Raw genomic sequence first — 64,567 nt, 5'->3', positions numbered from 1 at the left:
AAATTAAGTTACAAGACTTGGTTCTGTTTTCCTTAACTAATCTGTCCTCAGGGAGAAACAAATCCCAGGACTGCCAGCAGTGACAGAAACCTTCTTTTGGTTTCTCAAAAGCAGTAGTGTAATATTTGTTTGGCAACCATTCCTTAAAAGCTCATCTAGAAATTAAATTCCCAAACTGCTTCCCTGCCTTCTGCTAGCTTCCTTGTGGCTATGATAAATAACCAGCTCAAAGTTTTCAGCACTAAAAAGGTTCTGGAGAGCACCAGCAGTACTAGAAGAATTTACCAAGCAACACAGAGATGTAACAAAGAAAATGTCATGGCATTACAGCTAGAAACAACACAGCCAAAGCCCACAAATCAGCAAGAAAATGGAAGATTTTTCTTCTCTGCAAAGGCAAGTAAAGAGTCTAAAAAGAGAAGCCCTGTTTTTCTTATTGTTGTAGAATAAGAGCCCCTATAGCTTTCTATGCCTGAGACTGAGCATAGTAATTGAGCTGGTAAACACTCACATAACCTATGAATATTTTAATTACTTTTTCAGGAAATGCAGGCTATACTGAAGGTTTAATACTCACTGGGCAGTTGTTTCTCATTGAGAGAGGATTCCAGAAAGAGTAAAACAATTGCACAAGGAAAAGCAAAACTTAAATGGAAATGTAGAAATGCTACTAAAGGAAAAAAGATTCCACAGAAGTATGCAAATATCACAGAGAAAAAAAAGTAAAAATCAGAGCATTAGATGGTTTCAAAAATCATGAGAAAAGGTAAAACAAAACCAGCAGTTCAATAGCTGAAATAGCAATGCCTTAGAAGCTGTAGACCCATAGACAAATTTTATTGTGAATTTGCTGCTCATTCCTGTGAGGCAATTACTGGACAATATCTTCAGGATCAGTAAAAGAGAAAAAAAGCAGTTTTTCCTTTTTCTAAAAGCCAGAAGAGGAAGGGCACAATATGAGAGCCAATGGCCTGTGCAGAGCTCAGGGGAGCCTGAGCAGAGTGGTGCAATATTACAACTGAGAAATTTTATGGTATTGAACAACACCAGAGAGCTTGATTGCTGATCTGTCTACTGTGCTCTTGGCATTACATGTTTTATCCTTTGCTGGGAGAAGGTCTGGAAAAGTACAAAGATATCACACAACACTAGTTTGGGCAGGATGCTAAAGAGTCCATGTTTGACTCCCTCCCCCATGTTTATTTTGGGCACATTCCCATTTCCTTGCTGGTAGACTTAGAAGCCATCTTTCTATAAGCTCTGGCTTAAATTTGGTTATGTTCTCAATATCAGAGAGTGGTACACTATCAAATGTTTCTGTTGCAAAATTAGTAATTTGCTCCTTGATTGAGATACTACTGTCCATCCTCCAGAAAAAGCTGCAGCCTTATTCAGGGATGATTGTGCAGAATAAAAGAAAAAAACAACCAAGAAAATTCAGATCTGCCAAAGCATCACAGAACTAATACTTGTGAAAAGCATCTGCCAAAGCATCACAGAACTGATTTTCACTCAGTCAACTGAGTGAAAAGAATCTGATACAAACCCAACCAAGTATAACAAAAGAACGTAACTACAATTCTAGAAATTCAGTGAAATATTTCTGCATGTTTGGTATGGTACAATCTTCCCTGCCACAAAGGAACATGACAATGACAGAAGATGGTGATGACTGCAGGAGCCACCACTGTAATTCAGGAGCCTCTGCCCTCTGAGGAACAAGCTGTGTGACTCTACACAAAAATCAGAGAAAGTCTGAGCATTTCCTGCTGCCATTTGCTGGGGTTTAACCCAACCCCTAAACACCAGACAGACACTTGCCTAGTCCTCAGCCCCCTCAGTGGGGCAGGGAGGAGAACTGGGGGGGTAAAAAATTTAAAAAATACAAGATTAATTGGATGACAGAAAAGAAAAAGAAAATAATGATAATAACAAAAGAATTTTAATATACAAAACAATGGCATAGGATGCAGTTGCTCACCCCCAGTGACCTATAGCCAGCCTGTTCCTGAGCAGTGGCCCCTGGCCAGCTCCCACCACAGATCTGTGTGTGAGGATGCCTCCATGTGGCCTGGAATATCCCTCAGATCAGCTGAGATCAGCTGTCCTGGCTGTCCCCTCCCAGCTCCCTGTGCTGGCAGTGCAATGTAAGAAGCTGACAGGGTCTCCATGTAAGCACTGCTCAGCAGCAGCAGCAGCCTGTTAGCAGCAAGATTGTCATCCAAACCCCAAGGCAGTACTGGGAAGAAAATGAACTTTGTTGCAGCTGACACATATCAAGTCAGCCATTTCCTGCTAGGAATTTGATCCTTGCTTTACAGATGCACCCAAACTGAGGAGTGAGCAGACTTTTCCAGGTACCTTGGAGATGTTATAACAAATACAGTGAAGCTGAAATGCAAGCTACAATAGGGATACTCACAAAAACCCACAGGAAGCACAACTCCAATGCCTCAAGGAATGACCTTTCAATGACTGCCTTCTCAGTGGATGTGGACTCAACAATAAAACTTGAATTTCAATCTAGAGATGTCTATGGCTAAGGGGTGTACTGAAAGAAGAGAAAGTTCGGATAAGCATAGATTTGCCAGATAAAACTGCAGGATTAAAAATTAAAAATAAAAAAATAAAAAAAGAATCAGTGGCTTTCTCAGAAGGAGCCAGCTCAAGCCAGAGGGCTGCTGTGATGGGGAAACAGTGTGGGTTACAGTCAGTCTTTCTAGACAACACTCTAGGGTGAAGCTATTGTAGGATGAAGAGCAGTTGGGAAGACAAGACCCACCAGGATTTTGCTCTGGTGGATTTCATCCATCCCAGAACAGCAATCCCACAGTGTAGTGTGAGCCAGTTTTTGCTTCCTCCCAATAAACAGGTAGGCAAAAACATAGAAAGCATCTCTTCATCTCCCAAATCCTAAAACCTACAAAATATCTTTCTCTTCTAGCATGTTAAACAGAAGTATGTACAGATTTTTTTTTAAGATCATACAAGATATAGTTGAGGACATCTGATTACAAGCACATGTTGAATTACAATATTAGATCACGATGAAAAAAATTCATACATTACTGTAGCTTAAGATATTTGCAACATTATGTATTTCATGAAATTTCCAGAAGAGAGGCACTTGGTTTAAATATGGAGTTTGCTGAATCCAGCTTTTTTTCTGGTGCAAAGAACTGGATATTTTATTGAACCATCAGGCTTTTGGTCTTGGTTGAAATGAGTATGAAATCTGTATAAGAAACACATTCAAATTTAATGACTACAGTAATGCTGTCTTATTGCCATAAATAATAACCAGTCCTCCAAAAGAACACCTTTTTCCAGTCTGTATGAATAATGACAAGGAATAATGGACCTTACATTTTCCTAGTGAAGCTATCAGGACAGCCATAGCATGGCAAAGTGTTGGGGAGAATTTTCTCCTTTACTAATTCAAAATTCATGTAGACAGCTCTTCCTGCAGGTTGCTGCCTGCAAACAGAGGCTTAACACTATTTACCTGAAACCACAACAAAAGAAGGGTTGCAAATTGCACCCAATGCTTATTTAAAAGTTTATTTCTTTTGTTTTAGGAGGGAAAGGTATTGACACTTTGCCAGCTTCCAGAAGAAATTCCTGGCAGCTGCTCAAATCCAGAAACCATCATGAGTCCACTCTAAGTGCTGCTTTACCCTGGCCTGGTTTTAGGTGCCAAATTACTGCTGGGAGAGGGGACTGGGGGGAGTTTACAGCAGCTGCCAGCCATGGTGGCCAGGGAGAAGCCTTGCCTCTCTCCCAGGGGAAGCTGAGGGTGTAACACACTGAGTTACAGGTGTTTACAATTTGGTTGCAATTAGGGCCTGATCAGCTAGCAAAGTTTTTCACTTAGACAAGGGCTAGCTGGATTCTTTTCCTGTTCTAGAGTTTTTACACATAATTTTTTTTAAAAAAGCCAACAAAATGGGATTTTGCAGTAGTCTCTGTACCACAGACCATGGGATATTCACGTTCACTGGAAGAAAGGCTCTGGTGTCCTATAAAAGAGCTCCAACCTCAGATGACAACTTGCAGTTACCTGGAAAGGCAAATTCCAAGGTAATACCAAAGGCTAAATTAGTGATATTTTAAAGTCATTGATATGTCCTGAAAAACTCCTTGAGGAAGGGCTTTTTCCTCTTGTTTCTTTTCTTCTCTCAGAGAGCCATGGGAATATGGTGCTGTGAAGTAAATGAGATCAGCTGGTGTAACAGAATGAGGAGCTGAAGATCAGAATTAGAGATTTCTTGTATCAGTCTCACTACTTTGTGGGCAGCTTCTTTCATTGTTTTTTTCTGCCGCTCACTCAGCTTCATCCCTCTCTTTCAACTATGTGGACTACAATATTTTCTTCTTTTCTCCATGTCAGCTTGAAATTTAAATGCTTGAAAACAGGTGTTGGTGTTTTCTTCAAGATCAGTTTATACTGAGCAGTTCTGGAGGCTTAAAAGGTAAGGAAGGCAAACAGGGAATTCATGGCTTCAGCCCTCTCTGGGTGAGAGGCTTGGTTCAAGCCACAGTTTTGGATTTATGCACCTCAGTTTTAGACCAACTAGGAAGAAAAGTTTTATTTTTATGGGTTTTTTCCCTCTATGGAGGCAAGTAAAAAGTCTAAAGATGGATTAAGAGCAAAAAACTATGATTTTTTCTCCTACTGTAGGGTGAGGGCTCCTAGGGCTCCCCTTTAGCTGCCTGAGACTGAGCATAGTAGCTATTAGACTCATAATCTATGGATATTTTAATTAATTTTTTCAGGAACTTGAGGCTATACTGGGGATTTAATATTCACAAGGCAGTTGGTCTTGCTGAGAGAGGATTCCAGGAAGATAGAGGATAAAGCAGTTGCAAAAGGAAAAGTTAAACTAAATGAAAATTTAGAAATGCTAATCAAGGAAAAAAGGATTCCCTGCAAGTATACAAATATCATAGGAAAAACAAGGTAAAAATGATAGTTAGACAGTGTTGGTATTATAGTTTAAAAATCATGATAAAGGGTAACAATCAGCAATTCAATGGCTGAAAATTACAGTAAAATTTAGAGTAAAATATATTAATATAATAAAATATATAGTAAAAATATATAGTAAAGTATATAGTAAATATAAAGAAAATATAGTAAATATATAGTAAAATATATATATAGTAAAAATAGATAGTAAAATACATAGTAAAATATAAAAATATAATAAAATTATAGTTAGACAATGTTGGTATTATACGTTAAAAATCATGATTTATAGTTTTAAAAAAAGTTGGTAAAAATTACTATGTTGGTATTATAGATTAAAAATGTTTTTCATTGCTGAAAATTATAGTAAAATATATAGTAAAGTATATAAATAAAATATATATAGCAAAGTATATAGTAAATACAAAAATATATAGTAAATGTATAGTAAAAAATATACAGTAAAAATATATAGTAAAATATATAAATATAATAAAATTATAGTTAGACAATGTTGGTATTATAGTTTAAAGATCATGACAAAGGGTAACAGTCAGCAATTCAATGGCTGAAGTAGAAAATGCCAGAGAAACTGGGAATCCATAGATGTTGTTGTCCATCTGGTGTGTTTATGCTAGAAAGAAATACATAATATTGGGTTATTGTGTCCAGGGTGCCACAGTTTGCTTGCTGGGGGTTGAAAGGTTTTGTTGAAGGGTGTGATTTCAGTCAAGTGCTGCAGAGTTCAGAATGTCCACCAGGAGCCTGTTTGGGCAGAATTGCTATCTGAGTACCAGAACATTTAGACTGTTTTTAGCCTGCCTATTTTACCTGCTGTAAATTCAGAAATTCAGCCTGTGTTAAAATCAATGGTAATGCTTCTTAATGTATGAAATAAATATGAAAGAAACATGAAGGGTATGATGAATTACAGCTGAGAATCACCTGTGTTAAACCCTGCCCCAAGGGAGAACTTCTGTGCACAAAGGGAACACCTCAAACAACAGACCAGCTTTCTTGTAAAGCTGTTGTCAGTTCTGTGAGGAATAAGAAAATATCTTTAGGAACGGCAAAAAAAACCAAACTGCTTTTTCCACAAGCCAATGAAGAGGACACCGGGTGAGGAATGAGTCACAGGTGTTTACAATTTGTTAACAAGTAGGGTCTAATTAGATAGCAAAGTGCTTCTGTTGGAGTAGGGTTTGCTGGATTTCTGCTGTTTTTTGGAGTGCTTTAAACACAATCTCAATTTAAAAAGTTCAGAAAGGAGTTGTTGAAATAGTCCCCGTGCCATGGACTCCAATAGAAGAAAAAGCTCTGGTGTCCTGCAAATGAGCTGCACTTTCAGGTGATGAGCTGAGAGTAATTGGAAAAGTGAAGTTTCAAGGCAATATTGAAACATAAATCAGTAATACTTTGCACTCTTGGTATGATTCAGGCAATTTTTTTGTGGCAGGGTTTCGTTTGTCTGCTTGTTTGGTAGGTTGGATTTTTTTATTGGGTTTTATTTGGCCTTTTTTTTTGAATGTTTTTGTTTTGGTTTTTTTTGGGGGGGGGGTTTGGGTTTTTTGGTTGTTTTTTTTTTTTTTTTTTAATATATTTGTAGTTGTTATTGTTGATTTTTTTCTTGTTTTCCCCAAATGGTAATGTGGTGATATAAAAGTACAGATGTGTGACAGCCATGGCAGCCTACTTAGTGGCTCTGAAAAAAATGAAGGCTTTTACATCAAGTAAATATTTTGTGGTGGTCTTGGTTGTTTCTTTGTGCTTTCTACAAATGTTCCAGAAAATCAGCTTTCATTAGTAGACATCATTAATGGAAGACTTGATGAATGTGTGTGCTTTAGAAAGCAGCCCCCAAAGCTTGAGTTTTAGTGTTGAGTCATTGTTCCCAGCCCCAGTAGCACTGGGGATTGCAAAGGCTATTTTCTTCTGCCATGGCAATTAAGAACAGGTGTTTCCAATGCAGCTTTCCACCAGCCAGCATTCTTACCAGCTGTTTTTATAAAACTCCAATCAAAGGCTTCCTACCATGTAATTGATGTCAAGTTAGTATTATTTTGTATATGTAACTTGCATTTTCCATAAACAGTAATTTATTTTTGCCATCAAATGAGGAGGTTTCCTGCAAGAGCCAGTACTTATAATGAGTTGTTGGAACTGCTGTTATATGCTGCATTAAGTACAGTCATGTCTGTGGTGATGCTGCATTTGTGCTGTCAGGGCCTCCCCAGAGCCTCACTGTTTTCCTTCTGTGTGAGCATGTCCAAATTTTCAGTGCCAAAGCAGGGCAGTGTCTTGGCTCAGTCCCAAATCTGGTGAGATTTTGTAAAAACCAGGATTTATTTGCTCATTTTTTCCTGCTTTGGCTAATTAGAAAGTATTCTCTGAGGATGAATGACCCATATTGTCAATGAGAACTTTTAAGAACTTGATTTTTTTTTAAAATCCCTAACTTTTGCTATCTGATCTTGTTTTAGAGTATCTTTAATGGTCCTGGGCTGCGCAATATTGATGTAGGGACAGGCTCTGCCCTTGCTCCATGGGAAAGGCTGAGTGGCATTTTCAGCATTTGACTGTGGGAGAGCTTTCCTGGCCTGGGCTCCGTGGTGCTGTTTAGTTCCTTATTCTGGCCTCAAGCTTAGTCACTGCCAAGCTACTGTTGCTCCCTAAATGTTATTGTGGTCACTGTTGCTCCTTAAATTTTTGCTAGGATCTGGGGATGACTGAGTTGTACAGCCCCATTGGCCATAAAAAGCTTTTTCAAAAGGCTGGTGCTTCTGGCCTGCCTTGTGGGAGCCTTAAGCCCTTTGTCTAAGCTGCCCCCAAAAGGCTGGTAGCCTGTGACTGCCTGGTTATTCAGACTGAGGCAGGTTTCTTGGATTAAGGGAGGTTAAGATCTTCTATTTCCTCAAAACTGACCTGCCTTGGTGCATGGGCCCTGCTTTGGGTGATGGTGTCTGAATCCCTGCTGATGGCGATGCTCCCTGTGCTTGCAAATGTGAGCTGCTGGATGCAGAGGAGTAGAAAAAGCAAGAAAGAGAAAATTTCATACTAGTACACCATAAACTGCATTCCTTAGAATTACCAGGTTTCCTTCAAACAGAGGAACTGAACTTTGAAAAATCATAGCGGTACCAGAGTTGTGTCCTGCCTTGTTAATTGGTTTCAATCAAGGCAGAAATAGTAAAATTAATAAATAAAGTCAGTTTTATGAAACAACAAGAAATTTTATTAAGATATTTTATTATGTGTCTCTGTAAGGAATAGACCAACAACCATATAAAAGCTTACAAAGATGGTTAACCTTCAACACTATAAATGTGTTAATGTGACAGAAGAAATTCACAATTTTGCATCTTTATTGACTTTTACAGAGTGAAGGGAGAAAATTCTCAACTATGACATACCAATGACAATCTTTGACAGGAGACATTTACAATTGCTTTATATCCTTTAACTTTTTGCTTTTTTGAGCAAGTCAATAACCCTGACTTGCAGAGTTAGGAGTGAAAAATACATTAGCACCATCATATTAGTCTTTTACACTTCCCTAATTTTAGTGGTCTTGACCAGCAATGACAGGAAAGTAGAGAAGCACCTTTGACAAGAGAATACAATCCAACAATAAAATTATGGTGACTACTGACATTAAGGTATTAAACTCTTAAGACAAACTGTACCTTTCACAGCTAATCAGTACAGAAATAAACAATTTTGTACCAAATGAATCCCCGGAATTGACCACTGGGTCCAATGCATTTTGATTGAATTGATTGATTTTTGGTTTGACTCATCAGACACATCCCAGTTTCTGTCCATGTTGAGGTAGTTGAAACAGGGAGGTCGTTCTAGCTTTATGGACTGCATCTTGAAAGAAGGGTAAACTTTGGTACTGGGAGCAATCAGTGCTTTGTAAATTGGCTAACATTCAACTAATAGAACACAGTGTTGTTTTATTAAGTGTTGAAGTTTCATTATAGCACCACGGAGACATGTTTTGAAGATGGAATTCGGTAAAAAAAATAGAGCAAAAAAAAGCATTTTTACTGTATTTTGTGTAATAGCAAAAAAAAAAAAAAAACCCAAAAAAAAACCAAACCAACCCTTGATATCAAATTGATTTTTCCCCCAGAAATTTTGTTAATAAATAACTGGGATACAGATGGGCACCTGTACTAGCTGACAAGGCTGAAACAAAGGAGCACAGTTGGAGTGTGAATCTGTTTGCTGGGGTTTCAGAAAAAGCAGGATCTTTGATTTATAAGAAGCAGACTGGGCCAATGTCCACGCCAAATTCCTGATCAGGACCACCAATATCTAATGGTGCAATATCAACCACCGGCAACCTCATGGTCTTGCGCGTCCTGTATTCGAAAACTGTTTTACCCCACTCACCAGTGTGTTTCTGTGAAGTTAAACAGAAAAGAAAAATTGTTAGAGACACGAGTGCTGGCCTACATGGCAGTCATCCCACAGGTTATCAGCCTTCAGATTTCCTATTCCGGTAGTAACAAACCCTCTCAGCCTGTTGAAGACTGGTTGCTGTCTCTGTAGAAATGACCCCAGGAGGCAAAACTCATGGACAGCATTAGAGTTGTCCATTTGTTCCTGAAAAGGCTGCAGGTGCTGTCAGACCTGCACACTCAGGGATGTTCCTGCTCCCCTCCAGAACTTTCTGCTGCAGGGATGCAATGTTAGATCTGCAAAATGACTGTGTTTGCCCCTTCCCATAACTGCAGCCCATGGCTTCAACCAGCTAGCCTTGGTTTGGTATGACTAGTTTTAGAGTTGACAGGGGATGGATGAAAACTTGGTGACTGTGACTTCCCTGACATTGACTCTAAAGCAAGGAGATATCTATAAAGTACAGATTTAAATGGAAGTGCACCTCACTTCCTACAGTTGCTGCAGGAATTGCTCTTCTGGTGCACAGAATCTAGGTTCCCCCTACTAGCCGTAGCTATGTCCTTTCCTTACCCAGGCCATGCAACCCTCTCTTCCTTTATTATGGGTCTAGTCATCTAGAGGGAATTATTCATTAACTACAGCACTAAATTCCTGTTTACTTACAGTGCAGCCATCTTCCAGAACAGCATATGTGAATTTGCTGTTTCCTTCAGCCTTGATCTCACTTTCTGTAGAGCTCATGAGTTTCAGAGCTTTTTTAACATTGCCACTGTCGTGGTCCATGTAGGCAATGCTGTTCTTGCAGTGGTAGGTGATGTTCTGGGAGGCACGGCTGGAGAGGATGCGCAGGAAGGCCAGCTGAACTTCAGAGACATCCTCTGGGAGCTCAGGATCTCCATAGCTGAACTGCAGAGTACCAACATAGGCAAGAGTGTTTGTTCAGTCATGTCTACGTTCAGGCCACATCAGGATTTTTTCACATACTAATTGTCTCAGTTTAATTTCAGAATTATTTTTTAGTGTGTTGCGTTTGATTTAGTACGCCCAAGCCGGGCTGTTAACTGTGTTCATTTCTCACCTGGAAGCCTCCATTCATAGACTCTCCAAACCAAACGTGTTTCTTTCCACTGTTTCCACTGGTCCACCAGGTTTTCCTTGGCACAGTCCTGGGGTTAGCATTGAGGCAGGTCTCACCAGTTTCCATATTGCAGTAGACTTTAATAGCATCCATCTTGCAGCCTTGGTTAGGATCAACCCAGTACTCTCCTAGAGATAATGGAAAATGTTAAGGGGCTTAATATTTTGGAGAAGAATCTGACTACATGATGGTAAACCTTATTTATATGAGAGATTTCTGAGCCAAATCAGAAAATGTATTAATTTTAACAGAAGAGATGCCAAAGAAAAAAAGATGACACAAAAAGATACTGAGTTCATTTTGAACTGAGTGAATTTTGTAAGGGGAATGAAATTTGGAATAAATTTGGAACTTGTGATGTTTTTCTTTTCCCCCTAAAATGGTTTAAATATATGTTCACTTCTAAGGACACAAAGAGTGGAGTTGAAGTCAAATATATATTCTGTGTAAATATAGTTAAATTGTTTTTATAGTTAAATAATGTTAAAATTGTTTTTACGTTTATCATCTTTTTCATGACATTTGTTTGAAAAAAGGTCAAATTTTTATGGAAGATATCCGCATTTAAATTCTCAAGTTAGAAAAACCAGAAAACCAAAACAATGCCCAAGACCTGCTACCACTGGTGAAAATAAAATCTAAACATACCACTCTTGAGCTCGGGATGGCAGAATTTCAGGTCTCGGCAGTTGCGAGCTGGATTCTTCCGTGACCCATCGGGACTAATGATGTTTTCAATCTGGTTGTTAATGGATTTCATGGAGGAGATGATGTCACCCAGATTGATATCGTTCTCCTTGGGCTCATCTCGGTACTCGTACCCATAGGAAACTGGACCTTTCTCACCAGCACCCAGGGCGGCTGCACCACCACCACAACAAGGGCCAGGAGGTCCAGCAGGACCAGGAAGACCAGGCTGCCCTGGTGGACCCTAAAAAAATAGTGAACAGGTTAAAACTAAAAGTCTGTGTGGACTGTAGTCTTAAAAAAATGAAAATTCTTGCACAAATATGTAGTTTATTTATTCATTAATTAATTCATTAATTAATTTTTTAAACAGATGTATAAACATCTGTTTAATAGATTTTCCAGGCCTTTATTTTCTTAAAATTTTATTGACCATCTTAAAATTTATTTGACCATCTTTATGTGTGGGCTTTGAGAAGGAGCCCTTTCCACTAAAATCCAGAGAATGACCATTTCTTGGCTTTAGCAGGTGACTGTGACAGTGACAACCTTGCAGCTCTAGCCTCTCTAGAGCAGTCTAGGAACCCCATTCCATGGCTTCCCAGACCCAAAAGGAAACTGAGAGGAGGATATTCCATTGTTTGCAGAAAAGCCAGTGGTCAGCTGAGACCACCAAACTGCAAACGAGCTGCATGGCTTTGGATTTTGCCTTGGCAGCTAGATAACCTCCTGCCACAAATCTTGTCCATGAAATCGAGAGCTCCTGAGGGAGCTATTTAGAGTTGAGCATCCTCTGTTTCATGAATGTTCCCAAAGATTTCCTGTGTGAGTTTGCACCATTTACTTACGGCAGGGCCGCTTTCGCCTCTGGTACCGCGGGGGCCGGGAGGACCAATTGGACCTGGGTAACCACTGGTTCCATCTTTTCCAGGTGGCCCAGCTGGGCCTGGGGGACCCTAGAACAATGAAGAACACAGAATAGTTTATCAGATAATTCAGAAATACATTGTGAGGTATTTCAAATATTTCTGTATGATTTCTCAGGTTTTTTTTCTTTCTTCAGCTGCTGTCTGTTAAGATGGCAAAATTAAAATTTATGTTTGTATCTATGTCTATATTAACTGAACAGTCTGAATTTTCCTTGCAGATAGGCTGAGTAAGCAGTTTTTCTTACCCTTGCACCTGAAGCTCCTGGACCTCCAATTGCACCTTGTGGACCCAGGGGACCCTAAAAAAAAGGAAAAGTCAGTCATACACCTCCTAGTAATATCTTGCAACTAACAGCATGTGCCTTAAATAAAGACATTGAAAATGTCTTCAAGATTATACAAAACACACCCTTATAAAAAGGCTGTGTCAGGCATGAGAGAATGATGGTCATTCTTTAACCAGAAAAAAAATATTGAATGTTCTCTTACATGTTTTTATATAGAGATGTGCTATCCAAAATGCAAGAAAGCCAACTGACACCAATGAGCTTTGGATGAACCCTAATATTCATAAAAATACATAGCTATAGCCAAAGTGCTGCAGTTTTAATAATATTACCAGTAATGTTATTGAAATAATTTGATAAACATTCATGATTTCAAATACATTGACAGATTTGTTTTGCATGTGCAGTGCAAAGAACTAAGCCATTTGTTTAAAAGTTGTCTATCATCAAATGAGAATTTATCATTTTTTTTCCTCATGTGATATATTAGACTGCAGGTTCTATTGTCTTATTGAATAAGTTGGTACTGGTGCCATCTTTGGTATGTTAATTGAGTGAGCTTTGGTTTCTTGATTCTTACTTGGATCATGGGGGTTATTCATACATTTCTTTAGAATAAATCCCTTCTTAAATATTTCCTGGTCATAAAAATCAATGGCATGCCTTTCTGTTCTTGCCCTTCTGTTCTCTTAGCTGTGTTCAAATGATAATGCATGTTTTAGGGTAAGAAAGGGATAGAAAGAGTATGGAATTCAGTAGTTTACAATTTCCTGCCCATTTTGCCCCAGTATTACTTTCTATAAAAGATACATGGCAGAAGAGATGTATTTGGACTCTGAGGTAGCTTTAGTTGTCTGTCTAGGATAGATTTCTAACAGACATAGGCATTCCAACCCCTATTTGTCTCTTTCCTAATTAAATCAGGAATAGCCTGATTTTATTATAAAAGAATATATAAGAAATTTTTATTGAAAGGGTTGTAGTAAACCCATATTTACTTCCTAACAGCTTCTTCCAGATCTATAATTATGCTTATGTCAGGCTGATTCAGGGAATCTGGATTGTGAAACATCTGACAATCAAATTTTCATGGATTCCCATCAAATTAGCTAAGGTTAATTAGGTGCCTGGGGCCTAAACACAGAAGCTAAGATCAGCTGTAATTCCCAATCCAATGCAAAATACTCACAGGAGGACCAGGGAGACCAGGGGTACCAGGAAACCCTCTGTGACCCTTTATGCCATTGCTGCCTCGTTCACCAGGTTCACCTTTATCACCACGAGGACCTTGAGGACCCTGTCAGGGTAGATTTGCAATAAAAGGAAGATAGAAGGAGATAAGAGCATTGCCCATATAACAGGAAATAATGAATGGATAACATCACAAATACTTTAAATATGACTTACAGCAGGACCACGAGCACCAGCAGGACCAGTAGAGCCAGGAGGGCCAGGTGGACCCTGTGACATGGTAAGAATGAGAAGGCGTGAATCACTTGGAACTGCTTAGCCCACCTCTTTATTTCCAGATAAGCTGTATGTTCACAGCCAGCAGGTGTTGGGAAACAAGGGGAAGATCCACACACACTAGAATCAGCAAGAATCCTGGCCAGGCCATTTTTGTACCAATGTCAGCCTTTCTCAGCTGCCTGTAGGCTCTGATCTGTACACAGGCACTACAGCCTTTCTTCCCTCTCCCAGTGAGGTGCTCACTGTGCTGGTGTCAGCACTCCTGAGAAATAACTTGAGGGCTTCCAAAGTTACTCCCTTAGTTTAAATAAATAACACATTGCTTGTGCTGCATGAGCACCAGATGGGATGGAAATTAGGACAGGGCCTGGTGGGATGATCTGCTTTTTGGCATCCTATGGAGTACATTAATTTTGGGCTTAATTTCTTCAAGTTGTCAGAACCTAAACTCTGAGATTTCTTTCTTCTGGATATTCTTGTAGAACCAGTCCTTGATATCAAGAAACTCTGACAATAACAAACTCTTTAAAACTTCCTCTCTATTCCTGAATGAAATGGACTTTGCCTAGGAAGGGTATGTAAGTAAGCAGTAATCCATTTACTTTGGTCTTACCTGAAATCCTCTTTCACCAGATTTTCCAGGTGCACCAGCATTACCTGCAGGTCCAGGATGGCCAGGGGGTCCTGGAGGGCCAGGAGAGCCATTGTCACCACGGTCACCCTGAAGACAGTAAGGGGTAATGAACATCATGTTTTATAGCACTTAATATAAGGAGTATATTCAGTGGAGCACAGCAGGTTCAAGGAACAAATTACATAGCATATATATTGCATATGTAGTTAATGTAGTTCATGTCTCATTGGTGGGCAGTCTAAGGATACTGGGGGTTTCTTACTTTGCCTCCTGGGGATCCATCACGTCCAGGCAAGCCATCGGAGCCAGGGTTACCCTGCAAAACAGAGTGGCACAGTTTGTTCATAAACTGCATGACCAGTAGACAGCTTGTTTCCCAGTAAGCTTGAACAATACTCATCAAAGAAAGTTTTCAAGAGGGAAGAGTTGGAGTGGTTTCAAGAGGGAGGTTGAGTGGCTCCTAAAAGACCTGTAAGACCTGCATTATTTTGTAGGCAGTGCAGTTCCAAGCGAGACAGATGATGTCTGCAGGCAGGGAATGGGATAGCAGGGACAGGAGGCCACATCTTACAGGAGGGCAGAATCTGCCCAGGCCCCTGCCTTGTCAACCTTAAAGCATATTTGCCCCCAAAAGCTCCCATTTGTAACTCACAAGGTAGCATGGAAATCCCATCCACTCACATCTCTGCCAGGCTCTCCAGGTAAGCCTCTTTGTCCAATAGGACCTTGGGGACCCGGAGCACCGCGTTCTCCTGGGATACCATTGGTGCCTGGTTTGCCATCTTCACCCTGAACAAAAAGAGAAAGGATTCCATTGCAGATAATGTTGTTAGGACACACCAGTGCATTTTGCATCTTATTGACTGTGCCGGGAATTTGGAGACCTAATGAAGTGATGGGCCAATGTGGCTTTCCTGGTTGTGAATACACAAAACAAGAGGTAGAAACTTGGCCAAACCGGTTTCTTTTCAGTGCTGGTAATATTCATGCAAAGCCATTGAATGTTCCTCATTGACTGACAACTAAGAAATAATAAACAGATATGTCTCTTCTTATGCCCAAAAACAGTGGCCAAAGCTGTTAACCAAAAAATGCTGGTCTATCACGACATACGTGATAAAATACAAACCAAGCCTCACCCTACCTTTTCTCAAGGGAGGTGAGGGTACTTTTCTGTCTGGGTCATAATATTTAAGCAAGAAACATATTGAGAATTAAGCAAGGGTAAACAATAAGTGGTAGGTGAGACTATGACTTGGATCTTGTACGCAGGAGAGGTCACAGTTTCCTCCTCTTCATGACCCTCCCAAAGTGTGTGGAGTGGGTAATGTACTCCTAGATATACAATATATATAATAAAATCTGAAATACAACCTCACATCCTACAGCAGCTGGATACCAGCCATTTAAAAGCCTGATCTTATGCATGTAAACACAAATAACTGTAAATTCTCCCATTTCTGGACTAGAAAGCATTCAACTCCCCAACACCTCCAATACATTCCTTACTTTTTGTGTCTCTAAGCTATTTTTAGCACTTTTTGCCTCTCTATGCTAATTTTAGCAGCAGGGTTGGGGTTGTGTTGAGGCTGTAGGTGCAGTGGAGGGCTCTCACCTTGGCCCCTGCCATCCCGGGGGGGCCGCTGGGGCCACGCAGGCCCGGCAGACCCGTGTTCCCCCGGCCACCAACGATGCCTTGAGGACCTGGCTCACCTGGAGCCCCCTGTTTGAGAAAAGATTGCTGCAGTCAGTGGGAGCACCTTCAACATTCCACAGGTGGCTGCTTGTTCTGGACAGACATAATCCCTGTCTCCTGGTTGAAGGGACACTTACCCTTTCTCCTCGGGCTCCTGGGGGCCCTTTTTCTCCTGGTGCGCCGGGCTCACCTCTGATTCCAGCAGGTCCTGGACCTCCAGGAGCACCAGAACTGCCAGGGGGTCCGGGAGGCCCATCCTTGCCTGCAGGGCCTGCGTTACCAGGGGGACCTGGGCTACCCTGTAAGGAGTTTTAAGAAGGAAAGTGTGAGCTGCACACATGCACTGGCATTGGTCTCATGAAAGCCAGCCAGACCTGAGTCATTGCCTGAAGGCAGATTTGGGGTCCAGCCCCGTGCACCCAAATCTAATCTGGTGTTGTAAGAGAATCCTTTCATGTATCCCTTTCACAGCTGGCATTTTTTATCCCTGCTGTCTGGACGTACACCTGCACATTTTGGATGCCCAGTGCCTGGAATGCATCCTACACAGGGTACACATTCCTTACTCATGGCTCTACCACAGAAACTGGAAATAGGCTGCAGGCCCTTCTGCTTTCTTGAATCACTCCTGCCATATGCCTTTAATATGTTGTCTTGGACATGTACAGAATGAAATGGCTTTCATTACAGTTTTAGCTGAGCCAATGAATGGAAAGAATTGCATTGGCTCTAATGGTACCTTAATTAAAATTCTGCTTTCTATTCCATACCATAAGGAGGATAAACTCTTTTGTGCAGATTTTTTTTCTGAAGTACAAATATCATGTTCAGAATGTTTTTGCATAATATATTAATATATGTCTGAATGTATCCACAAAGTAATACTAAAAGAAAAAGGGGATAAGCCAACTTACATTGTTACCAGGGGGACCAGGTAGACCACGGGCACCAGGGAAACCAGCAGCACCCTAGAGGAGATCAATACTTTTAGTTGGTATTTTCTGAGAAGTGGAAAAACAGGAAAAAATTGATTTTTACATACCTGCTGTGTTTAAATTATAGTCATGTTTTGTTTGAAACCTGAATTAAATGTCCTGACACGGAACAAAAAGTCAATTTTTTTTTTTTTTTGTAAGAGGAGGTCACAGACTCTCCTTAAACTTGAGTTAATGGGATTTGAGATAGTTGGCAAAGATGGCAAGTAAATTTAATAACTGTTGAGATAAGCCATTGTAGAGCTTGGGGTCATTGTGTCAAAAGCTATTTTGGCACCTTATATTAAAATTGAGGTAATCCAGATCACTATAGACTTCTACTTTAATTACTCCTTCTAGAACACTTTAAATATTCTTGCACTGTAAATACTATAGTCATTGAAGTTCTTATTTTTCATTTAGGTAACATTTTTTGTAATAGGTAGAGGCATTTAGCAGTGACTAAGTAGGAGAGATACTCACAGGCCCACCAGGAGATCCACGGTCTCCTTTTATTCCTTGGGGACCAGGTGGACCCTACACGGAAGGAAGTAGATAAAGCAAAGGATTTTATAAAGATTCAAATTATAGCAAGTGACAGTAAGTTTCAGGCAGTTCATCTCCTTGCACTTGGGCCCACTGAGGCTGAGGGAGGGCTGAAGAAACCTCTCCACAGCTACACGAACAGCAAACACTTACTGGGGCACCAGGGCCGCCCTGTGGACCAGCTGCTCCAGGGGGTCCGGCCTCTCCTCTCAGACCAGGGGGGCCTCTTTCTCCTTTGCCACCAGGCTCTCCATTTTGGCCCTGTAGAAAAATTATAGTGTTATATTACCACTAAAAAAAGCAGATGATACTGTGACAAGAAATGCTGTCCAGGTACTCATCTGAAGTAACTATTAAATTGTGTGAATGCAGTTGAACTGTACTGCCCCATTGCAGGAGGGGAAGGACAAAGCCATATTGTCCTATGTGTGCCTGAGTAGTGCAGGAAGAGCAGTGCAGACACTTACTGGGGCTCCAGGGAAGCCAGCAGGCCCAGGAAGACCTTGTTCTCCTCGTTCACCCTGTAGAAAACCACATGTCAGCAATGGAAGATGTTAGAAAGATAAACTTCACTTTAAACGTTAGAGAATGCTGCTGTTAAGGCTGCTGAAGTTTCTTTGTCTTACCAGCCTTTGGAGAAAAACCCCACACATCTGATCCAAAACAACTTTTGCTCCAAAGAACTAAACAGAGCTGTTCAGGAATTAACTGATAAATGTCTAAAATGTGGTAAACTTAACTCAGCTACACCTGTATGAGCCCTGACTGTTCAACTGAGATCCCAGAGTGTTAAATATAAAAAAATAAAGACAAAAAAGAGTATTTCTGAAAGTTTACATAACTTTAAATCAAGATGGACATGACTGTTGCTCACACTCCTGCCTTGCTCTGTCACCACAGCCCTCTGATTCCTTTGCAATGTTAAAAGCCCCGATTTTCTGAAGCCTTTGGTACTTATAAATCCCAAGAGTCAACAGGAGCTGAATGTGCTTGGCTTATTTACAACTCAAGCCAAAAATATTGCTGATAGTTTTGGTGCAGCACTGATATCCACAGCAGGCAAGAGGAGCCATGGTGAGGTTATACAGGAAGAAAAGTTCTGTCACTTACAGGACCTCCACGGGAACCCATCGGGCCAGGGGCACCTGCTGGGCCAGTCTCTCCCTGCAGGGAACAAGGATGGTCACGGGGTGTTTGTCTTCCTCCCTGGGACAGCCACCCCTGGGACTCCTTACAGTCCAAACCCCTTTGTGAGCGTGCTTTACCTTATCTCCAGGGGGGCCGGCAGGACCAGGAGGGCCAATGGGACCTACATTGCCCTAAACAATTGGAAAATGGGAAAATTATGTATTTTATATCAAAATATGACAGTGTAAACTCTTCTGATTTGATCAATAGTGTTTGTGTTTCAGTGTAAGCAGGTTGCCAAAGACACTTAAATGAAGCAAGTTACAGTGCCAAAGTGCATCTGCACACCACGTTTTGGAGTGATGCTCTGAAATCACACCACTTTGCAGTGTGAGAGATCTCCAACTGAGCGATTTCTTTCTTTTCCCCACCATCCAAACCTAATCCAAAACCACCTGAAATTAATAGGTCCCTTTCACTGGTCTACAATAAAAGTGACCTGTTGCCCTAATTTCCAGTTAGATAGTTGATCCACATTTCTTCAGCATCTCCTGGCTAGCTCCCTGAGTTATTTCTTTCCTGAAAATTTAATCTGTACCTTATGGTCAGAAATAAATTTTTTATATTTCCTACAACTCAACCAAGCTGCATTTGTACATTTTTCATCCCTCATTACTTTCATGTATATACTGCCTGCAGGTGGTGATTTGATAGATGTATGTATTTCAAGTGCCTATTTTATGTGTATTTGCTATATAGATGAATACATATATCATATTTAGTAACCTGCAGGAATATTCTGTATGAGAATATTTACTACCAATGTCTTTTTGTGATTCATTATAACATCAGTCAGGTAGATTTTCTCTTTCCCTCTAAAACATGATTTCTTTCCCTCTAAAACATTGTCCCAGTCAACTACAATCTTTCTCCAAAAATTTCCATTACATTTACACAAGGAGTGGTAATCACAAAAACCAGTATTGGGCCTAATTTAGTTTACAAACCCAGTTTTGCACTGCTGGAGTGAAGCACAATGAGATAACAACTGTAGCTGTCCTAGACAGTATTATTCAGTGTGAGGTTACTCCTGTTCTAAGAGCTGACTGTGTAAAGCTGATGGATAAACTGTTGGATGTTTAAATACTCACTCTCTCTCCTCTTGCACCAGGAAGGCCATCAGCACCTTTACCACCAGGTTCTCCCTAGGAATTTTAAGACATAAAAACCATGAGCAAAAAGGAAGCATGAGGAGGTGAACCTGAATTGGGGGGGAGGATCTCATACTGAGGGTCTCTCAGTAGCCAGGTTTCCTTAATGAAACTGGGGATGATATTTTGCCCAGTATTCAGCATCAGATACTGCATCCTTTGATGAGGAAAAAAACCCAAATTGATTCAAAATCAAGCCAGGCCAAATTGTCTTTCCATGATATGAACTATTCTCATCATTAATTAGATTCATTAGAACTGTTTTGATTTACCCATCCCCCAAGACACCCAGTGCAGCAAAGTATCTAGCACAGATTAAACTGAGGGAGAAATCTCATATTTTTTAATATCTAGACCCCACATCCCATTGCTAAATCAACAGTGCTGCTACAGAGTCTGCACCTCTGAAATCAGGCCAAAGTGAAGACATGGACAAACCCAGTGCCTTATGGGACACTTGACATTAAATCATCATAAAATCAAAAGTGTGTGTGTGTTACCCTCTCCCCTTTTGGTCCAGGGCTTCCAGAAGCTCCTCTTTCTCCTGGCATTCCCTGTAAGCCAGGCAGTCCTGTGCCTCCAGGGGGACCAGGTGGGCCAGGAGGACCCTAAGGAGTAACAAAAAATAATTAGAAAAAAAAATTTAACCCAAATGGTAGCAGAATAGCAGAAAAGGAAACATTCTGTGGGTACCTTGGCACCTTCTGTGCCAGCAGGACCTGGTCCACCTCTTGTTCCAGGAGGTCCTGGAGGACCTTGTGCACCACGTTCTCCTGGGATACCATTTTCACCCTGTGATAAAAAAATGAGTTATTCTTTGTTCTCAGGCTCATATTTTGTTACTTAATTTATGTCATTACAAAATTTGCTTTATTATTTACCTTAGGTCCTGGGAATCCAGGTCCTCCAATATCACCCTTTGGCCCCTGGTTATGAGAAAATAAATGTAAGTTAGCCATGAACTTCTCTTAGTACATCTGCACTGTGGTTGGCACTATGTTGGCACTCCTCTATTATTCCCCCAAATCAGACTTTGCTGCTCTGAGGGGAGCTGAGAGCTGTCTGAATTTAAAACCATGATTTAGCAAGAACTTTTCATTAATTTTTATTACTTAAAAAAAAAAAAGGAATTTACTACTTACTGGTTCTCCAGGCTTTCCGTTCTCTCCAGCTGGTCCTGGTCCGCCAGGCAATCCCTATGTGAAAGAACAGCATTACCCATGGTACACAGATAAGTTATGCCTTTTCCATCTTCAGAGTTTTGCTTTAAACACAAAGAAGTGTGGCCAACTCATTCCTTGTAACTTTTGTAAAGTGGTTGATCTGTTATATTCTATTATATTCAAAATATGTTGATATCTGGCACTCCAGTATAAATGTTCAGATGCCTATATATATATATTTAATTTTATGTGTGTTACTCTATTAAAAAGAATCAGAAAACAATGAACACACAGTACCTGGAGGCCAGGTGGGCCTGCTGGTCCTGGTTCTCCTCTCTCTCCAGAAGCTCCCTAGAATCAAACAAATGAGGAAGAAAATCCATGAACTTGCCTGAGAACACTTTAATATGTAAACATCTCCTCACCACCTTTAATCTACACCTGATGATGGCATTGCACAAGCTCTAAAACCAATGTATGTTGGTGTTGTGGTTTTTGCTCTTTTCACTCCAACTCTTAGATGTGATTCAGCAGACACATTTTAATTTTACAGGAGTTTGAAATGCCATAAACATAAAAGGGAGCAACAATACATTTCTGCTAGAAAAGACCAAGAGCTCTAAATTGACTTTTCATTTCAATCTATATGAAGTACACCTGACTCAAGCTTCTCCCACCAAAGTTTTGAATATTCGTTCATTAAAACAATGGCAAAGAAGAGCTCTTTTATTTGTCTTCATAAAGGAGATTTATTTATATCATTAAAAATATTTTGCTTCTGCTAAATTCCCAGTTTCTATCTGTAGCTGCCAGACCCCCAGTCATTGCCTCAAATGGGCCCACCACACTTACAGTAGGTCCTGGAGGACCTGGAAGGCCAACATCACCATTCTTCCCAGCAAGACCCTATTCAAAGACAAAATTAGGCTACGGTTAGAAAATGATACCACTTTTGTAAGTCTCATCAAGTTATTATTAATACTGTGTCATTATTAAACAAAATATTAGCAAAACTTACAGGTGGTCCAGGGGGTCCACCAGGGCCTCTTTCTCCATTCTTGCCTGGTGCACCCTTACAAAAAAGAAAAACTACATTTGAAATACTTGTTTCTGGTCAGTGGACAATTGTCTAAAGCAGCAGAATGAGATAGCCCACTGTGGAGCAATTTAGTTTAACATTTGACTCATCAAGGATCAGCACAGAAGAGGAGAAATCCCACTCACCTCATTGCCCTTAGGACCAGGGAAACCCATCACACCAGGCTGGCCACGGGGGCCTGGAGGGCCAGGTGGGCCAGAGCGTCCAGATTCACCCTGGTTGCCCTGGAATAAGCAAAAAGAAAGGAAGATGTGGCATCTGTGAGGTGAAATAAAGCAATTCCCTGGACTCATTCAACATTGAGTGAAGGGGAGACAGTGTTCAAAACTCATTATGTGTTCTGTACTGCAACTGTGGCCCATCTACTCTGTATTTTACACAGCACCAAATGACAGAGTTTGCAGGCTGCTCTTACAATGATGCAGCATAAAAAGGGCTGTGGTAGTTAAAGCAAACAGAGAGGAGGGAATAAATCTGGCTATGATAACAACCTGTCATGTGGGTGCTGTGGGATTAGGGTAGGGTTGGGTCAGCAGGAGAACTGGGATAAAATATTTGCACAATGTACGTACGGGAGGGCCAGGCTTCCCATCGCTTCCAGGGCTTCCTGGAATTCCGGGCAAGCCCTGCAAATTGAAGGAAAATAAAGAGTGTTATATTTCAGTTTAAAGTGCACATTATGAAGTCTCAATTCAATATTGAAACTATTGCTTGTTATTATCCTCTTTAATAAAGATCTTCCCATTTCCCTCAGCCCATGAAGGGTGAAAATTGGAGAAAGCAATCAAATTCTGCCATTATGGGTTTATTGTTTTTTTTTTCTGAGACTTGTATATAAGCAAGACACCAGACATTAATCAACTAACACAAAAAAATTTCTTTCATTATGTTGGAAGAAAACCATATTTAAACGGAAAAAAAGAAGAAAGAATTCTGATTACACACCTCTACCTGAAAGCAACACAATGTGCAACACTTTTTAATTAACTTGTTTAAATTTCTAAATATTATTTTTGTTGTATTTTAAATAGTTGATTTTCCTTGCCAATAAAATCTTGTTTAGCTCCTGGAGGCCTGTAGATGGGTTTGTGAATGTCAATCTGTTTGTTAATTCTTAGTACAGCTCCCAGAATATTGTTCCATGTACACTTGGATGTTGTCTACACAATAGGCCCTCTCTGAAATCTTACTGATATGTACTGTAAAAAACTGACCAACAGCTTATTTGCTCTAATTACAAATAAGCAAAAAATATATTACTAATGTATATTGAAATACTTAAATTAATTTTTAATTTAATTATTTAAGTCTATTTACATAATAGCTGAAATATAAACATATTTAAATAAAACCCCTAAGTACCTAATGTTAGAATTTGCTGAAATGTAAAGCGCTAAGGCAGAAAATCATCCAATGCTGACTCATATTAGAGGCATTTCTCATGGCAGGGCCTGGCATGCTCTGGGAGCCTCCCAATGCCTCTTGACTCCATTGTGGCAGTGTCCTGGGAATGCCCTGTGACTCTGCTCCATTACCTGTCCCACCATGAATGGATGCTACTGCTGCTTAAAGGAACTCATAGAAAGGATTTCTGGTTGGACTCCTCTACCACATCAGCTCAGATGAGCCATCTCTAACAGAGTTTATCCCATTTCCTCAGAGATGTCCTGTCTTACTCTCATTCCAGGAAGACCTGGGCCTCCATCTTGTCCACGCTCTCCTGCAGGTCCGCTGGGGCCAGGGGGGCCTGGGCTGCCACGCTCACCTGCAGGACCCTGGAAAGAGATGTGGAGATCCACAGCAAGGGAATCAGCATTGAATCTGAAATTGTCCATCCATTCACATGGATTCTCCAAAATCCTCCAAAAAAAAGGAGGACTCCTTTAGAGGAAGATTTATACCTTTTCGCCTGGAAGTCCATTGCTACCGGGTAAGCCACGGAAGCCAGGGGAGCCCTGCCAGATAAAAAACAAATTATGGATCACAGGCAGTATGGCCCAGGTGATAGCAACTGGGTTGTCTTCTAAACTATTTACCATTAGACTTAGCATTATGAAAATTAATGGGAAAAAAAGAGATGAAAGTGGCATTTCAGTGTAGTAAGAAGGCTGCAAACTATTTTGTCTTTGATTGTAGTGTTCCTGTTGAAATTATAGCCTGTCCTCTATTTTTAGCTGGCCCTGAATCATTATTTATGTGTTTTCTAAAGTACTATAAAAAAGAAAAACCACATTCAGTATTGACAATTATTTTCCTCTAATTCAGTACTGAGAAGAACTCTGTTGTATTGTTTTAATATTTATATTTGCTACTATCTTTATAAAAGAAATTTGAATTATAAATTTATGTTTAGTATGATTAATTAGTTCATTATCCATCTTTGGTTTCCTCATAACTTCAGCAAACATTGCAAGCAATTATCAAGTTAGCACTTACAAATAGATCAGCACAGTTTCCTTTGTTTCTGATGGGAACAGAAATCTAAAATTTGTAATCATGTCGCTATTTATTTTGATTAAAACAATTAGTGGATTTCTCTGAGAGAATTATTAAATGTTTGGAAAATTATTTAATATAGTAGCCAATAAACCTGTTTGCAGTTGAAATATTATAACATAGACGACATCCTGACAATACTGTTGTTACTGATATTGAAGACGTATAAGCAATAGAGATGTTGATATAAAGACATATCTTGAATGTAGAAGAATTAATTTCACTTTCCAGAGCAGAAGTTCTTTTCATTGTTTATTTTTGTTAACTGAGAAGTAATTTTGAAATTTTGATTATTCATTTCCCTTGTAGTTCTCATAGTTTATGATTGCTTCTCAGCAAAAATCTTTTGGTAAAGCTTCCAGATATGTAAGATCACTGCTTCTTTTATATCAAAAACTGAAAGAAAATAATTTTTTTCCAACTGAGATAAATCCAAGAGCTGCAATTTAGAGGAGAAACTAGATAAGAATTCTCCCCAGTTTTGCAACCCAGTTCACATCTGGAATTTTCTGAGAAGATACATGGAGCCAAATTTCTCCTGGAAGTGTTCTGAACTTCAGAATTTTCTGTGTCTGTCTTGGCTCAAAAGGTCATGTACCACAGCTCACCCTTTCTCCAGGGGTTCCAGGTACTCCGTTCTGCCCAGGTTCTCCATTTGCGCCTCTCTTCCCTTCCTCACCAGGAGGCCCAGGAGCGCCTGGGGTGCCGTTTTCACCCTGGCAGCAACAAGAACCAAGCCCATCAGTGAGTTAGAAGTCTCCAAAAAACCAAACAGATTTTGTATGGGGAAAGATTCAGGGTTCAGGCTTCCTTCAAAGAAGTCTCTGGACAAATTTTGAAATCACTTACGCGCTCGCCTTTTGGGCCTGGATCTCCTTTTGCACCATCCTTACCAGGGTCTCCCTAAAAAGTAGAAAATCCTATTAAAATTATGGGTTGCAGCTGGGCATCTTTCTAGAGCTACCAGACACACTGAAATACTAGGAAGTAGACATTATATTTCAAATTATTAACTCCTTTTTTTTTTATTTATCATTCTGCAACGGAATCAGCATGTGCTGTCCGAACCTGTAAGTGGAAGCCCTGGGACTCCTTAAAAATGCAGTAAAGGAAAGAAGTGATACAATCTTAAACACCATTGAGTAAAATTTTATGTCTGTTCCTGAGCTATTTCAGACATCATTGAGTCTTTTGTTGAAAGTCCTTGACAAAGAGCTACATGTGGTGTAAGGCTGTAAGAAAAGGGCCTGCTGGGGTAAGTGACAGTGAAAGACCAGATACAACTCACAGGGTTTAGTGGACTGTGGACTCAGTCCTTGGGAATTAAAACAGGTGAAAATAAGACTGTAAAACAGATTTTGTCTGATGTAGCCATTTTACAGAAGCAGTATATTTGTTGGATCTGAATTAGTAGATAATTTAGGAAAGCAATTAGGTCTTGTCATCATATTTATGTATAATCTTTATATATAGAAACACCTTGATATATGAAACAAAATATGTTATATATTTATAAAAATAATTTCCTATTTTCATAATAAAATAATTTATTAGACTATTTTAAGTAAATAGGAGAAGATCAATGGGGTTTTTTTAATGGTATCAGGCTTACTTCCACCATATTTGTTGGTACAAGCAGTGTAAATACCATCAGTAACTCACCGGACTGCCTTTTGCCCCAGGGTTTCCACTTGCACCTGGAGGACCTGGAAGACCACGGCCTCCTGGCAGACCAGGAGCACCAGGAATACCAGAAGGTCCCTGCAGAGAGAGAACAACAGACAGAGATGAAGAGAGAGTGCCATTGGTGGACTTTACCCAGTCCAAACAGTGGCCCTCACAAAAAGAGTGCAGCAATGGCAGAGATGTGGAAAGTACCCACCATTTCACCCTTGTTGCCAGGGCTTCCAGCTCTTCCAGGAGGGCCCTGGAAAAATAAATTTAACAGAGTAACCAATGCTGCTAACCCAGGACCAGAACAAAGGGCTCTGTGAAGAGCAGGTGACAGCACCTCTTAGGTCCCAAGTTCTATTGATGTACCTGAGGCCCAGGTGGCCCAGCATTTCCCTGAGGACCAGGTTCTCCCCTCTCTCCAGGACTACCACTAACACCAGCAGGACCAGGAGGACCAGCTTCACCCTATGGAAAAAAAACCCCAGTAAAATGAGAAAATGAAGGCATTTTAGTCATCCCCAGGGCAATCAGCATTAAATTAATAGTTTCTACCACTTGGTGGTGTTTTGTTGTGGGCATTCACGAAGGTGATGAGGATTGGGTTTGTCTCATGCTGCATATAGCACATCTGTTCTAGGCTTGCAAACAGTGTAATAGCAGCCAGGAAAAGCGGGGCTCATAAAATAATGATGTAGAGTGACATCAGCTCTGTAACTAGAGAAAGGACCAAATCCCATGTAGTTATGTGTCTTTAGTTGAATACCTTAAAACCTGGAGAGCCTGGAAATCCTGCAGTTCCAGGAGGACCTGGGGGACCCTTAAAAGTGAAAGAAATACTATTAATGCAAAAGGTAAAAGCCATATGGAATTAATCTTAAGTTAAAAAAGGGAGTCTGATTATGAGATTTTTCTCTGAGTAAGGAAACACCTGGAAACTAGCAAATATAAATCATGCTGTAAAAGATGAGATTTGGCTAGTCCTAAAATATCACACCTACATCTTAGTTACTCTGACTTTTACATGTTCAGCTGAATTTCTGTGTTTTAATTTTAAAAACATGAAATCTATCATTAGGGAGATTAAGTTATAAAAAACTTTCAAAACTTGTTCTAATTATAAAAAAAGAAGGAGAAAAGAATGGCAATACAGCTGTTACACACCCAAGTGGACATGCTTAGGTTTCTAGGCAGAGGGAAAAGAAAAGTATTTGCCAACTCCAGACAGCTGAATAATTTATTTGATAAGATCATTCAAAATTAGATCTTCATGAAGTGTAGCAATTCCATCCATCTACATGTTCTCTGAGAATAATCTGGGTTTGGATTTTTGCATTTCCTGATTTACAGTGTTATAGCTCTGCTATTGCCCTGTGTCTTTTAAGTATATTAACCAACAGAATGAAATATACACAATTGAGACACAATTAAATATAATGCTCATTCTCCAACAAGTGCACCCCAATTTTGCATTTGCTGGCACTGCAGAACATCTGCTAGAAGTAATTAGACTAAAGCAACACAAATACTGAAAGTCAAAGTTGCCTTACAGGTGGGCCTGCAGCTCCTGGAGATCCATCTTTGCCATGGGCACCCTACAGAAAGAAGAGAGGTGTTGGGTACTGAACACTACCCTGGACACATCCTTTCATGTCCATAACTCAGAGACCATACTTTTGTGTCTGTTCTTTCCCACTTGGTTGACTAAGACCCAAGGATTCCTTAAATGAGAAATTCCAAAGAAATAATTAACTAAATATTTTGTGAAGGAATATCCAACACTTCACATGACTTGCACTGTGACATGAAGATGTAAAAATACATTCCTATAAAATTTCTTAAGGAAATAACAGCTACATTCACATTGTCTATGTGAATAAGTAAGATTGCAACAGATGTGTACTTCAAAGTTACAGTTACTTCTGATTCACATAAAAAACTAAATTTCACTCCAAAAACCTGATGAGCACTGATTACTTAAACCCTGTTGCCTGTCTTGTAGCCATATGAGACTAGACCCTCTGCTCAGGTTATGCAGTGTCTGCAGAAACAGGGTGCTGGCTGTAAACTGCTTTGTTGATTGTGTTGAATGCTATGAACTAAGAATTCCTTCATAGCGAGGGATGTACCCTCTAACCCATCAAAGGGGAATTTTATAGTTTCCCACAAGATGCTTCTGAGATTGCATTTTTTCCTTACCATCCCCTGCCACTCTCTGCTTCCACTCCTCCTCCCTGCTTCTCTTTGCCAAACCTGAGCATATGATGAAACACTGAACTCTTCCTCAGTGTGTAATCTATTCATTTCAAAAAGTGAAACAGGAAATAAGATGGTGAATGTGCTTTGGGTTAGAAGTGTTACATCTTTAATTGGGGACTGAAAAGTTTTCATGTGAGATTTTTTCAGATGCTATATAGTTTTTTACTCCTTTACATTACAACTGCTTTAAGGAAGTAGGGAATTCTCAACATATTGAGTCCAAATATGTGCTGCCTCTGGATAAGAACATTGTCTGCAATTACTTACAGGGCCACCGGGATTCCCAGGTCTTCCTCTTTCTCCAGCTGGACCTCTTGGTCCCTAGAAAACATTGTAAAAATGAATCTGTTAAATGGCTTCTGAAATCAGATGGCTGAGCAAAGAGACATTGCTCTTATTTGTGCCACTACTGTCCACTGCAGGTGGTAGAATAATTAAAGTTAAAAGGATGAGGAACAACTCAGTTAACATTTAAACACTCCAGGATGCACATATTTACCGGTTGGCCTGGTGCTCCATTTACTCCAGGAAGACCAGTTTCACCCTGTTACAGAGAGAAAAGAAAATGAACTTTGGTGAGAACACTTTTTGGTTTATTCAAGGGGAAGAGACACATACAAAAAGCCCAATTTGTTATCCCTTTCTATGGGGTGCGGGGTGTCCTGAGCATGAACAGAATTCTGGGAAGTGTAAACAAGTGTCAAATCAAAAATTAAACAGGGAATAAAAATCAGAAAGACTCAGCTTTCAAAATACTATGCAGGAAAGTCAGATGACCAAGACTTGTCCCTTCATTTTGGTATCTCATGTTTACTACGGCTGAAAAATTGGGACATGGTGTGGTTCTGAATGACTAACTCCTTCACAATGATTTGTATTCTTTTCATGGAGGAATTAAATGTGCTTCTTTAATGCTTATTTTGTAAGCATTGTATTTTTATAATTGTTTAAAATGCAAAGCACAGCTATACAACAAATAATGGCGTCATTACTCTACCTATGTAGAAAGATGACACTCTAGATTTTTACCTTTGGACCAGGAGCGCCACTGTCACCTTTGGCACCATCTTTTCCATCAAAACCCTGTGGGAAAGTAAAACCATATCTGTGAATTTTATTCCTCCTGCATTCTGGAAATACTCTTGAATACTCTTGGCAAATGTTAAGCCCTCAAAAGAGGCATATTTTCAATAATGAGTGCTGTCAACTGTTGGAGCCCTTTTCAGTATTAGGGATGGAGCTCTACAACTGAGGTAACCAGAAAAAAAATGGAATATTTGTTATGGAAGTTTAGATGCCATTGTGGAGAAATTAACTTTAATTCTATGATTCAGTCTTGGAAATGAATGAAAGATCACAACTGTGCAACACCATCATTCAAGGAGAGTAACAGGGTTCAACATACTCAATACTTACTCGTTGGCCTTTCATCCCAGGCATTCCAGGCATTCCAGGGTGTCCTTTGTGACCCTAAACAGATAAATATAGAAAGATTAATAAATAATGTATTTATTGTATGAAGAGCACAAGCCAACTTTCATTATGTGTCATGTTCACTTGACTAACTTGATATGGGAAAACAAAACCTATGATTAGAAGACAATTGTTACTGGGAGATTTTCCATACCGGTAATCCAGGGATTCCACGATCTCCATTCCTGCCTGGTCTTCCTGGTTCTCCCTGTTGAAAGAAAATAATTTTTTTGTTTAGTCTTTTGTTATTGCTTGACTTACTGGCAAAGCACCAGTTGAGGTAGAACAAGGTGAGTTGGAGTAAGTAGGTGAAACTTCCACCAAAGACAGTGGTGGTCATGCAAATCCTCTCAGGGTGACAGTTCACTCTGTCACTGCCTCCTGGAAAACGACTGCCAAAATTTATAAACTCAGCTTTTAACAAGATTCCAGTTAATTTCTAAGCTACTTCAAGACAACCTTTACAAGAGATGATTCCAGAAAACTTATTTTTCTTGTTCTCTGTTGTCTTGCAACTTAATGAACTTTTTTCTTCCTATTTATTAATAATGGGATGAATAATAGTAAACTTACATCTTTTCCTGGTGGACCAACTGGGCCTATCATTCCAACAGGGCCTGGAGGTCCCTGTAGAAAAGTAATTAATATTAACCACAATAATAACAAATATTAAGTCTTCTTCAAGCTAAAAATGCATTAAGCATCACAAATACTTGTACATTTGACATGCACCATAATGAACAACTAGGATAAACTGCAAAATTTCCATCCACTGCAGAGGTGACGCAGATTCATGCTTTTAAGGTCGTGTGTTTTAACATGCACAGAGCTACTGAATGGATACATACGGGAGGGCCAGGTTGTCCTGGTTCTCCAGGGGAGCCCTGGTATCCAGCAGAGCCCTGGAATGCAGCAAAAAACTCAGTCAAGATGTGAACAGCTACATGCACCATTCCACAGTGCAGTTATATTTTATATAATTTCCCATAATTGTAAGGAAAACTGTAGTCAGGTCAGTCAACAAATGACCAAAGGTGAAATTACCAGAAACAGGTAGAACATGCCTCCATGAAAACAGAATAAAACTGCTTCTCTAAAAGGAGATGGATGTTGAAAACCTCAGACCCTTGGTGTGTTCACTGAATGTGTATCCACCTTCCTTTACCCCCTGTTAATATTTTGCATGTATAGACATTTGGGAATGTCAGGCAGTGGCATGACTTCAAATAATGTTAACTGACATCCCATGGACTTGCAGAGATCTCAAGGGGTACACGAGGATTTAAGTGAGCACAGTATATTCACCTCAGCTCTTGAGTCTTGGTGATGGCACAGCCCAAAATGACATTTATGCATAAAATTCTTCAGCATATGTCCAGATTTATCAGTTGAAAAGGTGCTTGATGTTCATGACAGAGAAAAGGAGGAGGTCATGTAAAAGAATACAAGATGATTACAAGAAGATTAATGTTACTTACAGGGGGACCTGCATGTCCAGGTGGGCCAGGGGGGCCACTGGGGCCAGGTGGTCCTGGAAAGCCACTCTACAGCATAGATTAAAAAACAGTAGTTACATTAATGTAATATAGCTATGGAACTTAATATAGTTGCAATAGCCATCAATAACTGTGAAATAAAGTTTTACATAATTCAGAGAAAAGTCCTCAGTGACCTGCACTTGGTGCAGTAAAAAGGAAGCAGCAGTATATTCACACAGTGCTGAAGAAATTTATTGTCTAGTTGTCCATTCAGAAAAGGCTTCACTGGGTTGCTCCTTGCAGGCTTGGCTAACATACTCCCAAGGAGTTTTCAGAGCTGCAACTTTTAATTTTTGAGACACCACTGCCCTTCTCTAGACCCCAGAGGTATGCTCAGAACTCTGCTTTTCAGCTGCCTGAAGGGGAAGAATGGAAAATAGAACTGAATTTTTTGTTAGACAGAGAAAATGAGTGAAATGAGTGTCAGCTTCTCTGCCATGTAACTGAGCTTAATTAGCCAACACTAGAGACTCATCGTGACCTAGGGATACACTGAATTAAGGCCATACTCTTGTTGTATTCAGTAAGGCAAACATTTCCATCAGTGAAATATTTTCTGAGCTTTAACAGTACGAAGCCATAAGAAAGAAATAAGGTCTGAACTAATCAAACCTCAATATTTCTACTTCTTGTAGCAACAACCACAGAAGCATTTGATACTGCAAAACAGAAAACATTTATAAGTTAGCACAGTAGTCTACTGCAGCTATAGGGCATTCTTTAAAAGAAAGCTTTTATTAAATTAAACTCTTAATGTATTTTCTACAGCCAAAAGAATCACATGTATGGATGATATGAGGATCACTGTGTGCTTCAGTACTGGCAGAATATTCCATGGTTAATATTGCACGGAATGTATTTCACAGGATTTTGCCATATGGTGTCAGAAAAGGTCATGTTTTACAATTTCATGAACCTAATTTTCATAATACAAGATTATCAGTATTGCTGTACTATACTGGCATATGTAGGACAGTACACTACTATACAACAAAAAAAAATAGTTCACAGTTGTCTTTTGTCTAAAAAAGTGTGCCATGTTAATATTTGCAATTTTCTAGGAGAGAAGTACAGCAAGGGGCAGAGCTGCGAGGGCTTGGGAAATGGGGCTGCCTCTGATGTGAACACCATGAACAGTCCCTGTTAATTGTTAGAACTCATTTGGTATAAAGTAGCTATAGATCCAACCAGAATTAAAGCCACAAACTCATAAATAGCAATCAATCAATCAGACATATGGCTATAAACAAATGAGATATAATCTTTTTCAAGTTACACACTGAGGAGATAAACTGATAGTTAGGGCTGTGCTTGCTGCTAGAATTTCCAGATTTTGAACAGATGAGCATCCTCCAGTTAGAGAATGTGCGCTGGTGGAAAGAGACAAAGACAATATGTGGAGGTTACATGGGCAAGTGAAGAGAAACTGATGTAAAACACAAAACCAGTCTACAAGTGGTGTAAAGCCATGGGAATGAATACAGCAATGGAGAGATGTGTGACTGAGGAAATACCAGGCATGGTAACCACACATAGACAATGTTGCTACTATATATTATTGTTTTGGTAATATTCCAAATTATTTTGGAATAAGTTATTATTTATTCCAAAATTATTTCAGCTATTCCAAATTATTTCAAAATTGGTGCTATACTATGATGTTGATACTATATTTTATTGTTTTGCTAGTATTCCAAATTATTTCATTTTGGATATTTATTCATTAGGAGTATTTAAATTAAAATGGATGAATTTATAAAATAATAAAGAAATTACTCTATGTAATGAAAATTATAAACATTATTTAGCTCTAGTGATTTCAGCCACATCTGCCTGTAACTGCTGGTACTTGCTTTGAGGTCATGTATGCTATGATACAATAGAAAAGCCTTTATGACCTGAAAATATACAGACAGCTCTGAAGATGTTGTAGGGTGCTCAATAAAGTAGTTTGGTGTTTTTTTTAACCTGAGTCCAGGAGTCAGAGCACAAGAAATCACTAATCACTTCCAGGGAAAAAGCCAAAATAGAGAGGAGTTAACCACAGTTGTAAACTGAAGGTGCCTCTGTTATCTGCCTGGTTCAGCACATCCCATATTAAGGCACCAAGTAGCAGAATGTAGATGGCATAACAGCTGTGGGTGAAAACTGTGAGGAGTGAATATGAATAAATGAATAAACAAGGACAAAAATGGATGGCTGAAGAAAAATGCATGGATATTAGCAAATGAAGGAGGTAGAAATAGATTAAAATGAAGGTGAGAAAATAATGACTATATTTCAGGAAAAAGAGCTGTTGAGGTTAGTAAACCTAATTTCACAAGATGATCGAATGGAATTCCTCTCCTCTCCTCCCTCCATTTTCTTGGAACTGCCTTACAATGCTGCAACATGTGATACCCAAACCATGTTATGCAGAATTGGGCTGAAAATAGTGATTATGCCTAATGAAGCACAGCCAATTTCCAGTAGCAGCAATTCACCACACCCTCTCTGTAGCAGATTGCCTGAATCAAGAACACTTCATGTTATCTCTAAATCCCAGTCCCTAAAAGGAGAATAATCAGTTGCAACATTCAGATTTATATTACTCATGAAACATAGCTCAGGTACAGCTCTTTGAGGCAGTCCATGCTTTTTCTCACTTAAAAACCTGAAAATCTTGGACCAGGTCTAGCAGGCAGATACAGCATCCTTAGTACACAGTCTGAGTAGCCGTGGGTAAAAAATGGTAATTGTAAAAAGAAAAAGTGAAAATATTTTGAGTTTTGGAATGAACAAAGTTTATGAGAAGGGTTTACTCACTTGTTATCAGGCAAGTTTGAATTGTGGAAAAGTTAGCATGTGGAATATCGTACTCAGTAAAGACAAATTATACTGAGTGGGTGAAGGAAGATTAAAGGCAGTGGAAGAGGTAAAAATTGTTGGAAGGAAGGAAAGAAATTAGGGGAAGAATATCAAGTAGATAAACAAGGAATGTACATGAGAGAGAAAAGGAAAAATATTTAGGTAGTGTAAGAAGGTGAATCACAGACAGAGATCAGGAAAAGGAAGGTAAGAAACTGAAGAAAGAAAGTGGAAAATAAAAAATCCAGATAATCTATAGCTACTTTCTAGAACAGTGTTGTTGAACAAACTGCTACCTTACATCAAATTCAACTTGCAATAATTGAATGAAAACTTACATTGTTAGATTAAAATCAGGATACATACACATCCAAGGTATAATCTATGAGCAGAAAATGTGTTCTTTAAAAAGAAGAAAGGACACAAAAAAAAGCTCTATCATCTTACAATGGGTTGTGGGTACCCGATACCAGCTCCACCAGCCTTCACATCATAGGAGTCATACTGTGGAGAAAAACTCTGTAAAAGAAATAGAGAAAAAAAAAGAAAGAGGGAAAAAAAAAAAAAAGAAAAAAAAAAAAAAAAGAAAAAATGTAATTGCTACAATTCAAGTATTTTTTATAGTGGTACAGTAAATGCATGAAAATAACTCATTTGTGTCTGCTGAGTAGTACTAGCTTGGCCTATAGCTGCCACATATTTACATAAGAGAATCCCAGACAGTGTCTTCGTGTCTTCTTTCTGAGGTCATGGTGACATTAGCTCTCCATGCTGGGCACATTCATTTCTCTTCTTGACAGCTTGTCCTTAGCTGAATCACAAAATTACCTTTCCCTCTCCTTTTACTCTGGTTCGACTCCTTCTTAGCTCCTTTCCCCAGTTTCTCTGTCTCTTCTCTGTTGGACTTAGTTGTCACTCAAGGATGTTGATGAAATATTTGTTGTTGCTCCAAAGAGCACAGCTGCTTATTATTATAATTATAATTTTCCTGATTTCTTTTACCTGTGCCTAATGAATGACTCATTTCACATGAGCAGGCAGTCAAATCATGTGGCATTAGTGCAGTGATGCATTATTGGCCCACAGGTGGTTGAGCAGGAAGGGCTGAACACATGCAGTGTTCTGCCTGTTCCCCCAAAGCACTGTGGATCCAGCTCCCGCACTAACCAGGTCAGGATCCAACAGCACATCTTTGATACAGGGTTGGAATGGAGGGCTAATTCAGCCTGTTTTCCTCTCCTGTGTTTGCCTCTCCAAACCCCAAACCAGTGTCACTTGTGCCCACTGGGACTGGTAAACTGATCCACAGCTCAGTCCTGCAGAGGCAATCCCTTTCAGGATTAAATAAAAATGAGACATCTTGCCTCACTTTCTGGCTTACCTGGGAGTGGGAAGCATATGTGGAAGTTATAATCAGTGTACTCAAAAGTAGCAATGATTTTAACAGGCACCATTTATCAGCTTTGTGCTAAAGAAGTCCCATCTTGTAACCCTGGGCTTGGTGGCCTGCATGGATGACAGTGTCACCCTGTAACAAAGCCCTGCCTGGGGCTCAGGGCTGATTAACTTCAGTTACAATCAGCTCTCTTGCTGGTGTGCCCAGCTCTTCTGAAGTGACTTCAGCATGCAGTGAGCCGGAAATAAAGAGGCACCACGACAAATAATACTTGCATGGCACCTCCCTGACAGCAGAGGAGCAGTGCTTCTTGTTGGAATGTTCTGTTATTAAACATGAATTGATGAAATATAGGAAAATAGGAGACTTCCCTAACTATTAGGCTTATGGGGAAATTCTCCATCAGACTCTTTCTGATCAGATTATTTCTGAGTTACCAAAGTCTTCAGCAGATCAGCCCCCAAAAGTTTTAAAAAATAAGGTAAGGCATATATTTAATTGCACTTCAAAGAAATTTTATGGACAAACCTTCAAAACAACATCAAAACCCCACGTACCACCCATCTCTGTTTCCCAAAGGCACAAATGGGATGCATGCCACCAAAAGCAAAGCATCTGGGAAGGTGCAAGGGACAGGTGCCTACAGCATTACTTTGCATGGCTATGAGCAACAAGGGAGAAGCTGAACATAACAATGACTTACACCTCCACTTATACTGGGACACGACTGGCAGATTCCAGGGGGCCCAGGAGCTCCAGGGCTCCCTGGCTGTCCTGGTGGGCCAGGGGGACCATTTCTGCCTGGAACTCCAGGAGAACCCTGCAAAGACACAAACACAGCAGATACAGATGTTGTCACTTGCCTCCAGCTGCACGGACATGGAGGGACAAACCTTTCCATTCATAACAAAGGCTGTGTGTCTGTGGTGGGAAACCTCTCCTAAACAAGGCCACAACCAAACATTCAGGAAAGACAGACAAAATTCACACATGGAAACACTTGGTTAATGGAACCTAATTACAACTGATACATAATCAAACTCAGCAGAAATATTTAGCAGTTCAGTTCCTGAATCTGAAATTATTACTGCTAGTAGAGACTTAAAGATGATTTTCCTCCTTCTTTAAAGAAATACAACAAAATATAACAAATCTGATACAGTTTGGACTAAATTCTGTTCTTTCAGTTTAAATTTTTGAGAGTCTTGTTGAAGCCAAACTTCTACTTCAGAATAACTATATGGTACAGTCCTGCTGCAGACAGTTCAGACATAATGAAAGCAGGATATCCTGGCAGCTTGAATGGGATACATAGCACTAGAGGAATGGGGTCTTGATTTTGTTCCTTTCTTTAGGGAAAAAATAAAAGCTGCACTTACAGGGTCTCCCTTGGGGCCTCGGCTGACTACTCCAGGAGTCTACAAAAAAATTAAAAAAAAGGGAAGGTAATTAAATCAAGACACAGAATCAAAATAAAACAAAAAAACTGCACATGTAAATAAGAGCAAAATGCTTAAACATTTGATATCGTTTTCTCACATGAATTCCATTAATGCTTATTCAGTATATTTAAAAGCTGTAGGGTTTTTGGTCGGTCAATCTACTAATGCTTGGATCATTCATAGAATTAGACCTCTCCTAGAGCCAAGAACATGGCACTTATGAATTCAGTACAGCTTTGCCATTGAGTGCCATGGGGACAGAATTCCACTGTGGAATGCTGTGACAGTTTTCTTGCTTCCTCCTCACACCAGCACGTGAAGTGTGATGAGCTAATTTTAAATTCTCAGATCTACTGCTGCAATTTATTTATTTTTCAATTAATAATTCAGTTACATGTTACTACCTGGATTTTCAATTTTTGTGTTCAGCTGCTACCTTCAGTAGCAAAGAATATTCAGCTGAAACAATCTTGGATCTTTCAACATGGCATTTCCCTATACACCACCCAAGGTCATCAGGACAGCTTCCAATGGCCTGACCAAACTGCTACATCAAAGAGAGATGCTGGGGGAAGAGTTCACATGTTCTTCATTATCAGGAACTCCAGAACTTAAGAGTCTCTAAACAAAGAGAGGGAGGTTACTTAAATCTCCAACATGCTTTTCTATACCACTCCTTTCCACCTCTCAACATGTTCAGTGAAGTAGCTCAGAGGACCCTGGGACCAGTGGAGTACTGCAAGTGAGGTGCAAATAAGATTAGGAGACATATCTGTGTGTGACATATCTGTGTGTGACAATCCATGTGTAAACAGATGTGCTGTAGAGCTGCAGAAATGCATCTTCTCTCTCTTCCTCACATCTCTTATTTTGTAGATAAGGATTTTTAATGTGTCTGTGGCAACCTAGGTACTTTGACAGAACCTCATGGATCTTTAACATTGGTGAAATGTTCAGATAAGCTGAAAGCTCAGATAGCTGGCTCACTCACTGAAAGACTTAGGAAGGGGGCTTGGCATGTACTAACATTCTTGATTTTCCTGAGGCTAAATTGCTGCAACTGGTCTGTATAATGTTGGTGTCTGTAAAAAGATGATGATAAATTAGGTATGTACAGTATAATCACCTTTCCTTTACAGGGCATTAAGTCAGCAATAAGACTGCAAAAGGAAATTCACTCTGTGATGATGTAGAATTGAGTTGATGAGAAATGAAGACACAGAGATGCTATTAAAGTTCTCTAATTTTTTTTTACTCTGTGTTGGCATTATTTTCATCTATATGGATTGAGTATTAAGTCAAAAATAAGGTGTTTGCTTTATTCCTATGCTTTTCCATAAAATGAAAAATGTAAATCCTAGCTGCTGCTCTCTGTCCCTTTCTACTATTTTGGTGCCTGTTGTCTACACAAAACTGAGTTGGAAGACTTAATATTATCAGCTGCATTGTCCATCCTAAGTATTTGCCTAAATTCAGAAAGTGGCATTGAAAAGAAAAGCATTTAAGAATATCTGAGCCAAAATGATTTGAGGTTGATGTGTATCAAGAAGGCAGCACCACCAAAGAAACAGCAGTTTCTTTGTAAGCAGTAAAGCAGTAAACTTACTCTTGGAGGTGGGGTTGTTGTTTGTGGGCAAACTGGGCAGCACTCTCCAAAAGGGATCTCTGGGTTGGGGCAGTCCAGCTCCTGATCATCACAGATGATGTCATCGCAGAGAACAGATCCCGAGTCGCACACGCAGATTTGGCATGGCTCTGGTTTCCAAACGTCCCTGTCAGCATAAGCCTGCCCAAGATGGGTACATCCTGTGACTGGAAAGAGAGACAAAATTGTGTTGGATATTATTTCAAATGTGTTTTCCAAATTACAAATGAGTAACATGAAAGCTGTTGGATAATTTGTTTGGTTTCCTGGTTCATGCATGTGAAGCAAAAGGCTAAATGCTGCTCTTCAGGCACTGAGGGATCTGTTACATTAATTGCAGAGTCTGCTCTGAGTTTATAAACAGGCATCAGTGGAAACCTCCTGGAGCTGAGCCAAAGCCCAATTAAATCTCTGATAATCTTCTGTCTTGAGTAATTTTAGTGTCAGACAGAATTACTGCCTAATTAACAATCAAATTCTCTGCTGCAGCTCAAGAGTAAACGTGCCTAAGCTCTCCAGCAAGAGTGCCACTGGCCCCACGTGCCAACAGGAGCACTTGCACATGGATGTGAGATAAGCCATCTGTCCAGCACCAGCCCCAGTCTCCAGCATCTTGCATTAATAGCTGCCACCAAGGGGCTTCAAAGAGTTTCTGAAAGCCAGCATATGTGACAGATCTGAAAGAACGCTCACGTTAATTGCCCAAATGGTTTGCAATTATTGTATCAGCTAGCCTGCTCAAATGTTACAAGTGTCTTTTTTTTCAGAAAAAAAGATTGTTCATCTGTAATAATCGTGGCTTTGTGAATTCCTTCCAACAGCTGTTTTACTGGTCAAACTTTTTATAGACTATGAATATGAAAAGGTTGACAAAAACTGCCTTGACACATTAAATTTTGGGACGGTATTTTCCTAGAAAAACACAATCCAGACAGCCAGGTCATTTAAGAACCCAGTGTAAAATAACACTGAGAGCATCTAATTTGAGTTTTACAAGTTCATTTTAAATTTTGTAGATGTTATTAGAAGTCTTAGATTGCAAACATAAGTATCACTGAATGTCATGAAAAATTTAATTTTTTTTTTCATGGATAGTTAGATTTTCATGGATAGATTTTTTTTTTCATGGATAGTTAGATAGATAGATATTTTTTCACGGATAATTAAAATAATTCAGTTTATAAAAACAACATTCTGGAGAAAGAGCTATTTTTGTGCCTACATCATTCTTAAAACTTTAATATGAGGATAATTTACCTACTATACACTACCCTTCAAAAAGAGAAAGAAAATGACAAAAGATGAAATTCAAATCTCTGACATTAAAATTGCCACTGGCTCCAGGCAGAAATTTCTGAATATCATCAAATTGTAATGGCCACAATTATCTAGTATGAGACTGAGCCCAAATTTATTGCAGTTTGTTCCTATGGGTTATGCAGTCCCCCCTTTTTTTTCCTTCCTGCATCTTTAATCTTTGTTTTTATCTTTCCACCACTGCATTAGCACCCTGGTCTCGTTTTTTTCCTTTTTCTTCCTCTCTGTATTTGTGGGTGAGTATCCCCATTCCACACCAATGTTCTTTGGCAATGTGCACACTTAGATGTGTTTCCTTTCTTCTCATGCTTCCTCTGCATTTCACCCTTCCCATAACACATAACTTCCCTTTTCATCTTCTGCAAATCCTTTCATTTTGTACCTGAGCAGTTCCCCTTCTTTATTGTCATGTGCTCAACTGAGCTTGGTTTGCTCCTTCTGCTCCCTTCCCACTTTTTCACTCAGCTGGTTTCCCCTGATCACATGGACCTGACATTTTCCTCTGTTTCACCCATGGAATCCATTACCTCCATTGAGCTCTGGAAGGACAATGGGGAAAACAATCATGGCTCCCTGAGGGGAGAGCCAGAGTGCAGATCCTGGGGAAGAGCACTCCATGGGACAGGAGGGTTTATTTTCCCAGTTTCAATCCTACTACAGGCTGTCCATGTCCATGCACACCATCTTGTGTTATTTTTGCACTTTAATTATAAAAGAACCATCAGGAAAATGTTGACTTGTTAAGGCTGGCACTCCTTATGGTTAAGAGTTGATTTTGACCACTGTCTTGATTAGAACAACAAAGCTTCAAAAACCCTTTCCAGATATTTTCAAGCCAATATTTTTTTCTTTGCTTGATATCAAGCTGGGATCCAGTATTTTACCTTCCTTTGATAACACAAAAAATCTTAACATGGAAAACCTTCCAATGGCATATGAAAACTCACTCCCCTCAGACATTCTCTATCACTTAGAAACTCAGATTTTCCTTTTCTACCCCTTTTGAGTCTCTCTAGAAACTTAATATTCTGCACAAGAGAGTTGGAGAAGAGCAGCTCATTTCCAGGACAGCCTCTTCCCCACACCCACATGACACAGGATTATGGCATCAGAGGATGCTCCTTCAAAGGACCTAACAATGTGTGCCTCTGAATAGGGTCTAGACCTCCTTCCTTAACCTGCCAAGCTAGAGCTAGTTTCTAAAAATGTTGCTTGGCTTCCCAGTCCTCACCCCACAAAACCATATCCATGGATCCCAGGGAAATAAGCTGATTCTCTGCTTAGTTATGTGCTGACTGTTCCTGCAAGAAACATTTTTCTCCTTTTCACAAGCCAGGATCTTGCTGTGGGCTCTTAGGGAAAAAACAGGCTGCCCAGTCTTGTCAAGGCTATTGACAAATGTTTCCTGACAAACAGGAAGGCTGAAATGCAGCAGTGAAGGATTATGAATGAAATCTTTATAATCCCTGAAGTGACTCAAGAGAAAAACCAAATCACAGAGATTGCTCACATGGAGCCCTCGAAAGCTGTGTGCTGTGGGAGGCAGAGCCTCACAGAGCTGCTGGGGAGGTTAGAGCCTGTGAGCCACCCTGGAAGAGGGGTTGGATGCACCCTGGAGAGCATGGATGGGCACAGATCCACACCACCCAGAGCAATGGACTGCCCAGCTGTCACTCTCCTTGAGCACCCACCAGCTCCACAGCTTAAAATGCTCTTTTCATTTGGAACCACAATAAGGAAGGGAAGAAATTCCTTTTTTCTAGGGCAAGTCATAGTTGTTAAATAACAATACCATTTTATGGACCTAAAAGAACCTAATTCTGTTACTATTTGCACTTGTATATACAGTTATAAGAATTGCATACACACATAGAGAGATGTATAGCATACACATGTTTCTGTGCCCAGAAGATGTGTTTGATTAATTGTAATATTCTGATTTTCAGCTCCCGGTATCACTTAGCCTTAGAAAACCACCTATTTTTTTAACTATGTGTTTAAAACAAGGTCCTTATTTACTAGGAAATTCATATCCAAGGATTTGAACATTCCTACATAATTTTTTCATAATTCCCACTTATTTTTCATTGATTTGTTTTGTTGTTTTGTTGTTTTCAGAGATGTGATCTTGCTGCTTTACAGCAAAGAGGACATCTCCAATGAGGAGCAGAAAAAGGCCATCTTTCCCCTGTTTTTGCACTGCTAGTTAATAAAGATTCTGTTTCCAAGACAGAAGCAGTCTTTCCTCAGTGCCAAATTTTTCACACTGTGAATACTTACCTGCCAAATATTATTCAAAGATATCAGTTAAAAACATGGAAATTTAAAATATGTCACAATGCCTGATAATTTTACATTAATAAGGAACTAAAGGAGATATCTCTGCATTTTTACAAGCTTGTGATTCAGTTATGCTACAGTAGATGGCATCATTTAACAGGAAGATGACAAAAATTTGAAGACATATGGATATAATGATATTCATATTTGCTTCTAACTTTCTGGACATTGTTAAATGAATTAAGAAATGAGCTAGGAGAGCTGCAATGAAAACTGCTGTGGCCTTTGGCAGAATGAAAGTATTAAATAGATTTCCAAAGGAAACTTACATCTGGGAAGACTTAGGGTGTTAAAGACACCCCCTCTGCGCTCAGATGTAGATCTGTGTGTCAGCATGTTATGACATAATGCATTTTGCATTGCTCGTAAAGATTAACTGTTAGCTCCAAAATCCTTTGGAAAGCTGATTTGTGCTAAAGCACTGGTGAGTAACATATAGGAATAATGAGGTTATAAAAAAGCTGACTTGTCTGCCTCTGGACTTGTGGTATAACAGCCACATACTTGCCTTAGCCAGCTTTTCTTATTGATTCCTAAACATTCTCATTAGCCTGAGAGTTAAGAAACATTAGATCTCAGCAGTATTTGTCTATGGCAATGCACAATCTTATTCTTCCTCCCACAGCCCTAAATATGATGGCTGCACAGCACTTCACTTCTGTGGCACTTACTGCAATGTTTTGTTGGAAGCCCTGTCAATCTCTAGTGCACTGTTATAAAAGTTTAATATTTGAAAGCCTGAATTAATTTGAAATTATGCTGTTTACCGAGCACTCATGTTATAGGTTTTGCAGTGTGTAGCACTTCCCTGGGCCAGCCCAAATACTGAATAAAATTAAAAAAAAGGCAAGACAATAATTTCTCTAATATATAATATATAATAATTTTTGGTTTTGAATTTTTTCCCATTCTAGGAAGACTGGCAGCTGTCCATAAGCAGGCCAATATTGAAAGCTGAAAGGAAAATCACAATTTAGTTCCAAAGGACCTATAGATGGGGTACATAGAAGAGCCCAAAGGTGTGCAAGGGAAAACAGAGATGTCCATTGTCATATGGCCTGAAAGATGACAGATGTCATACGGAACATAATCCCAATCCCAGAGTGGTGAAGGGGAATTTGTTATCACATGAGAATCTGACCTGCTCTGTAGTTGGTTTTGGCTTTGCATTTGTGCAAGCACCATGATCATGACTTAACCACAATTTTATGGCAAAAGGAAAAAATTTCCTAATAGTATCCTCAAAAACCACAGGCTTTTCCACTTTGGACAAAGGCAATGTCCAGCTATTGCATTAGAAGCAGACTTGCATATCTCTCGTTTACAGAGATGTGACTAAAGGGTTAGAAATTAAAAAACATCTTGAACTTGTCTGGTTCTGCCTCAGAGAGGGCAATAGTCCACACAGGGGTGACTCATGATCCCCCAGCAGCTGCCTGATTATGGCCTGGGAAGCAAAACTGAGGAGCTTTGGTCTGTGAGAATCTGATCACAAACACAATGAGTCAAACAAACAACTTCTGCTGTATTTAAAGTGAATCTGCTAAAGGCTAAAACACCAAGATGAAGAAGCCCTTGCCTCTAACTTTGACAGAATCCAAAGCCTAATGAAGTCAAGAAGAGCATTTGTGTTACTCTTTTAGCTGTACGAAACCTGTGCTTCCTCATCCTGACCTAGTTTCGCAGGATGAGTACTTCAAAAATTGTTTTGCATTTCTTCTGTAGTAAATACATCTGTTAATTGCATACCCCAGCACTGTCTGATACATTGTTTAAGCAAAGCACAAAGTAGAAGGAAGATTTGTTGTCTATTTTCAATACAAACACAATCATTCTCCCCTACTGGAGTAGGTGGAGGAATCCACCCCAGCATGTGCAGCAATGCCGCTTTCCATTTCCTGAGCAGAAAAGAATGCCACAGCATCTACCTCGAGGCAAATGGTTTGGGCTCCCTGTCTGGTATGAGGATGATGTTTACAAGAAGCCCAAACACACTCGTTCCATCCCATCATTAGTCATGGAAACAGGCAGGCTCATAATGAATGAATTGGCTGCAGCAGCAGGGATGGGATGGCCTGGTCTGCTGGCATGTCCGGTCAGTGCTGAGTACTCCAAAGGGCTCAAACCCTGTCTGGGTCACAGCAGTCAGGAAGAGAGGTGGAAAAAAAGGAAAAGAAATGGTTTAATTGGTTGGGGTTTTTTTAACTGCAAGGCCTTTAAACATTCTCTCAGCTGGAATTGTCTTAAACAGCTAATGAATTGAAACAATTTCACACAGTGCACAAAGACATAAGGGCCAATTTAGGTATCCATACATATTAGGATATTTTCAGGTTTAATAGTAATGATGGAATATTTTGCAAGGCTTGTCCACATGTGATTGAAGGTAATGAAACCTCCATTTATTAAACTCCTAAATGCAGACCTAAACACCTAAACGTTGACCCAGAGTGGGTCAACCATGAAAATCCATTGATGCTCTGGGACCTTTAGAAGGAAGAGCTGCTATCAGGTGGAATGGAAAAGGAGCATGAATGAATGAGTGAAACTTCCCAAGCTTCACACCAAAAAGGACAGCTACATCCTGTGCTTTCAGAATGAAACTGAAGATTTCTTACTTCTAGGGATGCTCGTCTGCCAAGAAAGCTGGCATTGGAACAGTTCTGCTGCCGCACTTGTCCCAGTTTTGCCCTTTTCTCAGATCCAGAGTAAGAAAGAGAAAGCTGCTTAAAAGAATGCTGGTTAAGCATTCAGAGTACTGTACTTGTCTGTCAGAGGTGGTGCAGGATGGAGTCATGTGCTGTTTCACTGGCAATGTACAGGAGAGTCTGGATCCTTGTGTCACACAGCCAAACTGTCCTTGCTTCGAGACCCACCCAGTCTGTATGTCAGATTACAAAACAAATAAGAAAAAAGCAGGCCTGCACTGGTACAAACAAGTGCTTGCATTTTAAACAGCTCATTCCTTGTTCCCTTCATTTGTCTTTATATGCTACAAATGCCACAACCTTTCTGCAGCCTTTAGAAACTAAGAAATATCAGGATTAGAATATATCCTCAGCATATATGTTACCAAGTAAAACACAAAATGCCTCTATTTCCCCTGCAGATTATAGGGTTTTTTCCTAATCTTTCAAAGTGGATTTAAAAACTCTAATTTTTCTGTTTTGTCTTCAGAGGTTTAGTTTTCACAAATTGCTCCACTTGGGCACACATGCTGACACCCTGGAATGATGCTCTTCATACAACTTCCAAAGCTCACCCTGCCACAGCAGTGCTGCAAAGAAATCGTGACCAGAGATATCCCAGCAGAGATGTTGTTACACAACAGCCTCCCTGCTTCAGCTGGTGTCTGGCACGAGAAACCATGGCCAAAGAACTGGCTTCTTTCAAAACTGGTAATAAGCAAACAAATGCAGGGTGGTTTCTCTGCTGGTTTAGTTGGGGAGGGTTATTTTTTGGCAGAGCTGTCCTTTCAAGCTGAGTCATACAAGGGGCAGGATAGAGCAGACTGCTCTATCACCTTGCTTCTTTCTTGGGGCTGCCCAGGAAAATGTTAACGGTCTGTTCCTGAGCTCATAAAAGTCATTTTGAGGAAAAGCTTCTGCTGCATTCAAGAGACAGTTATACCCCTTTTGTTCTCAGCTATTCCTTGACAAAATCACGGGCAAATTGCTTTTTGCATGGGAGGAAGATATTCCTGACTGACCACCTGTATTGAGACATTATTCTGGGATTTCCTCTCCAGTGTCCCCTCTCAACAGGTGACTCTGACTAAATTATATTTATACTTTTGTCTTTTTAGTAGAGATCAACCTCTTTTTTGCCATAAACACCAGAATTCAGATAATTCCTCCCTGATTAAGGGTAACCACTGCCTGATCAGAACCTCCCTTGATTTTACTGGGCTGTGAATCAGACCTAAAAGTTGTTGGCTTCTAATCATTCTGGTGGAAATTCTGGTGGAAGCTCTTCAGTGCCTGGCAGATCAAATCTTTTACTAAGGGTAGCATTAGCATTAGAGCAGGACACAAAGTAAGAAGACACTTCATCATCATTCAGTCAAAGCCTTTTAGAGGGACTATTGCATCACATCTCAGCTACTCTTCAGTTACTGGTAAAATGCCTATGAGATTTTTCCATCCCCTCTGTTCTTACATTTCAATATTTTTTGGCACATCACTTTTTGTGCCATGTGGTGTCATGCTAAAAATAAGGAACAGGCTGCAAGAACTTCTTTTATGGCTATTTAGCGGTAGTGCTGGCATAAATTCTAATATTAGTCTGCAGAAATAATGATTTTAATCTACTTATCGTTAGAGTGAATGATACCAAATTCTTTCATAAAGACTTGTGTCTTCAACTAAGCAAAAATGGACATAAATATAAGGTCCAATATGATTTCTGATGATTTAATGGATTTATCAGGTTCTTTAAACATGTATTCTGCTCATTCCTTGGGCAGTTGATGAAGACTTCTAGAGTCAGAATCTAACTGTCAAGGCAATGTTAGTTTTGAACGCTTGACCACTTCCAATTGTATTTGATAAGAAGCTGGCCTAACATATTTCTAAAGAAAAGTAATAGTTCAAGCTCAACATTACTAGGATCAATTAATGGGAAAAATTTACTAAAGTACAGCACAAGATTTTGCCAAACTTAAAAAAAAAAAAAAAAAAAAAAGTCAGCCCCAAGGTGTAGCTCAAAGACAAAGTTCTGCATTCCTGATTTTAGCTAGGACCAGGCAGAGTTTATAACATTGGAGGGTTCTTTGAGACAGTTCTTGAATAGGTCAGCCCTGGGAAGAATAAAGAAAAAACTGGAAAAGTCATTGTGCACAGGTTTCCCAGACTGTACAATCACTCTGACAGATCCAAAACATCATGAGAGTTTCAGCTTTTGATCTGATAAGAGAAAGGGAATGAATACAAACTGATAATTGTTGAAGTTTGATCCACAAAGAATCTCATTTAAAACACTGAACTGTAACTACTTAATTAATGATGCTTTAAGCTTCTGGCATGATAAAACCTAAACACTGTGTGGGGAAAAATGTATGACTTTTGTTTTGCATTGTCTAAATTTGTAATTAAAACAATTTTTGGCAAGTAATTAAAATTTCAAGTGGGACACGATCCTCTCTTTCCCCTCAGCCCTGTGAGAGAGTGAACAGATTTATGCAATGCTGTTTCTGTGGTTTGCCTTGGAAGAGATCAGCCTGATTCAATGCTTCTCTCCTGAGGCTGAAGCAGATGGGAAATGTTACAATGGCAGTATAATACATGTGGTAATATCATTTATATTTTCAGATACCTTGGACAAAGTCACCCCAATATAACTCCACAGCCATGACAGACTTACATCTGAGATGAGTAAAGCAGCAGGGGGGCAAATTCTACGCTGGCCTAAGTCCCTGCACGATTTTATTGGTTTCCCTGTAATTTCAGAAGTTGGAAGTAAATGAAGGATTTGGTTCTTGCATTTCATATTCCAGTGAAGGATTAGAGTGCTCTGGCATACTGTCTAAAGAAAAGAATCATATCTTTGACTGCCAATAAATTAAGGGTATTTGTAATTCAGAAGGTTGTGGTGGGGTTCTAAATGCATAGAGCATCATTAACCTAGATTCATCTGCAAAACACTTTGTATTCATTCACTCCTTATTCCAGTTTGTACTAATTCACCCCACATCCATTTTGGACAGTTTGTTGGATATGGATGGCAGTATTTGAAATTCTTCTTAATCTGCCTCATAGAGGATATTAAATGGCTATTTGTACACTGGATACAATGCTCTTATTGTCAACCTCCTAGGGCTACTAAAGTAAGTATTGTGAGGGTTTTCTCAGGGTACCAAAGACAATTTAATTTTGGAGACACTTTTAAATATCAAGTTCTATGCCTGGACATTTTTCAAGCACAAAGACCTACGAATCTTCCTAACTAATTCCCTTGGGAGGTGAAAATTCACACTTTTGGTGCCGCGAAGAGCCTGCAAGCAGAGAGCTGGCTTTTTATTAATATCAGAGGTCAGCAGCCTTGCTACTGAAGTGGCTGCCTGAGGCCTGGCACAGATTTAGCTCTCCCTGCTCTGTGCAGCAACAACCCCAGCTGGCACAGGGTGAGAATAAACAGCACCACATAGCCCAGGAGGGCTGGAACATCTGCAGCAGACACAACCCCATCCAGCACAGTTTATCTGCTGAGCCCTTAAAAGGTATGAGTGAAACAGCTGGAGCCAGAGAACACCTGATAAATGAAAAGACTCTGCACAATTCACTTTTTTGATTCTTCACTGAAAGACATTTACAGCAATCTTTCTCTCTTCAGCTGCTCAGAAATAATCAGTTGGACTAGAAAACCTTTCTTCTTTCTTCCCCCCACTCCTCCACATTAATGCTATTCTGTTCATACAAAAAAGAGGGAGCTACAAAGAGGACCACCCTGCCAACAGCTAAGCCACCAACAGCCTTAGAATATTGTGCAAAGAATCTTCAAAATGTCTGAGCAGATTTCAATTACTCTTTTCAAAGATTTGCAATTCCCACTGCACAGCCCATTGTTTGCTTTCACTAGGACATTCCTCTCTTAAACAGCTGGCACAGAATGACTACTGCTCTGCAGGGAAACAAGAAAACACCATACAGTAGATTAAAAGCCAAAAACAGAGAAGCTGAAGGTTTTTTTTTTTAAAGAGGCTCTCATGAACATAAAAGTGTTTTCCAAGAAAATATGAATCCTATTTTTGCTGCTTATTGCTGAAGGAAAGCATGGGGGATGTAGTTTACTCTCCTTTGATGCTCAGCATGGCAATTACAGTGAACATCAAAGGAACAATGAGCGATGCTTCCCATATTTCCCATTAACTCTGTTCGGGTGAGCAATTGTCTCGGCCTCATCTCTTTGAAAAAAAAGGATGCAATTTTGTTCTTGCTTATTTTCCTAAAAGAAAATGAAAAGAAGGAAAAGAGAAGAAGCAGCAAAAAGGGAAAGAAGAGAGAAAAAAGATGTTTGCTGCAGACAGCCTTCTAATGCACCCACTGGTCACTGGGTGTGAGCTGCAGGGAGCTTCAGTGGGAACTGATTATGTCCAGGAGTTTTCCAAGAACTGCCAGAGCTGAATTGCTGTGGGAAGTATTTTCCAGACACAGATCATCCTTTCATATCTACTGCTGCAAAACGTGCCTGGGTTGGTTCTGCGATTCTGCTGCCCTTTGCAGTGCTGGAGTTGGGAATAAAGGGGTGCCTGAAGCTGCCCAGGCAGCCCAAGAAAGGTTTGCACTCAGGAGGAAAGGTTTCACCTGATGGGAAAGCAGAGGTGCCTGTGCCACCCTCCAGGGTGGGATGCACAGTGACATGAAAGAGAAATCCAGCAGCAGAAAGGGATGTGTCTCCAGTGGCTGTGGATACTTTTGCATTTTGCTGAAGGCCAAACTCTGCTAAAGTCTTTAATCTAAAAGTCACATCCTTCATTTCTTGACAGTCATTTGGGTGCCCTTTTAGCTGTAGGAGAAGGCCTAGGCTTTCAAAACAAAAAAACACATTCAGCCTTGAAATACATATATTTTCATTACCCTCACATTCTTCCTGTTCAAAGCCCTGTGCATGCTTTCTCCTTCCTGGCAGATTTCTCTTCATGGAGTATTTGTGTGAATCAAAGCAGGACAAAAATGTGCAGACATTGTTAAAGGAAGTACCATTTGCATTCTCCTTCTGATAGTTCATGTTTAAATGAAGGGTTTGACATAAATGGGGGAAAATGGAAGTAGTCTCTGAGCTAATCTGAAAGGAATCTCCTCTGCTAAACTAAACAAAACCAGAAGTCCCAGAGCTGAAGTTTATCCAAACTAAAGCCAACAAACGGTTGTTGTTGGAGGGGGTTATATCATGTTTTCCATTGTCATGTTGACATGAAACAGGCAGAGGCTTCCACTTTGCAAACCCAGAGACAAGACTGGCTCTGAAGTGAAAATAAATAAAGAGAAGCAGTGGCTGGAAGTAGGTTAAGTTTCCTCTAATCAAAATTCAAATAACCTTTCCTATAAAACAGAAGATGAGAAAAAATAATGACTGCTTGAAAATACAAATGAAAAATACAATGTACTATACCTATATGTGAAAGATGAGCTACTCTACAGTGAATGGTGGATCTCATTCCTCCTTGCACACTTCCAGCATTTAAGATAGGGTTAGCAGACTTCCCCCTGTCTCTCTTGTAGTTACAGAAGAGACTTTCTGATTCCAGTAATTTGTAATTTTTTACTTGGAGGGTCTCTCCTTATTAACCATAGTCAGAAGCAATGCAAGGGTTAATATTTGATTTTTCTTTTTAGTACAGTCTCAAAGCCATGTGAGAAATATTAATAGCATGGCCACTGCATATAAATATGTAAATCTTTTTTCCTGAAACAAAGTCTGACTGTGTTGAATGGAGAAAAATCAAGAAATTCTGTGGGAATTCCTTACAGATTTTTCCAGTGACAAAACGTCTCTTGTCAGGGAAGCCACAGAGAGGACAGAAAGGAAAGCTTCATGAACCCTGTGCATCAAAAGATTGAGTGGAAGAAAATCCCTAGAGAAGTAACTGTGCTGCAGCAGTCACCAAGGCTGTGGGAAGCTGCCAGCAGCGAGCCACCCCACAGCACCTCTGCCATAGGGACACCACTGGTGTGACAAGCATGGCCCTGAGAGCCAGCCCTCCAGGAGGAATCCACAGCATCCCCTGGGATGCAGGTGGGCAGCACACTGCGGGCCAGGGCTGCAGCATGCTCTGCAGCCTCACTGCCCTCAACAGCCTGACCTGCAGTTACAGAGGTAAAATAACCCTTCTTGCACCCACCCTGGAGCAGGAATCACATCTGTGCCCAGTCCTCCTTTGGTACAAGGTGTATCACCATGGATATGTAGAAGCAGGGATAGGCAAAGTATTGTAGCAGGTAAATGATGACACTAAAACGTTTGTTACATTTAGGGTTGAAGGTTACCTATCATCTGCCAAAAACCAAAATCAAAATGTCTCAAAATTATAGACAATTGGTGGTAGATACTCAACTCTAAACCATAATCTACAATTTACCAGGCTACAACATGGAGAATGGGCTAACAGCAGCAGTGTTGAATCAGAACACATTTTATTATACCTTTCTCAAGTCTGTTTTATTTTTTTTAATTATTTTTTGGGTGCTGCCAATAACACATTGAACTGTGCTCCATCATATCAAACTGCAACAGTGTAGGACCCTAATCCAGTTACTTTAAGACCATAAAAACCCCTATTTGTTAACAACATATCTTTGCCATTGCCAACAATTTCCCTTTTCTTAACTGAGATCTTTTGCCTAGTTTCTTAAAGAAGCATGACTAAAGGACAGCATAACCTAGAATATAAATGGCATGACCATTGCACTAATATCTAATTCTGTGAGCTTTGACAAGTTATTACTCCAAACCAACAAATTAAATCTTGCAACTCTTACAGCAGCTGTGGCTTGTGCTCTTCAGCAGACCAGTAACCTTCCACTGAAAATCAAGAGCGATACAGTGCTCCAGGTGCCCGCTAGCCTGGGAAAGTGCATTTTGTTATGATTTGCCCTTCCTGGTAGGCTGAACCTTTCAACTCTGAAGAGGTTGCTTTTAACTCTGAATGCTAAATGCTGCTCTGCATCACTTCCATTAGCAACCCTCAGTATGCTGTCCCAATTAGGAGGGCAGGTATGTCCCGTTTTCTGCAGATTTCTGATTAAAACAGGGTGTGAACAAGACTAGCACATAACTGGGATAATGAATAATGGAACAATGTCAGTCTGGTTTCTCAGCTAGCCTGTGGAACAAAAAAGCAATGGTAATTTCTTTTTTTTTTTTTTTTTGAGCAGCATTAATTGCAACTCTCCCCTAGCTGTTGTGAAAGGCTGGCATCAGCAGAGTTTGCAAGTGACACCTGGCTGCTTATTTCAAACCTCAACACTTTGGCAGAAGCTGGAAGAGGAAACAGGATCTGCTTGTAATCTGCAGCACTAAGAGGAGAGCAAACGTAATGACTCTGACCCAGGCATCAACAGTGAGGTTTGTGCCAGCAACAACACCCTTCTACCTCTGCCTCTCCCCACTGTAATAAAGCAGTGGATGTTTCCAACTCCACCTCCTCTTTCAGAAAAATCAGTCTGTGTAGATTTGGTGATTTGGTCTCAAGTCAAAAACAAATCTGGAAAATAATGAAAGGGTTATATAATAGTCTCATTTTCCTAAGGCTAATGTGTTCCAGGGGTGTGTGATATAAAATGTGTTTATGAAATTTGTCATATTTCCAAGAACATATATATAATGTTTGGAGGGGGTGGATTCCCCAGGCTTTCATTTAGCATGATTTTTCCAGACCAGAAAGGAATGTTTCAATTTTCCTAAGCATAACCTTGTCTGCTGTGTGCTTGGTAAAAAAAAATGGAAAAATGGAAGAAGAGGAGCAGATCCCAGATATTTCATTACTTTGCAAAGTCCAGGTTACTTACAATGGTTAATTATCTCTTGGCACACAGATTTGCATCATCTGGTTTTACTGTCAAAATTCTGGAGAGAAACCTTTCTGAGTTACCAAAACCTTTGAGGAGAGATAGTTCTGTTGTTAGCATTACCCTTAAACTGGAAATTTATCAACAAAGAGCACATGTGTGCAGTGTTCCATACAGCTAACTGCTAAACATGACAGTCTAGCAGTCTCACAAATAAACTACATCTGTACAGTACCCATCCACTTTACATGCTATCTAATCCTTCCCAGTTAATAAAAAAAGAATGCAAAATGGCCATATCAGCTGTTTACAAGTTTTCCTGAAATATCATTCTTTTCTCTGGGATCAGAAATGGGTGCTCAGCATGAAAAGTAATTTGCACGCTGGCTCCTGAAACCTACATGTAATGGTTATATATCATTTTAAAACTGAAATTTGCAACTGGAAGTAGTATGAAAGGTCAATAAGTCTTGTCAGAGAGATTTTAGCATTCAGCCATTACCTCAGAAATGAGTTTTCTGACCAAACATCCATGATAATACTTGCATTACAAGGAAAACACTAAATTACCTTAGAGCAAAAAATTACTTGGAATAATACTGAAGGGTTTCTGGCAGTGCTGCCACACTGCTTTCAGAGCAGTAGAGTTTTCCTAATGACTTCAGCAAAGTTCCTCAAGGACTGGGTTGTACCTACGAGAAGTGTCCTGCTCTGGCTCACTGAGGTGTCCTTTAAGCATCACAGATGCAGCTGAGACAGGCCCAAATCCATCTGGCTTCCCTTTTGGCACTGATGTGAGGGCACTGTGGATGTGCTTCCTTTGTAGGCAGTGGAAATTGCCAAATACCTCCAGTCTGGCTAGCTAAAACTTATTCTGTCTTCTGGATGTAGCTGTCATGATTGCCTCTACAAACTCAAGATAAATGGGATGAATGCAGGCTGCAAATCTTAGCAAATGCTTTCACAACTTGGGTGGAGATGGATTTCTTTCCTAAAGAAGCATTCTAATATCTTATTCATTTGAGCAGTTTAACATGCAGGATGCAAAGGTGCCTTCAAAGGGTGGAACCCAATGTGCATTGCTGGACTCTGAATCATCTGTCATGTCCTGAAATCCTGGCTTGGTGTCCTGTCAGCCATCAGGGAGCATCTTATCTTGGACATGGGCAGGGCTGGAAAGCCCTGACACACATCAGAAAACCTGGATTGTGTCAAGGTGATTTCTCCTCTGGGCTAAAAACATCCTGATGAGTTACAAGGACATACAGCTTTTGAGTTCAGATGGTATTCCTTGCTGCACAGTATCCAGATCCCAGGCTCTAGAAGAGGTTTAGCCTGAGGCTGTACTCAAATCCCCATTCCAAGCTATTACAGCAAGACAAAGAAACACATAGCCCAGGGGTACATCTGACTACCCTAAACTCAGTATATACTGAGCAGTTTCCTTAATATCTTGCCAAGTCTTGTCTCCTGGCAGGCTTTCCTAAGGAAAATTTTATATTGACTTACATTTGATACTAACCATATAAACATTTTTCTTGACAAGAGAGAGCATTTCAGCATGTCTGGAAATTCTCTTTTCAGTTGTGGAAAATTTGGTTTCCCAGTCCATTCCCTGCCCTGCACATGAATTAGTGATATGAATAATCAACTCCTTCAACTATAATTTTCTGTGAGAAAAGCATATTCAAATGTGTGGAAAGAAACATTCTAAAGTGAGGAGAGCATCCAGCTTTTAAGAGATAACTAGTGATTTATCAGTCTCTCTGTGTAACCTCATCCCTGTAAATAGTATGGAAGTTAGCCCAGTAAGGAAATGTTATAACACCATGAAACAGGAATGTGGCAGAGAAATGAGAATACTCATTGACACTTCATTTGTGCATTGTTCTTCTACCCAAATTTTACCATTTATTGAGTCAAATATATGTTGCACCTCAGAAATGTCCAAGGATATGACTAGAGTGAGGGAAGGAGACCTGGCACCCAGGAGGAGTTTGTTTATGCAGAGAAATAAAATTGATGTTCCTTCTCTTTATATTGGATTGTGTCTTAGTGCTTATTCCTCTGATGACAGACACAGGTATACAAAAGAACACTTACTGCATGTAAAATATAAACAATATATATTATCTGCTGCTGGAAGTAGAGAAAACTCACAGCACATATTTGCCCAAATTTTATAATCACTGAATTTTATAATTTTTACTCATTATTGGAGAGAGAGTTTGTATACGGCAAGGCAGAAACAGAAAAGGATCAGTTCACAGTAAATTCTGTTTACTCTCTACAGAATATATGCTTTGGTTGTTTTTTGGGTTTTTTTTTTGTAGACACTTAGGCACAGCCTGTGTCTGTGCTAGGCTAGGGGGGCTGGTGCTGCAGAGGCTCTTGCCTGCTTTGCTCATGCACAGATCCTCCTGAGCTCCAAGTGCTCCAGTGCCAACAGGCTGCTCCTGGTGGAGTCGCTCACCCCTCGGCAGAGGTCCCTGTCCAGGTATGGTGAGACAGATGGGCTTGCCATGAACTGGCTCAACTAATTATTTTCTTGATGTGTGACATACAGAGTGGTGTAGTGTGTGATTTTAAAGACATTTGGCTTTCCTTTACAGTTTCTTTGGCTGCTGCTTATTGAGTTAATTGTAAGGTTATTCCTTGCCTCTCTGTAGGAATAAACAAATTGCTGATCTTTCATATTTACAGGAGAGAAAAGTGTTTTATCTTAAGGAAGGACTGGTTTTACAATATCTGGCAAGCAGGAACTGAGCACATCCAAAAAAGGTCAGCTGTACTTGTGGAATGTCATCTGTTTAACTTAAATACTCATACCACACTTATCTTCACTCTAGGTTGAATTCTTGTATACAAAGTACTTCTCTCCCCTCTGAATTCCATGTTCAGTTGGCTTTTAGTGTTCTTGCTCTCTGTAAACATGCACACACACACTCACATGGACTTACACATACCATCAACTGCTAATCAGTCTCATGAAGGGCTGAAACAGCCTGCAGATGCCTGATTCAAACTATTGCAGCCGAGGGAATTGATTTACCCTCCTGTTCTATGCCAAAGTAAAAATTCTGTAAGCTGACATATTTTCATATATCACTCTTAAAAACTCCTTCAACAAAACCATTCAGAATTTTAAGGCTTTTTTTCCTGCATGCAAATTGTTGAAAGAAAACCCCACGCTGCCAGTGTAAGACAAACAACTACAAAGGAGAACTCCAAATAAAATAGCTGGAAGCAAAGAATTTTTCCTTGTGAAAAAGAGCTTCCACACAGCACGGAGCTAACAGCTATAATGTTATTCCAAGAGTTTAAAGAAATAGCTTAGAATTTCCTTAGTGTCTGTAGCAGGAAAACAAGTAAGAACAAGAACAAATGCAGCCAAGGCAGACAGCACTGTACAGTCCTTCTAACTTTAAGGAAAGCAAAGCAAAGAAAAACCTTTGGGATGATACTGCAAATCCCTGCAGCTTTCAGCTTCACCATTAAACATCTGACTGCTGAATTAGTGAAGGAAAAGTGTTCTGGTGAGACTGGTGCATACACACTTCTGACAAGCTATTACAATTATTGGTAAAAATAAAAATAAAATAAAAACATGAAATCATAAGAAGCTTGAATTACTCACCGACTTGTTGTGCCAAAATAACTGAGGGTTGAAACACGGCAAGAATGAGCAAAGTTACTTTTTGCACAGAGCTCATCATGTCTAAATATTAGACATGAGACTCTCTGTGCAAAAATAAAAAATGGGGGGGGAAGAAAAAAATCTGTTCAAAATAGCAACATCGGTTGTTCCCTGCCCTTCCAGCACCGGGCCATGTACAGAACTCAGCCACAAGCATTCCCCAGCTTTGGCCTTAAATAGGAAAAAAATTGGCTTACTTTTCTTTTCCACCCCCTTTACTGAAACATGAGAAGAAGACCCATCCCCTAACAGTAAATGAATGATTAATATTTCTCTTGGCTTTACAGAAGACTAAAGTCAACTAAACAAGATACACAGCACATCTGGAACTTTTGTGTGCGTACGAAATGCATGCTGACACTGTATATGAGCAGTTAGTGTGCACTCTATGTGACATATATGCACGTGAAAAAAAAGCCCCATGCCAAAGTACCCGGGGTAAAGCATTTTTTCGTGTTAATTAGGAGTCAATGGGTAAAACCCAAAGAGGATTTTTAGTTCTCAGTGCTCCCTAACAAAGATAAAAGCTAAGTGGAGGTGTAGCTGCACAGACTGAAAGAATCCCAGAAGTGGAGGAGCAAACCTGGGTATTTCTGCTAATGTGCAATCAGAGTTAATCAAAGGAAGTTCTGAAAATCACACTTCTGTTCCAGGGCTTTTCTCACTTTTTCCACCTCACAACGTGATTTTGTGTTACCTGGGGAGAACGCAAACATTAAAAAAAATTATGAAGAGAACAAGATTGCAAATCACAAGCATCAATCTCAAACTAAATCTTTTCAAGTAATTCAGTTTGATGCTGTCATTACAACATTTGAAAGGAATGCAGAACTTTTTTTTTTGTCTGTTTGCTCCTCAAACAAGAAGGTAGAGAAGACCAAAAAAAAAAAAAAAAAGAAGAAAAGAAATCTTGAAACTACAAATGCCTTTTAAACCTAGTTATTTCTTTGTTCCACACAAAACTTCACTGAGAATAAGACCACAACACACAAACTTGTTTTCCAAATCAGGTGGTTTGAGCAGGTTTTGTTATGAATCTAGTTTTGCTGGGAATGTAGCCTTAAAAGACCCCAGAGTGAATGCAAGAAGCTGCCACAGTGGACATCTCTGCTCAAACAATGATCAAACCAATTGCTGCTCTCAGTCAATCAATCTGATCCAGGTCATGTCCTGCAGAAGTGCTCATTCATTTGTTCTCAGGTGTTGCTGTGATTACAGTGACCCAGGGAACCATCCCTCCTCCCGATAATTTGTGAGTGCCGTGAACTGCCATCCAAAAAAGGGGCCCTTAGCTCTGTGTGCATCACAAAATAAGAACAGCCTAAAGTTTAATCTAGTAGGTACTGGATCTCATTGCAAAACCTATTTGAAATAAATTTGCACTTAAACTGAAACACCCTCATCTGCTGGGGTCACCTGAGGTAGAGCCGGTTGAAGCAAGTGTGAAGAGGTCTTGAATAATTTGATGTCGCTTTTAACACATCCTGAGCATTTCTTCTGTGTCTTAAATGTTTATAAGGTATAAATGCCTTGATACATTCCAAAGGAATTACACACCATTCTTTTTCCCCCTGGATCTCCCAATACTCCATGCTGTCTCTGTTGCACTGGCTGAACTATTTCCTGCAGATTTGAGTTTTCATATCCAGGATCATATCACTTAACAGGATAGGTTATTTGGTTTATTGCATTCAAGTAGCTACCATCAACAAATAGATAACCAGCTCCTGCTGAGACATCCTATAATACAACAGGCTTCACATTTTTATGCAAGGTTCTGAAGTTATGCTCAGAACATAAGATAGAACAAGAAATAAATCCAAGAATCTGAATTTGTTTGTCTCTCTTCAATAGGTACGTACAAGCAGATCAAACCCTGGATAAAAACCATTCTCAGCTGTAGGAGAATGAAACTGAATTAATTTTTATCAAGACTTGCATGCAGATCAAGTCTCTGTAACAATGCCTATGTGTTTGCCACAGTGATTGTTTAATTTTAATGAGGCCTAATGACTGTTAATTGGTAAGTGCTCACATTTGAGGAAAAAATAGAATTAGTTCAAGGTCTTTGATTTAAAGACACTTTCACAGTGAGTTCTGCAAATATTTTAGCCCATTTGACAGCAATAAACATTTCTTTAAATTTCTTAACTCTAAGCTTTAAAAAAAAGAACACCCTTGGTGACTCTCTTATTTTCACTATTGCTTGACTTCAGTTTTTACACTACAACACTTGTCTGAACAAAATTTAAATTCTAACTTTTCTGGATTGTTCACCTTAAATATTATGCTATTCTATAACTAGATTATGAACCCAAATTTATCCCTAACACCTACTATTTGCCATGGGCATTGGAGTATCGACATGTGTGCTTGAATTTGTACAGAAATGAATCCTGGGGTTTCTGTATAGAAGCATAAACCATATCTTTGATGATTACATCCCGTAAAAACAATAGCCCTTCCTTGGTTTTTGCAGTGTATTTTCTGTGGTTCAAGGAACAATGCACATCAATGTTCAGCTACATATTCTTCATCAATGTTACCTTCATATAATAGTGGTTGTAGAATTGATTTCATAACTCTAGTGTAAAACTCTCTTGCAATTGCCACTCACTGTCACAAGTCAATTCCTTTTGAGTGGCAATCACCATTTGACTTACATGGCCTGAGGAGGCTGTGGCACAGCAACATTCCTTGAACGTCCTCTGCACACTTTGTGTTCAAAATCTTCCTTTGCACATCCTCTGCACAGAAACAGCCCCCCTAAAAAACAGATTCTTGAGTCTTGCAGGAAATTTTGGATTATTTAATAGGTAGCTCTTGTTTAGAACTCATCTTCCTAGAGATGCAATGTCAAGGCATCTGGACTAAACTGGAAAAAGTACTCATATCAAAATTGGTGCACTTTTGATGGAGGAACCTGAAACAATTGCTTGTAAAAGTTATTGAATGTATTTGTGCTCTATGGTAAATACCATAAAAGATATGTAGATTGAAACTGCTGGCTACCTCTCCAGCACATGCTGGAATATTCATGCAATCTGGGATTCCTTGTGCCTGTTTGAGTATTGTGGTTAGTGACATTCTGCCTAAGAGAGACAAATGAGAGATTTGCTTTTACATATTTATCAAGCAACCTCTTGTCCACCCTGCCAAATATTCTGTCCTTATGTAAGTAAATTATATAAGTGTTGCTTTAAAAGTTCCTGAAGTTCTGGCCTGTAGAATCAGCTGGCAAATATTCCTTGTTTCTGAGAGCTTCATCAGAACTGAGAATCTTCAAATTTTACCATTGCAGTTACTCCTATGCCAGCAACCAGATAGTTTTTTTTTTTTTTTGTTCTGTGTGGATTTTAATGATAGTAAAGAATCTCCATATTTTAAAAGGAGTGTATATTTCACACAAATAAAGCATTGTGAATAGTGCAAATAGTGACAGAAAGCACAGTGGGGGAAAGAACCTATAAGAAAAACTGTCTAGAGCCACTAAACAAAGAAAACCCCAAAACACAGCCACATACTCCTCAACCTTTCCTGTTTGTGAAATAGAAGCAATGCAAATCATGACTGATGCCCTAACGGACTATTACAGGAATGAAGGCAGCCAAAGCAATGAAATGGTTTCATTCTTCTCTCATCTTTCCATTTTCACTGAAATTTTATCATAAGACAATGGGAAATCAAGTTTTGAGACCCAGCCTCTTGTTCTCATGTCCTCTTTTTTCGGCTTTGCACATTCTCAAGGTTTCCACAAACTAAAATTCTCCTTTTTTTCCAAAGTCCTGTGAAGATTAAATAAAATCCTTCATCTGAGTCATGTTGGGAGCTAACTGTGTTACAGCACAGCTGTGAAGGCTCTTAAGGCAGAGCCAACATTATGACTGCATAGGGGTGAAGCAGAGACAGCACCCACAGCATTTTCTCTTCCCAGCAGGAGGGACAGAAGCCAAAGCAGTTTAATGACCTCTGGTTGTACTGAGTGCTGGGGAATTTGACATCCATGGCCAGGGCGGGGTTTCTCTGTACTGAGCACGCACCTTCATCTGTCTCCAGGGATGGAATCCATTAATGCAGAACTTTGGCTCCATGCCTTTGTGAGGATGCTCCTCCTTTTCACTGAGGTGTCAAAATTATTTTGAAAGGAATCCTTTCTTCTCGTCTCTAATCCAGATTTTCACTTGGCAACTGGAAAAACTGCAGATCTGCACTTCTTAAAGAAATAGCACAGTCCTATGCACCTCAGGAAGTATTTGATGAAACAGCTACAAGATTTTCTGTCAGAAGAGTCTCTCATAAAGGCTTTTGTGCTCTGCAGCTTGTGGTTGTTGGACATCAAGGTAATATAGGATGGCAGAAAATATTTATAAATTTAAGAGTAAACTTGGTTCTGAATTTGTGTGTATGCTTAATTTTATACAATCACAAAAGAAATAGTATTTTGATATATCTCTAAGTAACATAAATGTGTTAAATTCATCAGAACAACAGTCCAAGAATGAATTATCATAAAAAGGAGGATATCCTTTCGACGTTGGGGATGGTGTAGAAAGTGGAGGTCCATCTTGCAAATCACTCCCTCTTGTTGGCTCTGCTCAAATCACCATTGCTCCAGACAGCACTTGTGTGTCCCAGAAGTGCCTGGGTTTATTGTACTTCAGCTGTTGGTTCCTATGGTACCTCAACATCAAAAGGTTCCAGGCTTCAGCAATAGCAATCCAGAAGATTTTGGGAGCACTCTTTTTTGGTCATCTCTTTTAAATTAAATTTTTAAGAAATTAAAAATAAAAAAACAACCCCAAAACCAAACCAATAAATTTAAAATATGGCAAATATCTTTTAAAGTCATTGTTTCACATTTTTCTGCTTGCTGATTTATTGTTTTTCTAATGAGGGAATAAATAATCTTGTTTGAATTTACTAAAGAATAACAAAAGGCCATCCGTACTATGACTCATCCATTAGAAAAAACAGAAAAGAGAAGAACACAGGATTAAATGTTTTAACTCTTGATCTGTTCAATATTAATGGGTTGGGAAGCAAAAAAATTATCAAGGCAAAAACCCCTAAATCTTGAAAAAATACAACCTTTTCAAAATGAAGGCCATTGGAGATGTACAAGAAGGTCAGAGACCATTGCAATACAAGAGTCTTCCACTAAAAATGAAACCCCAGTTTGAAAACAGAAAAGAAGTAGCAGTCTTCAGGAGTGGAGTCAGCCCAGTTTTGATGGTATGAGGCAGGTATGACGTTTTCTGCTGGACTGTAAGAGTTCCACATGTCCCAAGTGCACACTGATTTCTTAGAAAGGAGAAACAGCATCCAGCTGCTTTTCTGGAAAGAGGGGAAGTGTACCACACTGGGGCCAGCCCTGCTGCTTCTCACACTGGTGGGTGGACAGCCCAGAGGGCTGACTGCAAGGATTCTCTTGGCGTGTGTTCTGTAGGATTTTTTTCTGATCTGTGACCTTCTCACGTTCTTTTCTCTGCTGTAAACTCCAGTATCCTGTATCACAGCCCACTATACCTCTGCTGTTGGAAACTGGTGTCAATTATGAATTCATGTCACGAATGGGGCAACAACTTGGGACCCTAATTTAGATATATGGGTTGATCTGTTCTGCTTTTCAAACACCTTTCCTTCCAAAATGAATCCTGTCCTAAGAACATTACATCACCACCTGGTATTCGAGAGTCTCAAAGTCTACACTGACAACATCAATTATAATGGTATACAAAGAAGATATAAAAGAAATATAAATAGGTATGTAGCTATGGTACTGATCTGAACTGATTTTATGGTTAAACTTTATATGGCTTGTAGGTTTTATTTTAATATTACAGAACTCAAAACCCTATATCAAACACATCAACTGTATGTCAGTAGAACTGTCTGGGCTATGACATGAAAGAGGGGGAAAGTTTTCTAAAGTTTTCTTAGATACACTGAGTAAAAAAATATCACAAACCCACACCCACCCCTGCTCCCAAAGTAGTAACAAGCAAGCTCTGGTGGCCAAGTTCAATAGTTAGGAAGAATCATCTGAGAACCAAATGAAAATACCAAACATTCATTCATTTTCATCCCTGCAGACTCTGTGCCACGAAGAGTGGTAATAACATAATTATGTTAAAATTTTTACTTGAAACCCTTATGTAAATTGGATTCAAACTTTTCTGTGAATCAGAAAATTTTTATGCCTCATTCAACATCTACTTGCTCTTTGTTACTTGACGACAAGGATTGTTTTCTATCTCCTTTCATAAAAATTGCGTCTCATGGAAAATAGAAATAAATATAATAGGAGAAACATGCTTTTTAATTGGAACAATATAACTTTTTTCCAATAAACAGCTTTGAGGTGTGAAATCTTCTTACTCCTAATAAAAGAATGTACTCTTCTCAGCACATCATTTTCTATACACATGCAAAATGCAGAAAAGTGCCTCCTCCAATTAATTAAATCCTTATTTGAATGGTATTAAATGTCTTCTTTTTTCAAATGGCAAAAGAGTGAATAGGCTGCTATGATTACAATGAAAAACAACACTATTAGGCCAGCATTGTGACTACAGAAGAATACTGTAGTCATGATTTTGAGAGTAAAGAATTGAGAGCATGCCTTAAATGAAAACACATCCCATCCCACCTTCCCAGACCAGCTGAACCCCTGTCCTCAAAGAGGACTCCACCAAACTCTTGCCAGAGATCGGTCAAGCTCCAGAACCCACACCAGTGAAGAAATCACACGTGCAGAAAATAAACAGAAGGAGCAGTAGAAAGAACATCTTGGTGAATGGCACTAAGCCCAATGAGCAATAATTGCAAGGTTAGAGATGTGGTGTGGGTGACTCTCTCCTGATGTTTACAGAAGCGGCAGAATTCAACCAGTTCAGTTGGCATTACAGGAGAGAGGCAGAGTCTTGATTGCAAAGAGGTTGTGGGAAGAGAGGACTATATAAATCTCTCCTCTCCAGGGCAACTCTGCATCCCAGCAGCATGGAAAGAGTGCCAGTCCCCTGCCACCCACTCTGCATCTCCCCCCACTGGCTTCTGCTCATTTCCAAGGCCAGAACACACAGCTCCTGCGAATGCACGAAACAAGCAGACACGTACACAGGACTGAAAGTCTGACCCGCTGTTACAGACATCTTGGGTCCTTTGCACTGCAGAGAATTAAGCCTGTTTCCATTCCCAGAACTTCTGGTGCTGGTTTTGATTTAAGAATTGCACTTCCTAATTTCTAGAGGCCAGGAGGTCAGAGTTGTTATTGTACTATGTTTCCTATAAGCTGCCTTCCTGTGTGGTGTGTCTCCATGTTTTGCCATTTTGGACTAAACCACTGCATACCATGAATTTTCCAGCTCCCAAGGTATCATCCATGATCATTTTAACTACTCAGAAAGGAAAGATCTTCCTCTGCAAGAACAATGAAATTTCAAATAACCAGCTACTTCACACTTACCATCTACAACTTTATCAAGTACCAGCCTTATGTTAATCAAGCAGGAAAGTACAACATAAGGATGAGAAAATATTTTCAAAAAACACAAAATAAATACATGAGCAGAATAAGCATGAGCACAGGTCCTGATCCAGT

General features: G+C 39.7%; 1 protein-coding gene across 1 annotated transcript; it reads right to left on the bottom strand.

The window, feature by feature from the left end:
- Window positions 1-9,012: 9,012 nt before the first annotated feature.
- Window positions 9,013-56,986, bottom strand: COL3A1 (collagen type III alpha 1 chain). Its single transcript, XM_058027975.1, has 52 exons — window positions 56,908-56,986; window positions 48,573-48,581; window positions 39,066-39,269; window positions 37,401-37,429; window positions 36,725-36,841; window positions 35,073-35,144; window positions 31,719-31,784; window positions 31,089-31,142; window positions 30,814-30,867; window positions 30,395-30,448; window positions 30,184-30,237; window positions 29,797-29,850; window positions 29,267-29,311; window positions 29,035-29,088; window positions 28,059-28,103; window positions 27,275-27,328; window positions 26,878-26,976; window positions 26,720-26,764; window positions 26,500-26,598; window positions 25,687-25,740; window positions 25,446-25,553; window positions 24,243-24,296; window positions 24,018-24,116; window positions 22,914-22,967; window positions 22,467-22,565; window positions 22,261-22,314; window positions 22,095-22,148; window positions 21,540-21,593; window positions 21,222-21,275; window positions 20,961-21,005; window positions 20,773-20,871; window positions 20,580-20,687; window positions 20,020-20,073; window positions 19,006-19,059; window positions 18,851-18,904; window positions 18,208-18,261; window positions 17,894-18,001; window positions 17,678-17,731; window positions 17,135-17,188; window positions 16,358-16,519; window positions 16,140-16,247; window positions 15,206-15,313; window positions 14,787-14,840; window positions 14,504-14,611; window positions 13,828-13,881; window positions 13,610-13,717; window positions 12,379-12,432; window positions 12,053-12,160; window positions 11,166-11,448; window positions 10,458-10,645; window positions 10,043-10,285; window positions 9,013-9,377 (listed from the first exon to the last, which is right to left on the bottom strand). The coding sequence occupies exons 1-52, from the start codon at window positions 56,984-56,986 to the stop codon at window positions 9,231-9,233; spliced, it is 4,380 nt and encodes a 1,459-aa protein (XP_057883958.1). The 3' UTR covers window positions 9,013-9,230.
- Between the last annotated feature and the right edge of the window lie 7,581 nt (window positions 56,987-64,567).

The sequence above is a fragment of the Melospiza georgiana genome, chromosome 7 (assembly GCF_028018845.1).
Source record: "Melospiza georgiana isolate bMelGeo1 chromosome 7, bMelGeo1.pri, whole genome shotgun sequence".
Taxonomy (NCBI): domain Eukaryota; kingdom Metazoa; phylum Chordata; class Aves; order Passeriformes; family Passerellidae; genus Melospiza; species Melospiza georgiana.
Note: the sequence above shows the minus strand (reverse complement) of the source record. Positions and strands in the feature narration are given on the sequence as shown.

What these genes read in the sequence shown, in the direction of transcription:
- COL3A1 (XM_058027975.1), bottom strand. Translation starts at nt 56,986, where the DNA reads ATGATGAGCTCTGTGCAAAAAGTAACTTTGCTCATTCTTGCCGTGTTT. An exon ending in GAGGCCCCAAGGGAGACCCT is followed by an intron (nt 36,842 to 37,400) that starts GTAAGTGCAGCT and finishes GTGTCTTTGCAG; the next exon opens with GGTTCTCCTGGAGTTCCAGG. An exon ending in CTGGCTTCCCTGGAGCCCCA is followed by an intron (nt 18,002 to 18,207) that starts GTAAGTGTCTGC and finishes ATTTTTCTACAG; the next exon opens with GGCCAAAATGGAGAGCCTGG.